Raw genomic sequence first — 71,293 nt, 5'->3', positions numbered from 1 at the left:
GAGCTCTGTTTCAGAGGATCAGTGCAGGAGGCTGTCAATTTCCTTCCCCTAGTTCCTTCAGCTGTTATTCCTGAGGAAAGAGCATGTGATACTTGCATATGTGACCAAGTTACACTGGTCCTCTGTAGGATTTCATTTTAAAAATTGTATTTTCTCCACTGTGTCCATGGAGGGCAACATGCTTGCCCAGAGCTTTCAGCCGAGTTGCCTGGCATCAGCTTGCATCCCACCAGCACAGGAGGACTGAGACATATGTTCTCTGGACTCAACTAAAAAATCCCACTGAAGGGCCCTGAGTCAGCCCAACTTGAGTCAAATGCCGTCTTTGGAAGGAATCAGCTATAAATGGAGTGGGTGTGAATTACTGTGATTGGCTGAGCTTGGATCAGGTACTTCCCCCTGGGCCAATCAACTGTGGCCGGAGGGTGTGTGTCCCTGAACCTGGAGGGTCCTGTGTAAATCACAGAGCAGCTGCGGGAAGGGTGTGTCTTTGAAGAAAAGAAATGAGATATACTCTATAGAGAGAAACAAAGTGACTCTGTATGTTATGGACTAGATGTGTCCCCTCGCCAATTCATGAATTCATGCCTTGAAGCCCTAACCCCCAATGCAATGGTATTAGGAGGAGATGGGGACCTTTGGGAGGTGATTAGGTTTAGATGAAGTTACTAGGGTGGGGCTCTCATGATAAAATTGATGCTCTTATAGGAAGACACCAGAGAGCTCTCTCTTTCTCTCTTAATCTCTCTCTTCCTCCACCATGGGAGAGCACTGCAAGAAGGCAGCTGTTCTGCAAACCAGGAAGAGAGCTTTCACCAGAGGCTAGGATCTGGGACTTTTTCAGCCTCCAGAGCTGTGAGAATAAATGTCTGTTGTGGAAGCCACCCAGTTCGTAGTATTTTATTGTGGCAGCCTGAGCTGACAAAGACACTGCCACAGGCAAATTAGACACTTGTTAGGAAAATCTTCCCTGTCATTTCCCTGAACGTGAACTCATTGCCGAAAACATCCTTGCTAATACCAGGCCATGATATTTACCAGTTCTGTCACCCTGGGCAAGTTTTTTGTTTGTCTTGTTTACTCCCTGAGTCTCAGAGCTTTAATTTCTCTAGTGGGGGTAATTATAATGATCTCCTCGTGCTGTGTGAGGATTAAATGAGATAATACTTTTTGAATGCCTGGTATGGTCCTTAGCACATTAAATAATAGCTGTTGTTCCTGTTACTCTTACTACTGTTATGACTTTTATTGGACATTTTTTTCTTTTATGGCCCATGTCTCAGGGCTGATGCTGGAGAGCTGGGGTTTGGTTTTCACACATGGCAACAATGACCATAGGAATCTACTTCATTTGTTGCTTTGCCTCATTTGCTAACTTAGTGCTACTTTGGCATAAACGTGGTATCAGTCACTGTGCTGATGGTCCTGTGGTACTTTGGGAAGATGGACAAGAGGTGTCAGAGGCTTCAGATATCTAGGGCTTCATGGGGCCATAATTAACAGTGAAGTGGTGTTTTGATCGATGAGTCTCAGAGGAAGTCTTGTCCACCTGCACTGTTAGAGCAAAGCTCAGGCGTTGATTCAATCCTGGTTGCTGGGGCCAGTGTGGATGGCAAGTGGGAGGAGATGATGTTTCTTGGGCAGCATCAGGACCCTCCTCTGAATCCCTGACCCTGGGTTTTGTGCTCTAGCCTGCTGGTGTCCCAAGGCTCTCACAGACAAGGCAAAGCTGACAGAGGTGGTGAGTTCAGAAGCGATGCTTTCGGGGTGTCCAGGAAGGAATTGGGAGCAGTCTGAGGTCATCTTGGGGATGGGGTTGCCATTTGGCTTGAACCTGGAAGAATAAGTGACATAGAGGAAGCAGATGAGTGGTGAGGAGCCTAAGGCAGAGGCATGAAGTGAGGAAAAGGCTGGAACAAAATGTGGGTCAGAAGCACAGAGACAGGGAGTCTAAAAGAGGGACCCAGGCACCAGGTCACCCTGGCTCTTGAATCCTGTTCAGTTTAATATGAAGCTGTTGTCTCTCAGCCCCAACTCCACCCTTTTACAACTCAGTTTGCAATGCTGAACTTGAGACTGCAAACCAGGTTTCTGCCTTGCCAGCTTCTCTTTGTTAGGCTCCTCTAATTGCCCCCATGAGTCCCTGTGAGGCAAGTGTGGGAATGGCTCCTCCCTGTTTCCTGTGGCCTTTCTGTTTCCTCCCTGTTCCTGGGAGAATCAGCCAGCCCTGGTTCTTCCTCATAGCAGTGACAGTTCCTTTCCATTGCAGCCTCTGAACTGTTCCCCTGAGATGCACCAGCACTGCCCGAACAGCGCCCCTTCCTGAGGCCTGGGCCCCAGATCTTCCTGGGCCCAGAGACACCAGCACCAATAGCGGAGATGAGAAAGTTCAGAAAAGGATCAAGACCTTAGAAAACATATTTTCTTTATTTCCTCAAAAGTCAGGGTTTTCTCCTAGAAGTTCAGTCTAGTTCCGTCATGAATTAGGTTGAATGGATGTGCCGCTCTAACTTTTGTTTCCCTACTCATTTCCGTTTGTCTTTTCTCCCCTTCTCCACCAATACCTCATTGCCTAATTACTTGAGATGTGTAATAATTCCTAGTCTTTGACAGGGTGAGTCCTCCTGTCTAAGTCTGCGTCTTCAGGACCATCTTGGCTATTCTTACTCTTTGTTCCTCTTTGTCAGTATCAGAAGCAGCAGACCAAGCTACACAACCACAACCACAGCCACAACACGACAAAAACAAAAAATCCAACCACTTTTGTGTTCAAAACACAAGTGCTTTGTCTGCTTTGGAATGCATTGAAGACACAGACAACAGATATTCTTCAATGTTTTTAAATCAGGTTTATAATTTTGTCCATATAGGTCAGGCATATCCTTTGTTAAATTTACTCTTGTGGACTTCATAAGCTTGAGACAATTTTAAATGATACCTTTAAAAATGACATTTTAAAATGTTGTTAGTGTATAGAAATGCAATTTTAAAAAGTGACCTCTACTAGTAACCTACAGAGTAATGATAAATTATCTTATTAATTCAATAATTCACCTGTAGATTCTCTGGGTTTTCTACATGGACAGTCATAGTATCTGCAAGTACTGACTGTTTTGGCTGTTCTTGCTGATCTTCATAACAATATTTTCCTTGCCTTTCTTTGGGAGCTGGGACCCACAGTATGATGTTTAATGGAAGCAGTGATAAGGGGCCCTTTACCTCCTCCTAACCTTAAGGAAATGCTTTTAACATGCCACTCTTCTATGTGATGTTTGCATTGTTAGGCTGAGAAACTTTCTATTTCTAGCTTGCTGGGAATTTTTATAATGAAAGTAAAGTTGTATCAAATGCTTTTTCTTCAACTGAGAGATACTGATCTTTCCCTTTGAACTGTGAATGTATGACTTTCATTCATTGATTTTAAAAAGTATTAAATCCACCTTACACTGCCAGAATAAACCCAATGGTGATATATAAGCTTTCTTATACATTGCTGGATTCAGTTTGCTAAGATATTTTAAGATTTTCTTACATCTAGGTTCATGAGGGACAGGTTGCCTGTAATTTTATTTCCTTACACTGTTGTGGTTGGATTTTGGTATCCATGGTATGCCAGCTTCATAAAATGATCCCATTGTCTATTTTCTGGAGGATTCTCAGTAAATTTGGAATTGTTCATCTCATGGGTATTTGATATAGCTCTCTGTGGAACTCAGACCTGGTGCTCTCTCTGTGGAAAGAGACCTTTCTAGCTACTACTCCATTAAGTGGCTATAGAACCATTCAAAATTTTTGTTTTTTAGTTTTCCTCAGCGTTGGTAAGTTATATTTTTAATGAATTTGCACATATTATCTAAGTTTTCAAGTTTATTGGTATAATGTTGCTGTCCTTGTATTGCCTTCTTAATAGCTGCAGAATTTGAAGTTATGATTTCTCTTTTACTCCTAAATTATTTATTCATGCCTTCTCTCATGTTTTTCTTCATTACTTTTGCCTGAAGTTTTAAAATTGGCCATTTCAAAGAACCAATTTTTAGCATTTTTTGTCTATTGTATACACTTATTTTTCATTAATTTTTGCTTTCATCTTTTGTATACTCTCCCTTCCATTTTCTTTAGGCTTGTTCTATTGTTTTTCTTAAGATGTTTAGTTCGTTAAATTGCAGCCTTTCTTGTTCCTACTATTAACATTTAAGGATATACGTTTCCATCTATACAACGGAACTTCAAAAAGTTCATGGAAAATTTAATTAAAAGATAAAAATTAAAAATATAAACTTTATTTCTCAACATAAGCACCATCAAGTTCAAGACATTTTTGTAAGCAATGAAGCCAGCCAGTTAGTCCATCCCTAAAGAACTGAGGGTCCTTGGAATTTAACCATGTCAATGCAGTCTTTTTTACATTATTAGCTGAAGAAGAATGGGTGCCCTTTACAAACTTTTGAAGATTAGAAAGCAAAAAGAAGTCAGAAAGAGCCAAATCATGATGGAAGGCAGATGCCTCATGATATCCCATAAAAACTCTCATGAAATTGCCCTTGTTTGATGAGAGGAATGAGCAGGGTCATTGTAGTGGTGGAGAAGGATCCTCTGGGGAAGCTTCCCCAGGCATTTTTTTGCTAAAGCAGAAACTGCTACCTTTCTCAACATACTCTCATAATAAGTAGATGTTATTGTTCTTTGGTTCTCCAGAAAGTCAACAAGCAAAATGCCTTGAGCATCTCGAAAAGCTGTTCCCGTGACCTCTGCTCTTGACCCATCCACTTTTGCTTTGACTGGACCACTTCCACGTCTTGGTAGCCATTACTTTGATTGTGCTTTGTCTTCAGGTAAAGCCACGTTTTATCTCCTGTTGCGGTTCTTTGAAGGAATGGTTCAGGATCTTGATTCCACTTGTTTAAAATTTCCATTGGGAGATCTGGTCCTGTCTGCAGCAGATCTGGGCACAATGGCTTGGGCACCCATCAAGTGGAAAGTCCGTTCAACTTTAATTTCTTAGTCAGAGTTTTGTAAGCTGAATGATTTGAGATGTCTATGGTGTTTTCTCTTGTTTCTGCTGTTAATCATCAGTCCTCCTCGATTAGGGCATGAGCAAGATTAATTTTTTTTCTCACAAGTTGATGTGAATGGTTGGCTACTATGGGCTTGATCTTCAACATCTTCTTGTCCTTTCTTTAAAGAAGTTATCCATATGCAAACTGCTGATTTTGGGGGCATTGTTTCCACAAACTTTTCATAAGGAACCAATAATTTCATCCTTCTTCCACCTACCTAAGGTTCACCACAAATTTGCGTTTGTTTTTGCTTAAATTTTAGCAGAATTCATGTTGCTGTGATAAGGGCCCTTTTCAAAATGATGTCTTATCCTTCTTAGTGCCTCAAACTAGATCCTGACAGACATGTTATAACAAGTTAGTATGAGTTTGTTTTGGTGCAAAAAAATTTTCAAATCCATGCTTAGTGTTTTTATAATACGCATTTTCTATGAATGTTTTGAAGACCCTTTGAATATCAAATTAGCATTTCATTTCATTTTCTTATGCAGTCTTTTAAATATTTTCTAATTTCCATTATTATTTCTTCTTTGACTCGTGTTACTCTGAAGTATGTTGTTGAATTTGTGTGTGTGTGTGTATATATATATTTATATATATGATTTGTGTGTGTATATAATATATATATATAAATTATCTTTATGTTATTGATTTTTAACTTAATTTCATCATGGCCAGAGATTAGGGTTTGTAAGATACCAAGATACCAATCCTTTGACAGTAGTTAAGATTTTTTTTTTTTTGCTCTTAGTATGTTAACAATTTTTGTAAATATTTGTTTTTTGTTTGTTTGTTTGTTTGTGATGGAGTCTCACTCTGTCACCCAGGCCAGAGTGCAGTGGCACAATCTCAGATCACTGCAACCTCTGCCTCCTGGGTTCTAGTGATTCTCCTGCCTCAGCCTCCTGAGTAGCTGGGACTACAGGTGCACACCACTATGCTTGGCTAATTTTCATATTTTTTTAGTAGAGAAGGGGTTCCAGTACATTGCCCAGGCTGGCCTTGAACTCCTGGCCTCGTGATCTGCCCACTTCGGCCTCTCAAAGTGCCTGGGATTACAGGCATAAGCCACTGTGCCTAGCTCAATTTTTGTAAATATTCTATGTAGACTTGAAGACAATGTGTATTTCTTTACTGTTGGATGCTGTGGATATTAATTATTACCTATCTATCTGTCCATTGTTATCTTCTATCTTCTATCATCTCTACCTACCTTCCTATCCACCTACCTACCTACCTTCCTTCTTGATCTCCATTATATCAAGACTGGTGTATTTTTCAAATCTTGTGTGTCTCCTTTCTCTCCCTCCCTTCCTTCCTTTTTTCCTCTCTCTTTGCAAGATAGCTGTGTCAATATCTCCTGAAATAATGGTGGATTTGTCTATTTCTCTGTGAAGTTCCTGCCAACTTTTGCTTTATATATTTCAAAACCGTATTTCTAAATGCATACAAGTTTATAACTATCATATTAGCTTTGTGGCGTTGATATTTGCATTTTTTTTTTACTTTTTTACTTTTATCCTTTCTGTATTGATATGTTTTAGACCTATTTCTTATAGATAGCATGTTTTACTTTTCTATTATGATAATCTTCTCTTTTAAGTGGAAAATTTAATACATTTACATTAATTGTATTTCTAATATAATTGATTGGTTTCTAATAAGTCACTTTGTACTTTCTGTACAATCTTTTCTATATTTGTTTCTCTTGCTGTCTTTTGAATTGATTAGATATTTTTTCTTATTCCATTTTTTGGGGCTCTGGTTTAGAATTTATACATGTTTTTCTGTTATTTATTTAACAGGTTTGTTTAACTTATCAAAGTCAAAATTTAATAAATTATAATTTCCCCAAACAATACAGGAACCAAGAGCATGTTAATTTTAACTCCTTTCTAAATACAGTATTGATTCCCAGTCTTTTAGTTTTAACCATATTTCTAACCTTATTGGACATAATAATAATTATTATTTGTATAAAATCAGTATTTGTTTAGATTTACGTATATTTTATCATCATGTTCTTGACAAATATGAATTCTAGGTTGCCAATTTTTTCTACCTTCTCCTTAAAAGTATTATTTCTGTTTTCATGGCTTCCTTTGTTGCTGTTGAGAAGACATTTGCCAAAATACTGTTGACACATTAAAATTTAGCCTGTATTTTCTCTCACATTACTGCTAATACATTCTTTTTCTCATCACTTTTAGCACTTTCACTATGATATGTCTAGGTGTGGATTCTTTGTATTTATCCTATTTGGGTCTTTGGGATTTCTGTATTCTGAAGATTGGCGTCTTTAATTAATCCTGGAAAGTTGTCAGTCACCTATTACCTCCCACCATTTCTTTCTTCCCCTTCTGGAAAACTGGTTAGATGTAGTCTAGCTTTCCTTACTCAGTCCTCCATATATTTTTGGCACACATCCGAAGTATGGACTTAATTTTGCTTAACATACTTGGTGCTCGTGGGGCCCATTTGCTATGAGAGTCTGGTTTTCTAACTCTGGGTCTCCCTTGCCAGGCAAATACTTTTACTTCCTGAGTCAGCAAACTGGTGCCTTTCTGCATCTTCGTTTCTTTTCTGAGTCCACAGAAACGTCCTCCTTGCTTTGAGGCTACTTTCCCTCTTTTGTACTTTCTCTCTTCTAACCATATATTTAGAACAGAAGTGATGCATCTAAAGAGGAAGTTTACATGTGCTATCTTGACAGAAAGTCAAAGTACATAAAAGAGACTGAGACCATCCTGGCCAACATGGTGAAACCCCGTCTCTACTAAAAATACAAAAATTATCTGGGCATGGTGGTGGGTGCCTGTAGTCCCAGCTACTTGGGAGGCTGAGGCAGGAGAATTGCTTGAACCCAGGAGGTGGAGGTTGCAGTGAGCCAAGATTGTGCCATTGCACTCCAGCCTAGTGACAGAGTGAGACTCCATCTCAAAAGAAAAAAAAAGTGATAATAATGATATTAAGCCTAAATTAAATGAGCTTTCCTTTGCTGCATGAACTTGGAGCCTAGTTTTGCTTTGTCATATAATCTGAGAAAGGGGTGTAGGTTCATGTGCTGTAAATGTTTACATGCTTGTGGACTTCAATGTCTTAGTAGGTGAAGGTTAAGGAATTGTAAGGTGAGATACCCAAGGAACATATTTGCATGCTCTTCACTTCCTTTCTAGAGATAATGGGTTCTTCTAAATTAGGAACTTTGAAAAACGGCAGGAGTTTTCATCATTTTGGCCTGTGGTGAAGGAAGATTCCCTCTAGTCCATCTCATGACACTAAAAGCGATGTTTCTGAATTCCAAATTTGATGATGCCACTTCCTGCTGAGAATCCTCCTGGGGATCCCAGGAGGATTACAGAGCTAAGTAGAAATTTCGTAGCTGGACCCGCAGGGCTGTCAGTGAGCATCTTCTTGTTTCCTTCTCTAGGCTTGCCTCCTGCCACCTTTCCCGCTCCACCTATACGCTCCAGCGACTCACAGCGCTTTGCACATGTCACAGCCATTTCTACCTAATCATTTACCTCTTCATGAAATCCCTCATTTGCTAGCTCAGATACCTGATAACTCTGATAACTCAATCATACATTCTTACCCATTCAGTACAAACAGAGTTCTTCCTCTGAGGTTTTCTTGACCAACTCCTCTCTCTCCATCCCGCCGCCTTCTGGGTCATGCATTGAAGCATCCTGCAGTTTTCTCTCTCCCTGTAGTTAGCAAGCTTTATTGCCATTTTGGGGTTACTTTGTATTATTGTTGTGGCCTCTGGGACCTCCCTGAGGACAGGTATTGTTCTCTATAGACCTAGTGTACACACAGGACCAGGCACATAGGAGGTCCTGCATGCACGCTTGGTGACTTGGACTGAAGGCGTGTTCTCCCACTATGGTGTATGGGTGGTGCTCGGCTGTCTCAGGGCCCTGCAAGTCCTGCTCTGCTTTGGCCTAGGAACAAAGCTTCCCACTTGAATCTAGGGCAACACCATCTCCCAGGGCTTTCCCCTATCCTGAGAATTAAGTGTTTGTATCCGGGTAAGACATTTCTGGAAGGATGTACCATTACCCCCTCCTTTATCCCATCCCAGGCAGACATCTCTGGTAAAGCAGAGAAATCCCAAAGGAACAGCTACCTTGTGGGGTATCTCTGAGAACATGTTTGCCCTGCTCCTGAGGGTTTGCTTGGGAAGGTGCCTACTTCAATGGGAATAGACGCCAGCTCTGCGAATGGGGATGCTGGCTTGGCATCCCCACTCACCTTGAGGCAAGCAGGAGGGTGTCTGGGCCCTTTTAGAGCTATTCTCCTGCAGGTCCCTTGGTTAAACCCCACATTCCCAGATCTCAGTGTGGATCTTCCATCTCAGAGCTAGCATTTTCTAATACATTGTGTAGTTATTATGTGTACTGGCGGAAGCCTGGGTTCAGCTCCGAGCTTTGCCACTTCATGCTATGCAATTTGGATGAGCTTTCTAGTGTTTATTTTCTCTATTTCCTCATCTGTAACATGGGGAGAAAATAATAATACCTACCTCAAAGGATTGTTGTGAGCATTAAATGAGTTAATAGATTATACCTTGTACATAGTAAATGCTTAGTACACTTAGAAATGTTAGTCAGAACTCATGTCTAATGCACTGTGTAGCCTCAGAAAAGCCCTTGCCCCATCTCTTAGCTGGCCTTCTAGCATCTGAGGGCCCTAGTTCTCTCCCATTTCACCAGTCAGTCCCATCCTAGTTGGCTTCCAAACACTCATGGCATGTTAGCAGTGCAGCTGGGCACAGGTCTGGAATCCCTCTCTGAAGGAAGGGCCTTGACTGTAGTTTGGGTGATAATCATGATGATTCACTTTCTCTTTTGGCTCTAAAGACCACCCCCTTGGGCGTGGGCTGGAAAATACTCTGCAATTTACAACAGTGCCAATTCTTGGTGAGGCTCATCTAATTTTTAAAATTCTTTTTATTATATATTTTTGGTAGGGGATGTGGAAAAGTACTTGGTAGGATAAAAGTATCTGGAAACAATGACCCATAAAGACACCCATAAAGGTGTCTGATCCTGGAAGGCAAAGAGAAGAGGCACAAGCTGAAGCTCCCTCCTGTCTCGGCCTCTGAAGCGGGTGGGGTCTTGGAAAACTTCTTGATTCTGATGGAACTTCTTTTAATGGTCTTAGCACCCTAAGTAATTACCCTTAATATGCAGGTGAAATTTTCCAATCTTTTCTGTGCTTTTTTGGCATGCTTGAGTTTATAGTGGGTATATTGTGTATTTTACTGTTTTTCACTTAATATTATATCATAAGCATTTCCTCAACTTCTTAAAAATTCTTTGTAACATCATTTTCTTGCTGTAGAATATTTAATTGCAAGTCTGCATCATAATTCTCTTAACATTCTCCTAACGATGCAAATTTAAATGGTTCTATATTTTTTCTATGGCAAATAGAGCTATTATAAGCCTTTTTTAAATGGAAATTTTGGCCCATATTTCAGCATATTGTTTTCAGGATAGACATTTAGAGGTAGAATTTTTGGATCAAAGAATACGAACATTTACAAGATTCTTGGCACACTGCCAAATGTACTGTCAGAGAGGTCATGCCCATGTTTATATTCACCAGCCAGTGCGAGCCTAGTGACTTTGGGTGAGATTCTTTTAAATGATCTCTGGCCTAATTTAATACATTAAAATGCAATACACAAGTACGCCCATATTTACTACACATATATATGCAATACATATATATATACAAGTGTATACATATACGTCTACCTATCTATATCTAAATCTAATCTGTCTATCTATATCTACATCTCTATAAAGTTGACCCTTGAACGGTGTGAGGGTTAGGAGTACCACCCCCATCCCTACACAGTCGGAAATACATGAATAAGTCTTTTGACTTCCCCAAAACTTAACTACTAATAGATTACTGTTGAGCAGAAGCCTTACCTATAACCTTAATCAATTGTTACATGTATCATATAGTATATTCTCATCATAAAGTAAGCTAGAGAAAACGTTACTAAGAAAATCATAAGGACTGCGTGAGGTGGCTTGCGCTTGTAATCCCAGCTATTTGGGAGGCTCAGGTGGGAGGGCTGCTTGAGCCCAGTAGTCCAAGGCTGCAGTGTGATATGATTCTACTGCTGCACTGCAGCCTGGGCAACAGAGAGAGACCTATGTCTCAAGAAAATTATAAAGAAAAAAAGAAAATCATAAGGAAGAGAAAATATATTTGATATATTTATTATTCATTAAGTGCAAGTGGATCATCAGAAAGATCTTCATGTTGAGTAGGCTGAGGAGGAGGCGGCGTTGGTCTTGCTGTCTCAGGGGTGGCAGAGGTGGAAGGAAATCTGCATACGAGTGAAACTGCTCAGTTCAAATCCGTGTTGTTCAAGGGTCAGTGGTGTATGTATACATACACATATACAAATATACATACATATTTTTTATTAGTAATGCAGCTGCACATTTTTTTCCTGTTAGAATCATTTTTCAATGGCAGGTGATTAATAGTGGGTGGAATAAACAAGCTACAGAACTTCCTTCTACCTCCCTGGGGGGTAGCTGCAGTTAGCTGCCAAGAATTCCAATTCAGCTTTGCTATTTAAAATCTCCAGCCTTGTTTTAAAAATCAAACATGTCTGTGAGGGGAAAATCTCTCTCCATGTAAACAAACAAAAAATATCTTTCTGATAGTACATTTCAACAGGGTATTGAAAAGAATGAAAAATATTCATGGCAAAGAGTTTCTTCACTTTTAGGCACCTCTGCAACTCACTACATTTTTGTTTTTTGTTTTTTTTTGTTGTTGTTGTTTGTTTGTTTGTTTTTGAGACAGAGTCTTGCTGTGTCACCCAGGCTGGAGTGCAATGGCCCAATCTTGGCTTACTGCAACCTCTGCCTCCTGGGTTCAAGCAGCTCTCCCGCCTCAGCCTCCTGAGTAGCTGGGATTACAGACACGTGCCACCACACCTGGCTAATTTTTATATTTTTAGTAGAGACAGAGTGTTGCTATGTTGGCCAGGCTAGCCTCCAACTCCTGGTCTCAAGTGATCTGCACACCTTGGCCTCCCAAAGTGCTGGAATTACAGGTATGAGCCACTGTACCCGGCCTATCACCCCTTTTTTACTAATGAGGAACAAAGCTCCAAGAGGAGAGCCACCTGACTCTGCTCCATGTCATCTCCCTAGTGAATATCAACTGCAAGACACCAACAGATTCATTCAATTGTCAGCCCACATGTGGTGTCTAGTAATTGCACAGGTACCCAGTATTGAATGGATGCCTAGTATTGCTCTGGTATCTAGTACTGCACAAACATCTAGTATTGCACAGGTGCCAGTATTGATCAGATGCTAGTATTGCACAGCTATACCCAGTATTACACAGGTACGTATTGCCCAGGTGCAAACATTGTTTGATGCTAATGTTGTACAGCTGTCCAGTATTGCATGGGAGCCAGTATTGCTCAGGTGCCCAGTATAGAATAGGTGCTCAGTATTGCACAGGGGCCAGTATTGCCCAGGTATTCTGCATGGCACATGTGTTGATATTACTCAGATGCTAGTGGTACACAGCTGTTCAGTACTGCTTAGATGTTAGTATTGTATAGGTGCCAGTATTGCCCAGGTGGCTAGTATTCCACAGCTAGCCAGCATTGCACAGGTGCCCAGTATGGAACAGATGCTAGCATTGCACAGGTATCCAGTACTTACAACATATGTGAAGCCTGCTCCCTCTGGCATCTCCATGACCTCATTTCTTAGAAAAATGAGAAAGTGGGACACGAGTCCCGTATTGGATTTTGTGACCTTGTCTGAAACAATTGCCTGACTTCTAGCACAGCCTTTTTTTGGTCTCATGTTCTCACATGGGTGCAGGGTGGCATTCCGACCTGAGAAGGGTGTCAGAGCTGAGCCGGGGAAGAGTAGTGAACTTGGAATCATCTGCGTTTTCTTCCGTCCTGTGTCCCTCCCACCACACACTCCACACACATGCCTCAGCATCCCTTTCTGCTCTCCTATCTCCAGATGAAGAGGGAAGGTGGTGGGCCTTCTCACTATTCTCCCTGCTTCCTCCCTGCCTGGAGGGACGTACTTGGCAGAGACCTTTCTAACACTCATCCCAAAGAAGAAAACTTGCAGAGTAGAATTTCTGACTCAGGTCAAAAGCCTGGGTGGAATGGCCTTCCCCCTGGCCTCCCAGAGGCATACAGGCCAGGCCTCATGAGGTAGCCCTTCTGAATCCTTTGCTTTCATTTTCTCTCTGGGATCCTAGTTAGGTATCTTTTGTTGCAGACGAGCTGCAGATGTGTCTATGTGATACTTAAAAACTTGGTTTATTCCGTAGAGATTTTAGTACAAAGGCAGATGAACGGTCTTCATCCACAAACTCAACAGGTCTAGTTTGATCTTTTGCTCCAGGGGCTATTGTGTTCTGTACGCATGGTGCTTCATAACCAATTCAGGGTCATATTGATTCACAGTTATGTTAAAAGAGGATTTTGGTGCTCACTTACACAGCACATATACTAAAATTGGAATGATACAGGGAAGATTAGCACAGCCCCTGTGCACGGATAACATGCACATTCATGAAGCGTTCCATATTTTTATTAAAAAAAAATAAGAGGACTTTGTCTCATCCTGAGAGATCTCTCATAAGGTGCTTTTCCCTATTCAGGCCTCAGTAATTTCTAGGTTGTCTTCCTCCCCAGAGTACAACCTCTAATTCCTCTCGACATTGCATGCAACGTGATTTGTGAATCTGACCATATCTCTACCCACTTTCCTCCTGTAAAAGGCTTTTACCACCTTCAATTACGGCATAGTGGCCGGCTCCTCATTACCTCGTTCTTTGCAGTCTCTGGGTCTGGAGTCATCCTTGGTTACTTCCATACATGCCTGAAGCTGCTGGAAGAACTGCACACTTGCAGGTTCCAATTTCACCTCGATTTCTCTGCATTTGTCATCCCCTCACCTAGATAGCTCCTTCGAAACCCATCTCAGAATTCTCCCTCCTACAATCCTTCCCTGACTTCCCCTCAGGCCATTTGGTCCTCTGTGATGGAACCCTCACAGCTTGAACTATTTTAGCATATCTCTTATTGCAGCCAGTGTCCTCCAGGGAGCCAGCAAGGCCTTGCTCAGCTCCAAGTCTCTAGCATTGCACCTCCTGCAGTGTAAATGCAGAGAACGTTTGTGTCCTGAATGAAGGAATTAATGGCGTTATCTCTGCCTGGGAGCTGAGGTCTGGATGCCTACCATCCTTTCACCCTAACACCTCCATTTGTTACCTTAAGAAGACAATGTCTGTGCACTGCAGCTATGGACAAAATGGTCATTCCTGGGCCTAGTGTGGTGGCTCACGCCTGTAATCCCAGCACTTTGGGAGGCCGAGGTGGGTGAATCACCTGAGGTCAGGAGTTCAAGACCAGCCTGGCCAACATGGTGAAACCCCTTCTCTGCTAAAAATATAAAAAATTAGCTGGGCATGGTGGTGGGTGCCTGTAATCCCAGCTACTTGGGAAGCTGAGGCAGGAGAATTGCTTGAGCCTGGGAGGCGGAGGTTGCAGTGAGCCAAGATTGCATCATTGCACTCCAGCTTGGGCAACGAGAGCAAAACTCTGTCTCAAAAAAAAAAAAAAAAAAAGATCCTTTCCTGGAGAAAGGAGTGGCCTGACTCTGACTTGGGGCATCTCAGTAAGCCCAAAGGATGCTTTATCTTGAGAGAGCTGAATATAGAACTTGTTTCTAAGTACTTTTTGAGAGAGAAAAAATGATAATAATTTCAGCTACTTGAAAAATAAAAGGTGGCTAATGTAATATATTTGGTTCTAAAAAGACTAGGAGATCTGCATATCTTAACATCAGCTTTGGAGGTCTATAATGTTGGCAAGAGACCTCTTGATCACGGGATGATCTTAGAATAGAGGCCGGTGAACTCCACCCAACCTTATTGCCAGGGCTGTGGATTTATGGATCCGCCCATGAACCAAAACATTCTCACAGCTGTATGCCTCTATGTGTTCCTGTCATAGCAAACCACCAATAAAAAAGACCAAGCCTGCAGTGAGGTCTCTTATACACTGGCCAGAGGTTGGAGAAAAGTTTTCTACTTTAAACTCTTGCATGTGGTTTGAGAAACAGAAGATGTTTTTGATTTTCTGGAGAGAAAGCTGGGACACTTTAAAGACCTATGAGCCCTGTTATTTAGTTCATTGCGTTGCTCATTCAACATGTATTTATTGAGTACTCACAGGTACCAGGCACGATGTTAGGCAGTGCCTACCTTGTTGGGAGACAATTCTCCATGGGTCTCTTGCATTTTTCACATCTGCTGAGTGAGGCAAGAACTGCACTGTGTTCTTGACTACCTTTTCCAGGATGCTTGTGTATTAAACAGACTTGGAATACCCAGTAGTAGCTCCCTCCAGTGCAAAAGGCAGGCATTTTACTGCCCATTATGAGATTCTGATTTTCTTGGTTCAAGATTTCTCTTCAGGAACTCAACCCACCATATGGATTAACATCCTCTGAGATCCCCCACATCACCCACGTGTAACTTGGAGATGAAGAGATGTCATTCAAATATGCTGATGTCATGCTGCTTGCTGGGCTGTAAGTGCCTTTGTCTCTGACCCAGGAATCTCATGTCTTCTGTCAGCATCTATGAAACTGGTATAGGCTGAATCCCTCACTTAAAAGCAGGGCAAAACCTCAGACCCTTAACAATTCTTGGCAAGCTTATATCTTCCTTTAAATTACTATTCAAAACATGAAAATGCAAATATTTTGGTCGCCATGTTACTGGTAAGAACCCTGGAGCACAGAGAAGTTAAGTAACTCTTCTTAGGTCATGCAGAGCTAGTTAGTGCCTGAGATGAGATTTTTGTCCAAGTCTGTCCAATTCCAGAGCCACTCTCTTTTCATAACATCATGCTGACATGCTAAATTGCAAACATTAAAATGCCTGTAGTTCTACTTGTGGCACTGGGCCAGTTAAAGTCCTGTTGGCCCCTAAATCATTCCCGTTGCTACGATGATAAAAATATTTAGGTAGGGAATGAAAAACAATTGAGCAGCCTCTCTCCAGGGAGGACAAAAAGATAAAATCATGAAGGGGAGTTCCTTCCATTAAAAAAAGAAGAGAAAATTCTCTCTAATATTTACATAACAGTTGGCTCAAAGCCTTGACCTCCTGCCGCTTCTTCTGGTGGATAGATGAGATCCATCTCTCTCCAGGCAGGATGGGCCGAGTCATGTGAAATTCAGACTAAACAATGGGGCAGCTGGAGGAGCCGGTGAGCCCCAGGGTGGGGAGGCCTCCAGCTCCGCAGGCAAGGTCTGAGCCTTGCTAGATCTTTTGAAGCCCCTTTGTGAATTTCCATGGTGCATTTTCATCTTTTGTCTTGTTTAATTTGATCATTATCTTATCCATATGATAGAGACTGACCTATTCCTTCAGTGACTATTACCTATGCAACGAAGTCCAAATTTCTTTGCTTGGGACTGAAGCCACTCTATGGTCAAGCCCTTATATACTGTGCAACTGGCCCAAGCCTCCCTTCCTCTCTAAAGCCTTTCCTAAGTCCATCTCACTCCCAAGATAGAACTGATCTCTCTCTCTTTCGTGTTTTAAGTTGATCTGTATTACTACTCTCTCAGCATCCATAATACTTTAGGGCTTATATATATTTACATGTTTATCTTCTCCCCTAAGCTAGGGACCCCTGAAGGCAGAGGCTGCTATATTCAGCTATGTAATTTCAACGCTTACATGGTACCTAATAAATGTTTGTGGATTATAGCTATATACTCAGACACACACACATATATATTATCTATCTGTCTCTGAATCTGAAATTTAATCACTAAATACTCTTGGTTTGGGAATGAGCACTTCGAAAAAGCACAAATCATCTAAGAAGTGTTGGTAGGGATGCTTTGGCATGATGTAATCTAGATGATCACTTTCTTTTTCATAAGAGTGGCCTGGGTGCAAGCGTCCTGGGTGCAAGCGTCCTGGGTGCTGAAGTGTGGATGAGGTGTGACCGGGCTGGCAGCACTTGCTATCTCTGTAAGCTAATCATCCCACCAAGAGCAGATAGGCTCCACTGCATTATCTCTCCTCACCACGAGGAGAGACCTCTCAACCAGGCCAGCTCTGACTAGGGACGGGGATGCTGGCAGAGGTGCCTGGGCCATCACTGTCCAGGGCCACTGGGTGGCAGAGACCTGGCTGGGGATTCTCTTATCCCAGCACTGGTGAGTCATGCCAGCATCCATGAGTCTTGATGCCACCTGCTCTGCTCCCTGGGCAGCTCCTGCTGACTCATCTCAACCTGCTGAAGGGAGGCCAGACAGGCCTGAGTTAAATGGCTCCCCTGCCATTAGAAGCTGTGAGACCTCCAGTAAAGCTCATTGACCTTGCTGAGCCTCAATTTCTACAGATCTAAAGGGAGGATAAGGATATCCACTTGCCAGGATTATTTCGAGGATTAAAGGAGGCTTATGTGCAAAGAAGCTTGGATTTTCTACAGACAGAGCTCTGTCCCTTTCCCTCTTCTTCCAGCCCTTCTCTGCCCCATCCCCTCTCTTCCTTTCCTCTCCTCTTTCTTCCTTCTTAACAGTCTTTTTGACTCTTTGGTGTGTGCAGATTTGTGCATTATTTATCCCAACTAACATTGATCACAGGCATGTTGCAGAATGACAGTGCATTGCTGGAGGAAGTATCAAAGATTTAAAAACCTGGTCCCTAATCTAAAATAGCATTATTAATTGCCCACCAGTGTCCACCAGTGTGCACTCTGTGTGTGTGTGTACATTATCTCTTTAAGTTGCCCTGCTCTCTGGTGTGGCCTTCTGGCCTCTGCAGTTACCCTGCAACAGCTCCCTCCTTGTGGCATCTGAGCTAGGCCACCTGGGACAACCTAGTTCTGCAGCTTCCATGTCATCACTACTGCTGCTGAGCCTGATTCTGGCTGGGTCTGGGGACCCAGTGGACTGGGAGCAGACTGTGTTTCAATTGTTTTCCAGGACACTGGGCAGGCAAAAGAGTGAGGATAAAGGGAGGTGAGGAAGGGGAGGTGAGTGGCCAGGGAGTCAAGCTTAGTACAGACAGCTCCTGGGCCCAATGAGGGAGAAAGGAATGAGTTACCATCATCCTTCCCCCACATAGGCACCTGCTTTCTAGGAGGCCTGGAGAGCTCTGGGCTCATCCTCTTCTGGAGCCTTTTCACCCCAATGCGCGTCTATGTGTAGGTTCTGGTGCCTCCTCTGTGCTCACTGGCCAGTGATCTGTGCTCCCAGACCTGGAAGATATGGGTGCTCAGAAACCTGAAATGGCATTGCCACAGGAAGGGATGTCAGAAACCATTTACCTGAGTGTTTCCCAAATGTGCTCCAAGGACCACTTAGTCCACGAGTTCCTAGCAGATATCCTGTGAGCAAATGGGGTCTCTGGTTCAACACGCTTGGGAAAGGCTGTGCGCACCGCTCCCCTCCCACCAGTGTCAGCATCCACACTGGGCCAGTGAAGACGCTGAGGAGCCTGCACTGCTTTCACTTTGCATGATACATCATTTTCTAAACTGACTTGTGCATATTCGTTGGGACTATTTATCGCCATTTTTGCCACGCTTGTGTTCCGAAGATCAGTGTGGGCCATGCAGATACAGCCAAGCCCTTTATTTCATAGATGAAGGCCTGCGAGCTTGGGTCACCAGGAAAAGGTCTCACTTTTGGACCAGGCTTCTGCCGTCACTGCTTCTGTGAGCTCCCAGCTCATCTCCCCCACCACTGCCCCAGGACTGCCAGTGACTCTGACAGGTGGACCCCCCACTGAGCTCACATCCCCATAATCCACCCAGGGAGATCTTTGGGACCTTTCTTCCAACTCCCAGGTGGAGATGGTCCAGCCTCGAGAAGCCTGAGCCCCAGGGAGTACCTGGGTGACCCCAGCACCTGGCATAGAGTCTTTAACCTCACAGCTGCTGGTCCTTGGAGTGACAGCTGAGCTGTTGGGAATCTTGGAAAAACTCGCCCGGAAGGGGATAGTTAACCAGTTCATCTTCTCTTTTGTTTTTTTTTTTTTTTTTTTTGAAACGGAGTCTCGCTGTCGCCCAGGCTGGAGTGCAGTGGCGCGATCTCCGCTCACTGCAGGCTCCGCCCCCCAGGGTTCACGCCATTCTCCTGCCTCAGCCTCCCGAGTAGCTGTCTGTTACTCTGTTATTTTTGAATTACAGCTATTCCTCAGGAAGTGTGCAGAAGTACTGCAATGAGGAATGTTTGTTTACCGCTGCACACAGTTGTTGACACTGGAAGATAGGGAGGTCTGAGCACTTGACCCTCAACGCTGGAAGTCAGGCCAAACAGAGGTGCCATCATCAGTATCATTTCTACGTGAGGGAGGAGAACACGGAGGCCAGCGGGGTCAAACAAGTTGTTCAAGGTCCTGGGACCCAAAGCCAGGGAGCGGAGCTCTGCAGCCTCTGCTCCCACCCCTGGGTGCCATGGTCACTCTGATTGGAAGGATGAGATTCACTCATATTTTTGGAGCAGGTCCATTTGTTCTAATACTGCACCTTGGAAAATCAACACTTCAGCCAGTGCCCTGGCCATTGGGACAGGCTATTTCTAGAGGGACATCTCACCCTTCCTTTTGTTTCATGCAGCTGGTGCTCCTGCAGGGAAAGGAAAGCTGGTCACTTGTCCTTTCTCCCTTGGCAGGCTTGGGAGCTGCCGGTACTGGCTGTGCTCTCTGAGAACTGGCCCCCACAGGAGCCAGAAATGAACTGTCCTGGCCCCGCCAGAGAACATAATATTGCACAGGTGAAAAGCAAGCCCTGGGTGGCATTTATCTTTCCCCAGATAACTACAGTAATACTGTTGGACTCTGAATGCTCGGTTACATTTCAAATTTATTTCCAATCATTCTGAGCTGGATCAATGGGAGAAAAAGGTACCTTTTAGCTCTGGCACCCGCTGTTCCCCCCAAATGTCAAGGACTGACATTTGATGCCATTATCCCCGGTCAGCATACAGATGACTTATTTCCTTTCTTCCCCAGCCCCCGGGTACCCCGGCACCCCCTCACCCTCAACAAGGACTTTCCTGCCAGTGAGCTGATGTTGTCCTGCACTGCCCAGGGGGCCCCATGTGCCCAGACTTTCTCCCACCTCCGTGGAGCAAAGGGTGGCCTCTGGGGTGTCCATCGCCTCCCTGGGTCTCTGGGAGAGGCCTCTTGTAGCGCGAGTCCTCCTCCGTTCCTCCCTGGGCAGGCACCTAGTGTTTCCAGGTGCCTATCTTGGGAAGGAGCAAGTGCTCTCTCTCTCTGCCTGGTGGTATCAGCAGGGGTGCTGGGCGATGGGCTCTATTTTTCCTGATGGAGCTGGAGGAGGCATTCAGGGAAGTGAAGTCTGTTGTCCGTCAAATAAAGTACTCCTTTCTGCTGCTGTCACCAGCATCTTGGAGGGCAGGGTCGCCCTGCAGGGCTGCATCTGCACTCTCAGCAAACTCTGTGCCCTTGGCCTCATTGGTGTGGTACGTGCCCTTGTGCCGGTACATGTAGTGCAGCATGACAAAGAGGAGGCAGACTAGGACGATGGCCACAGCGGCAATCACGCCTGCAGGTGGGAAGAGGTGCAAGGGTCAGTCTGAGGCAGGGGCCCTGGGACCTGGGATGGGGGTCAAGACCCACAGGGCTTGTGTGAGGACAGAGACGATGCCACAACCAAAACAGATGCTCCTTGATTTATGATGGGAGCCAGGTTCCTGTAAGCCCATAATAAGTTAAAAATACTGTAAATGAAAAATGCATTTAATACTCCAAACCTACTGAGCATCAAAGCTTGGCCTAGCCTACCTTAAGCAGGCTCAGAACACTTACATTAACCTAAAGTTGTGCAAAATCATCTGACCCAGAGACTATTTTATAATATTGTATCATACTATATATTGCCAGCCTGGGAAACGGTCAAAGTTCAAAATTCAAAGTACGGTTTCTACTGAATGCTTTTGCACTCATGCCATTGCAAACTCAAGAACTCATAAGTTGAACTGTGTACATTGGAGACAACTGTACCAACGCCAAACAGGCCAGTTCATTCCTTCCCCATGCTTCACCAACCTGTTGTGTGGTGGCCCTGTAACCTGTGCCTTCCTAAAGTGATCCTCCTTTCCCCTTCTCTCCTCTCATTCCTTCCTCCCTTCTCTTTTTCTTCCTCACAGTTCTGCTACTAAGCACCCTAAGCACTCTGCAGACAGATTAGAATCATATCTCAGGACTGAACCTTGTTTGGAGATTTTCTATTCTAAAAGCAGGGAAGTCCCAGAAAACAGGGCAGAGCTGGTTGCTCTATGTACACTATACAGGGGGAAAAAAGATGAGGCTATTAACTGTGCTTGGGGCAGGTTGTGTGGTTTGTGTTTTTCAATGGCCTGATGGCTGCTCCTCACCCTACCCTGCTCCCATTCCCTCCTAGGGACTGAGGACTGTGGTGAATCTGCAGGAGGAGCAGGACTTGGCCACACAAAGGACTGAAGTGGGAGAGGGTAACGCAGAGGATGGCAAGGTGGTGGCTGTGCGAGGGGGCAGTCACCCCTCACTTCTGCTGGGACTCCAGAGGGGTGGGGAAGTACAGTGTGAAGCTGCTCAGGAGGGGGTCAGATCACTCAGGTCCTTGAGAGTGAGGGGGCAGCCGTCTCACGGGGCAGGGGTGTTTTGAGTTTGGGCATTTACTTTGAAGCTGCAGAACAAGCCTCTGTCTTTTCTTAGAATGCAGGTTTATTTGGAGGCCTTGGGGAGGGACTGCTGAAGAATATGGAAAGTCTGAAACTGTTCCCAAGTCCCACCTTTATAGAACAATTTCCTAAACTTCCTACTGCCTTCAGGGGTACACTTGTGTCTGCAAAATGTTATTAATACCATCTAAGAAGAAAAAAATCTCAGTGGTGCAATGAGTTGGAGAATGCCAGGTTACACAGAGTCCAACAGGTGTCTTTGATTGCTTGCTGCTGCTGCTTTTTCTTTCTTTTTAAATTGTAGTTGTTTCCTGAGTTATGAATAAGCTGCTGAGAAGTGTGGATCTCAAAGAAGGTCGCAGAGCACACAGCACCTCCCAAACTTGGTTGTTCTTGAAACACAGTTTGCAGTCACAGCCATGACACGTGGGGAGCCACTTGCCCAGGGTTCAAAGCAAGGAAAAGGCAGGCTCAAGTTTCCTTGAGGATGGAGGGTTGGGGGTCATGGACCCAGGGTAGAAAATAATGTGGGATGAGGGAGATGGTGGAGAAGCCTAAGTAGTCTGGTCAGTCTACCCTCATCCCACCTCCACCCTCAACCTCCCTCACCAAAGCTGCTGTCTTTCCAGCCCCTGAGTTCCTGTGAGTAAACAGCCCTGAGAAAGGCCAATAAATACATACACAGATACATACAATGTATGCATGTATATATATTTACCCAGGGCTAGACTCCTCCATTCCACATTCAAAACCACCTCTGAGGGAGAGAAAAAATGGCCACAGCCACCCCTGTCCAAGTCCTTAGGTCAGTTCTCCCCCTGGATGTTTTCACCAAGGCCCCCCACCCTGGCTGCTTGAAGGGCTCTGTGATGAGAGCTCACCTGCAATGACGGCAATGTCCAATGTGGTGGAGGCGGAGGCCATCCCTGCATCAGGCTCTGTGAACAGATGACAATAATCTGAGGTCAGAGAGGAAGACTCTCCTTGTCTAACAGCACCTTGGCCCAAGCTGCATCCTTTGCTCAGGTGTGAGGAGCTCTGAGAATGGGTCCAAGTGGACAGGAGCAGTGTGGTGCACCCACCGACTCCTAGCAGGGATGCACAGGCCAGGAACCAGGTTCTGCTTGGTCACTGACTGGGATGGAACTGTTTGAACCTGAACCACCAGGCCCATTTGAGTTCTCTGCAGTATGCCTCCACTGAGTGGAGCTGCACCTGGTAGATGCTCAACAGAAATCTGTGCTGTGTATGAAGGCAGGGATTCCTGTTGTATTTAAGAAAGAATGTTTGTGGAGTGTCTGATGCTCATACCAGCTGTCTCAGTCCATTTTGTGTTGCTATAGCTGAATACTTGGGTAATTTATAAAGAAGAGAGGTTTATTTGGCTCACAGTTCTAGTGGCTGGGAAGTCCAAATTGGGCAGCTGCATCTGGTGAGGGCCTCATACTGCTCCCACTCATGGCAAAAAGCAGAAGGGGAGTAGACATTGCAAAGAGACCACAAGGTGATATAGAAAGCAAGAGAGTTTAGAAAGCTGAATTTGCTTTTATAACAACCTGCTCTCCAGTAACTAATCTAGTCTCGTGACAGATAGAACTCCCTCCCTCCCTCAAGGGGGTATTAATCTATGCATGAGGGATCTGCTCCTATGACTCAAATATCTCCCACTAGGTCCCACCTCCCATCACTGCCACACTGGGAATCAAATTTCAGCATGAGCTTTTGCAGGGTCAAACCACATCCAAACCATAACACCAGGTGTTGCTTTAATTGCCTTCTATCTACTCCATCGTGCAGTCTTCACAGCAATCCTATGAGGTGCCTAGTGTTATTGGCCCATCTCACAGGAAGAACACCAAGGTTCAGAGATGTGATGTGCCCATGATCACACAGCACATCTAATTTCAGGTCAGGACTTAGACAGTGCTTTTGCCTCTGGAGTGCAATTTCTCTCTTGGAGAAGCCCTTCCCAGGGATCCTTTCTGAGGAGTCATTCCTGAAGCCCTTCCATAGGTCTTTACATTGAGTCTCCTGTGGGAAGGACCACTCTATGACACTGTCCAAGTTACTGAGTGTGTTTTTTCACAGCTTAATGGCCTGGCCAAAGAGGGTAGGATGTCGAGGACATTGGGGACCTGCATGTTTCCTAGAGCTGCTGCACAGAATGCCTTTGCTCCTCTGGGAGATGATTGTGAAGAAGGATTTATTGGATCACAGAAATATCTGTGTTAACATAGGAAATCCCATGTTCCCATTATACAATGGCTCTACATAATAAAACAGAGAAGGATGCTTCATAACAGTCATTTCCACTCAGATAATCACTTTAATTATAGTGCTATGAGGTCATTCTCCCCAGTGCAGCTGCCAGATGCCTCTTTCTTTTAAGTAACTGTCTGCTAGAGTCAGGAGTCATAGTGGGTGAGGGGAAAACAGACTCCCAGCTAGGGGTCCACAGCAGGAAGCAGGTGGGCCAAGCTAGGGGTGTCTGGGGTCAGCAAGAATCTTGGAGGTTGGCAAGAAGATAATACAAGGCATCGAGTCAGCAAAGGAACCCAGTGAACACACCAGGAGTCAGGACCTCAGGAGCCAGGAACGAGGCCGGGTGGAGCATCCAGCATTCACAGTGCTTCTCAGTAGCAAGACCTGAAGCAGGAGCCATAGCAAGTTCAAGTGGGAGCTAGACTTTACTATACAGTGTGAACAAGTGCAGCCTCCAATTGAGTATCTAGCACATAGTAGGTACTCAATAAATATTCACTGAATGCATAAGTAAATGCATGCATATATAAGTGAATGGATTTAGTGGTGGGGTTCTAGACTTTTCCAATCATCAAGCACCTCAAAATTCAGAAAGAAAGAAAGAATAACACCTTGCTTAAGTATGCATGGATGGTTATAGAAGCTCAAATACCCAGAACTGCCCTCAGAAATTTTCCAGGTAAAGACAGCATTTTTTATGACAGTTTGTCCAACACAGTCAGGGTTAGAAGAGACTGTTATTTCCTCTCCCTTTAAAACAACTAACAATCCCTTACTAGATGCCAGGTGCAGGTCTCAACATTTAGTGCATTTTAACTCAGTCCTTGAGACAATTGCAAGAACCTTGCTTGGAGATTATTCATTATAAAACAAGGAAAGTCCCAGAAAACAGGACAGAGCTGGTTGCTCTATGTACACTATACAGGGGGAAAAAGTTGAGGCTATTAACTGTGCTTGGGGCAGGTAGTGTGGTTTGTGTTTTTCAATGGCCCGATGGCTGCTCCTCACCCTACCCTGCTCCCATTCTCTCCTTGGGAGTGAGGACTGCGGTGAATCTGCAGGAGGAGCAGGACTTGGCCATACAAAGGACTGAAGTGGGAGAGGGTAATGCAGAGGATGCCAAGGTGGTGGTTGTGCAAGGGGGCAGTCACTCCTCACTTCTGCTGGGACTCCAGAGGGGTGGGGAAGTACAAGGTAAGGCTGCTGAGGAGGGGTCATATCACTCAGGACCTTGAGAGTTAGGGGTCAGCAATCTCATGGGGCAGGGGTTTTCAGTTTGGGCATTTACTTTGAAGCTGCAGAACAAGCCTCTGTCTTTCCTTAGAATGCAGGTTTATTTGGAGGCCTTGGGGAGGGACTGCTGAAGAATATGGAAAGTCTGAAACTGCTCCCAAGTCCCACCTTTATAGAACAATTTCCTAAACTTCCTACTGCCTTCAGGGGAACAATTGTATCTTCATAATGTTAATAATACCATCTAAGAAGAAAAAAAGCTCAGTGGTGCAATGAGTTGGAGAATGCCAGGTTACACAGAGTCCAACAGGTGTCTTTGATTGCTTGCTGCTGCTGCCTTTTCTTTCTTTTCAAATTGTAGTTGTTTCCTGAGTTATGAATAAGCTGCTGAAAAGTGTGGATCTCAAAGAAGGTCGCAGAGCACACAGCACCTCCCAATCCTGGTTGTTCTTGAAACACAGTTTGCAGTTACAGCCATGACACGTGGGGAGCCACTTGCCCAGGGTTCAAAGCAAGGCAAAGGCAGGCTCAAGTTTCCTTGAGATTGGAGGGTTGAAGGTCATGGAACCAGGGCAGAAAACAATGTGGGATGAGGGAGATGGTGGAGAAATCTAAGTATCCTAGTCAGTGTACCCTCATCCCACCTCCACCCTCAAACTCCCTCACCAAAGCTGCTCTCTCTCCAGCCCCTGAGTTCCTGTGAGTCAACAGCCCTGAGAAAGGCCAATAAATATATACACAGATACGTATGACGTACGTATGCATATATACTTACCCAGGGCTAGACTCCTCCATTCCACATTCAAAACCACCTCTGAGGGAGAGAAAAAATGGCCACAGCCACCCCTGCCCAAGTCCTTAGGTCCGTTATCCCCTGGATGTTTTCACCAAGGCTCCCCACCCTGGCTGCTTGAAGGGCACTGTGATAAGAGCTTACCTGAAGTCATGGGAAACTCTGTTATGGTGGGGATCTGTGATGAGAGCTCATGTGCAATGGTGGTAATGTGCATTGTGGTGGAGGTGGAGGCCATCCCTGGATCAGGCTCTGTGAACAGAGGACAAGAATCTGAGGTCAGAGAGGAAGACTCTCCATGTCTAGCAGCACCCTGGCCTAAGCTGCATCCTTTGTTCAGGTGTGAGCAGCTCTGAGAATGGGTCCAAGTGGACAGGAGCAGTGTGGTGCACCCACCGACTCCTAGCAGGGATGCACAGGCCAGGAACCAGGTTCTGCTTGGTCACTGACTGGGATGGAACTGTTTGAACCTGAACCACCAGGTCACTCCAGGCCCATTTGAGTTCTCTGCAGTATGCCTCCACTGAGAGTGGAGCTGCACCTGGTAGATGCTCAACAGAAATCTGTGCTGTGTATGAAGGCAGGGATTCTTGTTGTATTTAAGAAAGAATGTTTGTGGAGTGTCTGATGCTCATACCAGCTGTCTCAGTCCATTTTGTGTTGCTATAGCTGAATACTTGGGTAATTTATAAAGAAGAGAGGTTTATTTGGCTCACAGTTCTAGTGGCCGGGAAGTCCAAATTGGGCAGCTGCATCTGGTGAGGACCTCATACTGCTCCCACTCATGGCAAAAAGCAGAAGGGGATCCTATGGGGTGCCTGGTGTTATTGGCCCATCTCACAGGAAGAACACCAAGGCTCAGAGATGTGATGTGCCCATGATCACACAGCTCATCCAATATCAGGTCTGGACTTAGCCAGTGCTCTTGCCTCTGGAGTGCAGTTTCTCTCTTGGAGAAGCCCTTCCCAGGGCTCCTGTCTGAGGAGTCATTCCTGAAGCCCTCCCATAGGTCTTTACATTGACTCTCCTGTGGGAAGGACCACTCTATGACACTGTCCAAGTTACTGAGTGTGTTTTTTCACAGCTTAATGGCCTGGCCAAAGAGGGTAGGATGTTGAGGACATTGGGGATCTGCATTTTTCCTAGAGCTGCTGCACTGATTGCCTTCTCTCCTCTGGGAGATGATTGTGAAAAAGGATTTATTGGATCACAGAAATATCAATGTTAACATAGGAAATCCCATGTTCCCATTACAATGGCTCTGTGTAATAAAACAGAGAAGGATGCTTCATAACAGTCATTTCCACTCAGATAATCACTTTAGTTATAGTGCTATGAGGTCATTCTCCCCAGTGCAGCTGCCAGATGCCTCTTTCTTAGAAGTAACTGTTTGCAGGAGTCAGGAGTCATAGTGGGTGAGGGGAAACAGACTCCCAGCTAGGGGTCCACAGCAGGAAGCAGGTGGGCCAAGTTAGGGGTGTCTGGGGCCAGCAAGCAGCTTGGAGGTTGGCAAGAAGATAATACAAGGCATTGAGGCAGCCAAGGGACCCAGTGAACACTGGGTCAGGAGTCAGGACCTCAGGAGCCAGGAACCAGGCAGGGTAGAGGATCCAGCATTCACAGTGCTTCTCAGTAGCAAGACCTGAAGCAGGAGCCATAGCAAGTTCAAGTGGGTGCTAGACTTTATTATACAGTGAACAAGTGCAGCCTCCAATTGAGTATCTAGCACATAGTAGGTACTCAATAAATATTCACTGAATGCATGAGTAAATGCATGCATATATAAATGAATGGATTTAGTGGTGCAGTTCTAGACTTTTCTAACCACTATGCACTTCAAAGTTCGGAAAGAAAGAATAATACCTTGCTTAAATAGGCATGGATGGTTATAGAAGCTCAAATACCCAGAACTGCCCTTAGAAATTTTCCAGGTGAAGACCAGCATTTCTTATGACAGTTTGTCCAACACAATCAGGGTTATAAGAGACTTATTTTCCCTTCCTTTAAAACAAGTAATAATTTCATAGTAACTGCCAGGTGCTGCTCTCAACATTTAATGCATTTTAACTCAGACCTTGCAACATTTCCATTCTATAGGAGTTATTATTGGCCCCATTTTACAGATTTGGCAGCTGCATCCCAGAAAAGTGTTATTTTCCCCGGCTTGTACAGCTACCTTGAGAGTCAGAAGTCAATCATTTGAAGCCCTCGCAGCTTTGAGTCAGTGTGTTTAGCCCTGCAGGGCACTGCAAAGTGGAGAGCCTTGGTAAGCTGGTTTCCAGATGAGATATTTGGCTTGAACAACTTGGGGTTCATTTCTTGGCTTCTGGTTAGGGACCTTGTACCCAAATCTGTATACTAGAAGACTATACACACTTCCAGCAGGCCAGCCAGGCTGGGATGGGAGGTGGGACCTGAGACCTTCGGGGCCTCATTGGGAGACCATTGGGATTGCCAGCTGGGCCTCCCAATCTGGGCTCCCTCCAAGCTCATGCCCCCTGAGTAGCGTGGTGGGTAGGAAAGGCCCCTCAGCTGGAACTACTCTCTCCATGCCCCACCCCCTCCAAGTGTGTGGAGCTGAATTTACACGTTTCACAATGTGACAGACTCCAGGGAAGTGACATTTCAGCCCGACCAGAGCTGCCTTCTATTAATAGATCAGAATCAGCACAGAGAGGAAGCTCGAGGCTGTCTGGGAAGGTGTGGATGCTGTGAGACAGCAATTCTCAAAGCACAGTCTCTGGATACACTGCATCCCCTGGGAGCCTGTTAGAAATTGAAATTCTCAGGCCCCAGCCCAGACCTACTGAAGAAAAACACTAGGATTGGGACCCAGTAATTACTATAGTAGATTCTGATTCATGCTGTAGGCTGGGAAGTGCTGGTGTAAAGAGGGCTTCCAGAAGCAGTGACATCAGGATTGGTCCTTTAAGGGCAAATAGGAGTTTGCTGCACAAAGCATATAAGCATTCCAGGCAGAGAGCACAGCCTCTAAGGTAGCTCTCCCCACTTCTCAGCTTTCTCCCCAGTGTCTGCTTGCCATCCATGGCTCCAAGGCTCCAGAAGCCTCTGGAGATTGAGGGGTGAGAGCACCACTTGGCGCACTCCCTTGCCCTTATCCATTCAGCTAGCAGCAGTGATATCAGGTCTTTGGAGAAGACTGGCTGAGTGAGCTCAGATCCTGCCCAGAAAGTAGGTGGTTGGTCTGCATCCAGCTTAAGGGGCCTGAATGAAAGCCTGCGCCTTGCTGGAGCTGAGGGATACTTCTGAGGTTGAGATTAGGATCATGCTGAGCTCAGCAACTAGGATGGGGGTGATCTGCGGGCAGCCTTGGGGGTGGATTTATGGCAGAGTAAGGTGTTGATTATGGCCAAGCTTGGGTCTGGTATCAGAAATAGACAATTACCCAGCACAACGATTGTACAGACATGAGAGGACCCATTTTTTGGAAAGACCCAAGCATCCTACTTTTTTTCTTCCCAGCCCTCCTCCAGGTTGCAAGGTTCCCCCGGCCCCCTGCAACACCCCGCCAGACAGGAAGCTCCACACGTTCAGGCTTGTCTTGCTCACAACTCTATACTCAGCATTGGACTGGGTGCCTGGCACTGAATGACAACTGCTGAATGTTTGAAAGCCTTCTGGGGAACCATGAACCAACTAAACTGCAGCCTTCACTATGCTCATCTTTGTGGAGCTTGGAATGGCTTTTCATCCATAGGATTTGCCACTGGCTACAGTCATCCCTACTAACTCTCTATGTCCTCAGGATGTCAGCTGTCCATTCTCTGGCGGAAGGCAGCCACCCCTGGAGGCAGTGGGGCACACAGGCACAACCCTGCAGTGCAGGCAGTGCTCTCTGCTTCAGTGGCAGCTTGAGTGCAGCTGTTGGGGTGCAGGACCTCAGTTGCAATGGATTCTCAGGGCCAGTGGTATTTTTCAGATGTGGATGGAGAGCAGGGGTCAGGTGCTAGCCCTGAGGATGGAAGTCACACTCCTCTTTTGCAACCAAGAGCCTCTCTTCTCTTGCATTTTCAGATGACACTGTGCTAAAAAGTTCTCTTTTTTTCCTGCATGGGCTGGTCTTTAAATTTCCCGGCCCATCTCCCATGGCTCCCCTCTGCCGTCGGAGTTGTTGAAGGGGTTCCTCACTTCCTGTCTTCCTCCTGTCCATCTGTCCCAGCAAAGAAGGAAGAATTCAGGCACAGGGTGAGGGCTTGAAGGAGGGGAGTTGAGAGTGAGGATGGCTTCAGACTAGAACACCTAGGTGTTCTGGGAGGAGGAAGATGATTTCAGCCTCAAAATCATGATAGGAAATGCAGATTTTTCATGGGGGGTCCTTGGAGACTTCCTGCAATGACAAACCTTGTTGATGACAGTGATGCAGCAGCAACAGCAACGTTGACTGCTTGACAGTTGGCCAGGTGCCGTGGCAGTTACCTGGAGTGTTCAATTGCGAGGAACTTACAAGCCTGGTTAGAAAAGTCAGTTTACCAGGCCGGGTGCAGTGGCTCACGCCTGTAATCCCAACTTTGGGAGGCCGAGGTGGGTGGAACACCTGAGGTCAGGAGTTCAAGACCAGCCTGACCAACATGGTGAAATCCCATGTCTACTAAAAATACAAAAATTAGTTGGGCATGCTGAAGCGTGCCTGTAATCCCAGCTACTCAGGAGGCTAAGGCAGGAGAATCACTTGAACCTGGGAGGTGGAGGTTGTAGTGAGCTGAGACTGTATCATTGCACTCCAACCTGGGCAACAGAGTGAGAATCCCTCTCAAAAAAAGGAAAGAAAGAGAAAGAAAGAAGAAAGAAAAGAAAGAAAGAAAGAAAGAAAGAAAGAAAGAAAGAAAGAAAGAAAGAAAGAAAGGTCAATTTACCAAGCACTCTGAAGCAGAAAGGCTTTGTGCAAGTCTGATTTGGGGTTCAAGAGCCAGACAGCAATGGGGGAAGGAACAGTAACCTTTGGGGATGTGGAAAGTGCTTCTCAGCTAGCACTGTGGTTTTTCTTCCTGCTCTAGATTCCTCAGCGTCCTTGCACGAGTGAAGTAGAAATCAGATGAAAGTTGAAGTACATTAACTAACTTTTCTTTTTGGTAGGAAAGGTCAAATGCATTTACTTGCCCTTGATGGCTGGCTATGATTGCTTCCGGAAAAGATGCAGTGTACAGGCTGTAGGGTCTCAGAATAAAGTGCCCCCAAGAAATAAATGAATAGCTTATTATCCACCCATCCATTTCTCCTAGAAGCCAGCCAGTGTTGGCTAAGCAGTTAGCATTTATTCCGCCCCAGAGTTACAGGGGAGAGGAGAACATGGTGTGCGTCCCCAAGAAGCATATGACTTGGCTGGGGCGGTGCAAAAGTCAGACTGCCCACAGTCTCTATGTGATGAAGTATCAAAATGAGCATTGACGAGGTGCTCGGGGGACTTGTGGAGACACAACTGTGAGACTGAGCCCCAGGACTCTAGGATTCTATGGCAATGGGGATGCTCATAGTTGTGCTGGTTCATTCTTTCCTTCAGCAAACCTTTTGTAGCATCTCCTACGCTCCCGCCATATGCTCCATCGTTAAGGCCAAGTCCCTGCCGTCAGGAGCATGCTGTGTAACTGACAAGGACAAATGCATGTGGTTAAGTTGGGAAAAGGTTGCTGTCTGTTGGAACCCATAGATCTCCAGTGTCCTCAGGAAAGGCTTCCTGAAGAGATGGCCCCAAGTCTGTCCTTCTGAGATGGTGGGTGGGCAATGCCAGTGTGGTAGTGGGCATGGTGGTGGGAGGGATACATGAAGGGAAGGCCGTGATGATAGACCGGTCAGTAAGCCTCTGGGTTGGGTGGAGAGCTTCCCTGGATGCCTGATCACCATGGGCTCCAGGGACCTGCTGGATGTATGCGATGAGGGCTTCAATCTGCCTTCACTCTCAGGCATGGCCACTCTTCCTATCTGTGCAGAAAGCACATGTGCATTCATCTGGTCTTGCAGATGGAATGCACAGGTGAGGTTGATGTGAACTTGACCAGCCTGTTCAGAACGTGTCTGAAAGTCTCAAGGTCAAAATGATTGCCCTGAAGGTCCGTATGGGTGGCCTTACAAATAGTCCCCCAACAATCCCCAGGGCTGCCAAGGTGCTGTGCAATTTAGCTGTACTGCTTTGACACTCTATAAGACGATCAGAAGTGCTTTCCTCCTCCTAACCCTTATCCAGTCTTATCTGCTGCTACGGTATCAAAACACCACATCGATGACAGGATTGGACCCACGCAGGCTGCACTACACCATCTGGATGGAAGTGTAGAGGCTTGCAAAGGTGGGTGGGGAGGAGATGTGGATGTGGCTTCTCTGCCCTGGAGAAGACAGTCATTCCCACGTCAGTAAATTGGGATGAAGCAGAGGCTCAACACTTAGAAGGCAGAGTCAGGAAAGGACATCTCTTCCTTATGTACATCTTGGAGTCTTGCTGGAGAACTTTTCATATCTAGTCACTTGCTTTTGGGATGTGCTCCCAGGAGGGGAACTGGAAAGAAAGTGAGGCTGCCGTGACTTAGAACTTGAAATGTCTGGTTCCAGGGTTTCCTCCGTATAGATTTCCCTGTTATTCCTCGAGCCTTAGAAAAAAATTTAAACAGAACCTTACTTCAACACCATAACCAATCTGCCTCAGTTGAGCTACGACATCTAAGTAAAAGGAAAGAGTGCTTTTTCTCCCTTGTGAGGCGAGAGTATGAAAAGTGGAACCATCGTCTCCAAAGTCCAGGATGCTGACAACAGCAGAAATCAGCAAGGCACTCTGAGGAGGAAGAATCTGGGGATAAAAGCCGGCTGAGCAAGGTGGAGTTGCCCTTGTCCACCACTGGGGAGAGGACTTTGTCAGCTGTGGATGGTGCAGCGTTTGTAGTTTATCAGGAAAGCAGCAAATATCCCTTTTTTTTGAGACAGAGTCTCGCTCTGTCGCCCAGGCTGGAGTGCAATGGTGTGATCTCGACTCACTGCAGCCTGTGCCCCCCAGGTTCAAGTGATTCTCCCTGCCTCAGCCTCCTGAGTAGCTGGGATTACAGGCACTTGCCACCGTGTCTGGCTGATTTTTGTATTTTCAGTAGAGATGGGTTTTTTGCCATGTTGGCCAGGCTGGTCTTGAACTCCTGACTTCACATGATCCGCCTGCCTTGGCCTCCCAAAGTGTTGGGATTACAGGCGTGAGCCGTCTCACCTGTTCACAAATATCCTTCTTTACTCATGGCACAGACTGAAGGAAAGCAGAACCGCAATTCCCCCAGCCTGACCCCCAGCAGACACACCCTGCCGGAAGATTCCTAGGGAAATCAAATTTGAAAGAGGCAGGAAGAGTAGGGAGGAGGCGATTCTAGTGGCTCTTATGTTTGGGAAGCTCCTGGGGCTTGGTCAGTATCTGGCTGCTGGAGATGGGTAGGGACTGGAGGGGGTGTCTGGGGTCAGCAGGCAACTGAAGAAGCTCAGGCTTAAGACAACGCCTAGACTGCTGAAAGGAGCCAAGTCAATGTGTTCTTCCTGGAAGCAGAAAGCTGCCCTGAACAGTTGGTGTGGCTTCAGCACACTAGCAGGGCAGCCCCCGCTGTGTAAACTCTGACTTGCCCCTGCATCTTCATCACGCTGAGGGATCTTCACAGTGGAAGTGGAAGGAGAACAGAGTCCTTAAGAGGGAACTGAAGCTGAGGGAAGAAGCGGGAGATGCCATCTGAGAGTGAGTCAGCAACCAGGCTCGCAAGAACCCCACTCTGACAGAGATGGGGACCGGGCACAGTGGAGGACTCTGAGAATCTATTCCTTCTGCCTGTCCCCTGCCTGCCCCCATGCCTGGTGCTGGGTTCAGGGATTTGGGGCCCTTGTGCCAGGGTCTGGTCTATGCACACAGCCTTCTGCTCCATAGCTCCTGAGACTGCAGTCTCCTTGGCCTTGTTGTTGGGAAATTAAGCAGGTGTTCCCAGCTGATCCACCTACCAGACCACTGCTGATTGATTTAAGGATAGCTGAGCTCCAGTGAGGCAGCAGGGAAATGCTTCTCCAAAAATAGGTGTTTGGGGCACCAAGATGGCAAAGGAAATGGCTGTGTGCAGATGTTCTGAGGAGCCAGGAAGGCCCATGTATCCCAATAAGCATCTGCTTGACTTGCCAGCTCCAAGCTCCACCAGAGGTGGCTGGAGCGCAGAACACCCTGGACACACCTATTTCCAGTCCCAGCTCCACCCAGACACCTCCCTGAGCAGAGTGAGGGTGTGCAATCCTGCACACCGTGCTCCTGGGGTCACCCATCTGCCAGGCTCAGGGCCAGGCATCTGGCCGCCCCACTGTGAAGTCAGCACACTTGCCAGGCATGAGGCAGACAGGTGACGGAGTGGCCCCTCAGTGATGATACTCATGGCCAGACCATTTTGAGGAATGCTATGTAGCTTTTCTGTTTCTTTTCTTTTCTTTCTTTCCACAGTGCCTGACATAGGTCAGGCTATTTGAATATGAATTATTCTCATCATCAATATGTCAAAGTGGGATTCCTAGAAACAAGTACCTTTAATACTCTGGTACACTATTTGGCATATGTATCACCCCGAGAATCAAGCAATCCACTTCTAGGAATTGATCCTAGAGAAACAATCTGGAACAGGAACAAAAGTCCATGCTTGGGAAAGTAGATGGCAATGCAGTCTAAAATGAAAAATTAAAGAGAGAGAACAATCTAAATGTTGCATATTTGGGCATTGGTTATGTAAATTATGATACCCCCATATGACCCGGTATTATGCAGTTAGGGAAGGGGTGCACGTGAACTTAGCAACAGGAGGAAATGCTTAGGGTATGATGTTAAGTGAAGAAAACAGGACCCTCTAAATAGAAATGATGAAAAATATTCCACGAAAATCTTAAAACAAAGGAATGAAAGGAAGTACACTTCAAATGTTAAGTACCGGCTTTTAAGAAGCAGATGGGTTAGGAGTGGTTTTGTTTTCTCCTAATATATGGCTGTCTGTATTTTCAAAGTCATCTACAAAAAACATGCGTTACTTTTACAGCAAAGAAATGGGGATGAGTCTTCAGAACTGGCTATTGTCTTGCAGAATCTTCAAAGTCGCCGACTAGAAGGTCTGTCAAGGTCCTTTCCCGCCACCCTGACCTGCCCCCCTTGCTCCAGGTTCCCACTGGGTGCCTGCACCTGCTTGGCGGTGTCTCCCGCGAGCTGGCGTCAGGCTGCTGTTGGATAGTAGGACCATGAGCACCCTCTCTGAATGGCCCTCTGAGTCTTGTGTCCACACATCCTTTGCCTAACCTGGTCAGGAGATGCTCCAAGTAGCTATTTGCATTTTCAAGAAAGACATGCGTGTTGTGGAAAAGAGACAGTGCATTCAGTGACCACAGCTCCCTTCACCCTTTCCCTGGGCTGCAATTGCAGATTGAGAAATGTGGGCTGTGGCTTCAGTCCATGGTTCACCCCCAGTCCCTTGCTTCTGCAGGTGGAAATGAAGGGAAGTTCTGAGCTCTCAGGGAGCAGGTCAGAGGCTGGGCATTTGGAATTACAGGGCCGCTGGCCACAGACTTTTCTTCTCGAGCTCCCTGAGTTTGTTATTGGTGTGTTACTCAGCTGTCTTCTCAGGGGTCTCCAGTGTGAACAGTTTCCTAGAGACACTGGAAAGTTTCCTCTTACTTTCTATGCTCATTGAGAGTCCCCTACCAGGATTATCTGAGGGGAGGCTCCGGGTTGTCCCTTGGATTTTGGGCTCATGGAGGGAAACCCTACACTGAAGCGTGCAGACTCAGTTTCCCCTCTTGGCCTCATCTTTCTCCATCTCCTCCTCTGACAATTCCTGTGACCATCTTCAACCTCTTCATCCTTATTCACATCATTGGCTTCCTTTTCCAAGATATAATGAATCTTTCTTTCATCAACAATTTGGCTCCAAGTTTTGTTTCCCTATTTATAAAGAAATATGAGGCTTGGCTCCTGGACGCAATGATTCACTCTGGACCCCTCACTGGAGTTGTCGATGTACAGTGAGTGATTAATATTATGGCCTCGGAACCTGAGTTGCATGGGATGGAAGTGAGGAAACACCTTAAAGAGGTAAAAATCATTCTTAGCTTACCTGACCGTACAAAAACAGGCCACAGGTTGCATTTAGCCCACGAGCTGTAGTTTGCTGAACAACCTGTTCATATCACCATTAAGATAGATGCTTTCTCTGTCTCTGCATTAATTTATTTTAGATGGATTTTCACTCTTGTTGCCCAGGCTGGAGGGCAGTGGCACGATCTCGGCTCACTGCAACCTCCGCCTCCCGGATTGAAGCAATTCTCCTGCCTCAGCCTCCCGAGTAGTTGAGATTACAGGCATGCACCACCACACCCAGCTAATTTTGTGTTTTTAGAGATGGATTTTCTCCAAGTTGGTCAGGCTGGTCTCAAACACCCGACCTCAGGTGCTCCACCCACCTCAGCCTCCCAAAGCGCTGGGATTACAGGTGTCAGCCACCAGGCCCGGCCGACTCTGCACTAATTTTTGAGCTCCTAGAAGACACTGACTGTGTTTTTTTGCTTTAGCATCTGAATGAATGAGTGATGTTGCTTAAAATATCCTCTGACAAATCCTGGCTGATCCTTCTCTCGTTATTTTTTTTCTTTCTCTACACACCTGCCTCTCAGATGCTGGATAAATAACCTCCCTAAGATTCTCTAAGTCGCTCAATAGTCACTCCATAGATGTATACTATGCTCCCAATGACATTGATGACTGTCATTTATTAAGTTCCTGGTGTGCAGCAGACCTTTGTAGAGTCCTGGAGGTGAAGCTGGCATCCTCTGTGTGTGAGCCTGTGTGGGCCGGTGTGTGCTCACACATGTGATCTGGGTTCAGAGCAGTTGGCCCCTGTGCAGCCTGGAGTCACATTTGGGTGCCCTTCGAGGTCCCTGCTCACCAGACAGATGCTGCTTGCTAATCTTTACCACTTCTCTGGAGGACTTAATTCATTTAAAAAATCATATAATTGCATTTTCAGCATAATTAGGTACTTAATTACATGACTAAATGTCCTCGATCGGGCTGCATGTGTAAATAATGATGATTTAGTTAGGTACGTTTTGTTATTGGGTTTCCAGAAGGCTCATCAGTTGGTGAACAGGATGTGGAAAGTGTTTTTCTCCTTCCTCCACCGGGTTTGACAGGCAGGAGCAGCAGAGCCCATGTGGGGAGTGGGCAGGACCACAGTGGGGGCAGGAGGCAGGAGGGAACATTCTGCTGCCTGGAAGCTCAGTTCAAACATTCAGGATTGGCTCCAAGGTGGAGGTTCGTGGCTAGTCCCAAGACAGATGGCCGTGCTTCTCTAGAAGATGTACTGAGGAAGGGGAGGCCAAAGTGGCCCAGAGACAGCAGGACCCACGATTTATGGGCGCAAAGGGTGGAGATGCTGTGGTGAAGGATGCTAGAAGGAAGGAAAAGAGCAGGAGCAGGATGCAGGGGGCCGCTTCTCCTCATTCCCTAGAAGGCTTCTCCTCCTCCCTAGCCAGGGAGGGCTCCGTGAGAACTCAAGGGTTCAGGAAAGGCCACTGCTTTCTCCCTACTCAGGCCGGCCAGAGGCACACTGGCTCTGTATGAGCCAGAGGCACACAGGCTCAGTGGGATGGGGAGGGAGCCTGCAGCAGAGGGTGGTGACCAGGCTCGCAGGAAAGGATGCCTGTGAAGGTTGTGGGGAGTGTATACACTGTACATCTTAGCCATTACTGTTGGTGATGCCGTGATCTGTCTTTTATGTCAGACTCGTATTTGAAAGCCTGTTGGAAAGAAGGGGGACATTTATGTTTTCTTTCTTTTCTTTTCTTTCTTTCCTCTTTCCTTTCCTTTCTTTTATTGAGATGGAGTCTCGATCTGTGGCCCAGGCTGGAGTGCAGTGGCACCATCTCAGCTCACTGCAAGCTCTGCCTCCCGGGTTCAAGTGATCCTCCTGCCTCAGCCTCCTGAGTAGCTGGGATTACAGGTGCGTGCCACAAGGCCCGGCTAATTTTTTTGTATTTTTAGTAGAGAAGGGGTTTCACCATGTTAGCCAGGATGGTCTTGATCTCCTGACCTCGTGATCCACCCACCTTGGCCTCCCAAAGTGCTGGGATTACAGGCGTGAGCCACCGCACCCGGCTGATGGGCGGCATTTTCATCTGAATATTGGACAGCTACGTTTGGGGCAGTGGTGAAGACAAATGCACACCAACAAATGACTCTTTCCAAAAAGCATCTTAAAAGTGCTTTAAGGGTGCATCCTGATACGTGGCATAGGGAGCATGGGTTTTGGTGTCTGAGAGATTTGGCAGTAAGTCTTGGTGCTCCGTGTCCTGACTCCAAGCACCCCTCCCGGACACTCGCGTGCTCATCCCTAGCGAAGGATTACGGCAGGCAACACACACAAAGCACTGAGTGTGGCTCTTGGGGAGTTGCCCGGCACATAGGAACTATTCTTATTGTCCTCATATATTTAAGGATGAACATACACACGAACACACACACACATACACTCACATACACACAGACTCACACACTCTCACATACACACTCAGACTCACACTCACGTGCTCACACTCACACCCTCACACATTCATACACACACACTCCTACTCTCTCACATTCTTACTCTCACACACTCTAACACACTCACACACATTTTTACACTCTATCACACACATTCTCACACACACTAACACACTCACATGCACTCACACTCATACACATACACTCTTACACACACACTCTCCCACATATGCACACACAGGCACACATGCACACACACTCTCACACACACTCTCTCACATATGCACACACAGGCACACACACATGCACACACACTGATACACGCACACACTGATACACACACACACAGCCTCAGGGGACAGAAGCCCAGACTTGCTCTATGGGAAGATATGGTGTGGGAGCCTGGCTTCAGGGGCCAGTTCCTGTGACTGGGGCAGGCAGGGAGTGGTTTATCTCCTGGAGCAGCTGGGTACCCTGAGCACTTCCAGCTGTGCTGTGAACCCTTCTTTGTCCTCCAATCCTGTCTTCTGGGTATCAGGGCAGGAAAGGAGCTTCAGGAAGTTACCAATTCAATTTCATTTTGCTTCTGAAACAGAGCCAGAAAGCCACCTGCCCTGGCTCAAGTGCCCATCCTGTCTTTTCTCTGTGCTTAGGGAGAAAATGCCATCTCTCTTCACTGTCCCTGCCCCACCACCCCTCTGCCCCATCTTCCCACTGTTTTTCTAGCAGATGAAAATCTTCTAAAATACGTCTCAATCCATCACCCTGGCAAGCTCCTGCTCCATCTTCCCAGCCCCCATCCAGGTCTTGTGATTTATATTTGCCCAACATTAATCTTTTAAAAGCAAAGAAGCCATAAACACATACATAACTCTGCCTCCTGTCAGAAGAAATCCCATGACACAAATCAACTGCCATCTAAATTAGATGCTTCTTTCATAGAAAGTGATAAATGCGCTGGAGACTAATCAAAGAAAAGTCAACTAACTTAGACTTTGTTTCACTTCAGGATTTTGTAGGTGATGTGGTTGAAGTTGGACAACCAGTTAATGTCTAATGACCAACAGGAATGGGTGAATTGGCCCAGTCCTGCTGTTTTGATGCTTCCAATGTAAACAGGAGGCTTTGTTCATGATTTCTCATCAGAGTTCTTAGCACTTCAAAAGCAAGTTTGAAAGCTAACACTTAATCTTAGGAGAAGAAGGGTAAGCACAAACACAATCTACTCTTCTGTCAGACTGGTGTGTGAATTTCCTTGATAAAGGCAAGAAGCCTTTGCTTAAGCAAACCAAGTAACAGAGTGAAAGCAGTTACCCAAAAAGACATGAGGCAGCTACAGGGGTGGATCTGTTTCTTCAATCAGGATTAGAGGCTCCTAGAGAAGCCAGGTTGTGTGGAGGGCTCACAGCACAGCTGGAAGAAGCCAGGTTGTACAGTAATTTCAAATAATTGTATCATTTTCAAGTATAGATGGTTTCATAATGAAACAAATGCATTAATTTTTTTTACACATTTAACGTAACTACTTCTGAGTTGTTTTGGGAAGTATAAAATCTGTGGTTTTAGGAGGGAAAAAATGAAAGAATATAAATGGCTAAACCCAATACATATCATTAGCTTATTTTTCTCTTTTTCTTTTCCTTGTCTTATTACTTCTTCCACCATCACTACTATGGTGAATATCACTAAGGAATTTTATTACTCACCTGCTTGCTTGAGGAATGGGCAATGAAGGATCCTGAAGACCAGGCTAAGAAGTCTGGGTTTTCTCGGGTAGTGACGAACAGCCACGACAGGTGAAGAGGTCATAGAGAAGGGGATTCTCTAGAGTTTTGAAGCAGGGTAGGGATGGAAAGGAGAGCCCATTGTTTAGAATAGCACTTAGAAGCTACTGAGAAAGAATCAGGATGACACAATGAGAGGCTCACAGGAGTGGATGATGGACAGAGACAAGAGTCTGGGTGTGAGGTAGGAGGTGCGGGAGAGACTGGCAGTCTGAGAATTTGGGGTTTAGGCAGGAGTGCGAGTAGAAGCGAATGAAGGGAACATCAGTGTGATGGGAGATGTAGGAGGGTTATGAATAATCATTTATTATTCTATGTTTCCACATGCCCCGTTATTGAATCACTTCCACAATTACAGTAAAGTATTACAAATTAAGATGTGTCTCAGATTCTACATTTACATACAAAATAGATTTCTGTTCATTGTGGGAGGAATCCACAAGATGGATGCAAAGGATGGAAAGGGAATCTGGGAAAGCCCCTTGAAGGATGTTTCTGATGACGAAGGGTCTGTCCACCCTGGGCTTTGCAGCGGGGCCTGGCAGGGCTACAGCAGGTGGGTGTGCTCAGCAGGAGCCACTTGCCCTGGGCAATCAGCTCTGGCTGCACCTTGGAATCATCTGGGACCCTTTCAGAAAACACCCATGTTCAGGTCCTTTTCTACCACAGCTGCCAGACACAATACAGGAAGCCAGTGAAATCTGACTTTCACATAAACAATGAAAATTGTTTGAATATAAGTATGTCCCAAATATTGCACGCCAGCTCTACTGTGGGTCAGGCCTTCGTTTGAACTCACCAAATGTGTTGGGGGGTTAACAGTAACAGAAGCTGAGGAAAAAAGTTAACTTCTGAAGGTAAAATGCGCTGTCTCAAACAGGGTGTGTGTGTGTGTGTGTGTGGCGGGGGTGGGTTTCGGAGGGGTGAACCTGTCCAGCCCTAGCTCCCAGGAAGGAGCAAGGTGCTTGGGCTTTTGGCACCAGCAGACCTGGCTTCCAACCCGACCACACCAAGTTATACCTTAAACGAACAAAATACTTAAAAAAAAGCTTCCATCTTCTCTGAGGCTCAGTGCTGTCACATGGGAGCAGTAGTGTCTGCCTCACAGGGAATTCTGAGTACACTCAAAATCCTGTCACACCTGTGGGAGGCACCGGCTCCCACCACCACGTTCAGGGCTCGAGGGCCTCTCTAGTGCCCCTTTCTCCACCCGCGCGGCCTTGCCAAGCCTGTATCCCCACTTGTTTCCAATCAGGTCCTTCCTGTTGCCCATAGCCACCAGAAGCCTGCCTTGCTTTGGTATCTCAGAAAGTAAAGAAGTTTTCTGGGTCTCACTGCTCCCATTTCTAAGAGGTTGGGGCCTGGGGATGGGTCTGAGGGAGCAGCTGGTGAGCGGCTGGCCCAAGCCCATTTTATCAGCACCAGGCCACTCAGCACAGGCCCACCAGGTACCCCTGCAGCTGACTGATAAGAGGCTCAGTTCTGCCTCTCCCGCTCGGAGGCTTATCAGAGGCAGGCTTGGGTGGAGGAGCCACTTCCATCTGCTTGAATAAGAGGAGGGAAAAAAGGCCCTTGGAAGAAATATTATAATACAATGCCCAGGCACACTCAGACACAGCCACTCACAACCCGCCTGTGAGTCCGGGCTTTGTGTCCTGATGTTGCAGACAGGAGGCGGGTGTCTTACTTTCTATTCAGAGACAGGGTCTCTTAGGACAAGGTGCCACAGTCCTGCTCTGGAAGGACTTGGGAGCCCTCAGGTCACATAGGGTTCAAGCTTAGCAGAGACTTGAGCTTAAATCCAAGAGGCTGATCCTCCTGGATTTAAGAGGTGTCATTTAAGTCTCCCAACAGTGTGCCTGTGCCCATGTGCATGTGTGAGTGTGTGTGTATGTGTGTGTGTACGTGTGTGCATCTCATAGAGAGGATCTGGCAGTGCTTAAGCATGAAACCATTTGTGCACTTCAAGTTATGGTACCTAAAGCACCTGGTTGAACTGAGAAGAGGAATGGCCTGGTCTGCCTGCCCAGGAGTCTGTGGGGGACAGAGGTTGTGGAAAACACCTGAATTCTAGTTGTGGCTCTGCCATTTGCTATTGGTGTGGCTTTAGGACTGTTATTTCACACCTTTCCAATCTCATTTATTTAGGAACACTCAGGATACCAAGATGTGTTAGGATCCCAGACCTTGTCTTTTAAACAAGGGCATAATGACACTCTCCTCCCGAGAGCACACTGGCAGCTCGCCAGGCACAGGGAGGGCTCAGTGAACGTGATCACCTTCTCCACCCCCACCCCGCCACTGTCCCAGGCTGTGGTGAAGACAGAGGGATAAGAAATGTGAATGTGTTTTGGTGTGCATGAGTGATTCCAAGTACAGACAGATGCCCAGGGACCAACTTCCAAGATGTTAGGTGAAGATGAGAAGCGCGGGAATCAAGAGTCAGTCTCTTCCGAGACAACTGGATTCTTGTCCTGGTATCATATTACTTGAGGACAGGAGGTATCATATTACTTGAGGACAGAAAGAGCCCTTGCGCTTGGGTTGGAGGGCTTCGCTCGCTTGCCCTCCCTGGACCGTTCATCACATTAAGCAGAATGAAAAGCACCTCCCAATACCCTTCTGGGTCTTAGGATCCTGACCTCGAGTGTGACTTGCCTTCCGGGTGAGTTACATTAGTCTGCACCTCTGATATGGGTGAGGATAAGACTGAGGTGGTGGAATACTGGGTTCTAGCCTGAGCTGTGTGAGCCCGAGCTGTTCTCTCTGCCTCTCTGATTTCAGAGAGGAGAAGGAGGCTACGTATCTGGGCTGGGCTTTCACTGTGCCAGGGAAGTGTGGGTGGGGCTGAGTGTGGTTCTGGCCTTCCTCCCCCACGTTAGGTGGCAGCTTGGACCTAGAAGCAACAGGTTGAGACCTCCCTTATCCACCTCCTTTCACAGTTCTGTTCTCCGTCCACTGCTGGGCCAGCCCCTCCACCGAGGGGAGATGGTTGCTGCTCTGTGCTCTCTCTGGGGCTGATGCCTGCAGGGCTTGCACTGACCCAGAGCTGCGGGTGAGGGGCCCATGCACATTATCCCTGCTCCCTAAGGGTCCTGTGTGCTCTGTGGACTGCAGGTGCTGAGGGGACAGGGGACCCACACTCACACTCATTCCCTGCAGGGCCAGGCACCCAAAAGATACAACTGACAATTTCAGACAGGCTCTGAAAGCTGGCCTCTGTGTGTGTGTGTGTATGTGTGTGTTTGTGTGTGTGCAGGTGAATGTGCAAATTGGGCACTGTGTGAAGCCCCCCATTTCAGGGACTGCAGGAGGGCTCACTATCCTCTTCCTCCTTCCCAGCTCCCACCTCATGTCACAGGTTGCCCAGGCCTTCCTCTCGGTCTCTTGTTAGGGCTAAGGTGAGATGCAGAAGGGCACCTCCTCAGAGTCATGAACCTTCTGGAGGGGGCTTGAAGGCTCCAGGACTTAGAGGGGATGGTGGAATTCTGGATGCTGTAACAGGTGCCGGGAGGTGGTCCCCTCATCTCTCTGTCACCTCACCTGTCCAACTGCATCTCTCAGTTACCTTTTCCCTCCCTCCTCCCCCAGCCACCTGGCCCTGGATGTGTTTTGGTCAGACCAGGCCTGCACCTGCCTCAGGACCCTTGCACTTGCTGCGCTGTCTGCCTGTCACGCTTCTCTCCGATGGCCCCATGTCTGGATCACTCACTTTTTTCAGGGCTTTCTCAAACATTGCCACCCTTAGTGAAGCCTTCCATGGCCACCCTATAAGATGGCACCCCCTCACTCCTCACCTTCCATCGGCCTTCCCAGCTTCACTGTCCACCCAGCCCTTAGTGTCATCTGATGTACTGAGCGTTCTACCCATGTGTCCACCCCACCAGAGTGTGAGCTCCCCTTGGGATTCCTGCTGGTTTGTTCACTGTCTTATTCCCAGGGCTTTGGCCTGGGCCTGACACACAGTTGGCGCTCAGTGACCATTTGTGGAATTTGAGCTCCCAGGCCACACGTGTGCTAGGACAGTTGGCAGAAGTGTGGACTCCAGGAGACCACAGTTGAGCTCAGGAGCCACCAGGTTATGACTGGACGAATGCAGACACACATCGACTTCCAAGGCTCCATCTCCAAATCTAATGATGGCCTCCTGGCAGGGAGAGGTTTCAATGAGGAAGCATACAAGGTGCACAGCTGACACCTGGCCCATGCGTGGAGAGGTTGCTCCCCTGTGCCTGTGCCTGCAATAAAGTGCTGTTTTCTGAATTTGTGTGTTAGCTGGTTGTCCCTAGCTGCAGGGCTCAGGGAAGCCTGCCTCGCATGCTTGCACCTGCTCTGGCTCTCCCTCCTGCACCTGCGCAGTGAGGTGGGGATTTTCTGCAGGGCAGACGCAAAGCCCCGAGTGCCTGTATTTCCAGAGGAGGTAGGAGGAGTGCAGGAGAGAGGTGAAGACTATGAGAGTATCCCATACCCGCTGGCAGCCCGGGTAGTGGCAGGTCACGGAACGGGAACTGATGCTCTTCTCGTGGGCCCAGGTTAGTGGGCCTCCCTGGCTGCTGCCTGCTCCCTGACCTCGGGGTGGATTTTTCTTCCATCGTTTCCCATCCATTCACGGGGTTGAGGTGCAGTGGGGTCAGGTGGGCCCAGGCCTAGAAGTTGTGCCATCAGAGAGTCTCCTGTTGGTTAAAGTCAGGAGTCTATAAAGGGCTGGACAGTAAATAGTTTAGGCTTGGGGGCCACCGGTCTCTATGGCAAAGATTCAGTGCTGCTATTGTAGCAGGGAAGCAGCGCGTGACACTGTGTAAATGATAGGTGCTGTCGTGCCCCAAGAAAGCTTCAAGTGTGCAGATAGGGGGCAGCTGGATTTGGCAGTGGGTCTCAGTTTGCAGCCCTCCTGTTTAAGTCTGCCTGTCTCTGAGTCTCTCTGGTCCCTCCCTGGTTAACATTTACTGAGTGTGTGCCCCGCGCTAGGCCTGGGCCTTCGTCCACAGCCTCTCATGCAAGGTGCCTATGGGGACTAAGCCACCAAGAGGCTGAGCTGTGCCTGTAGCCCAGCCTGGCCCCCTCGAAGCCTGTGACCCATGCGATATCCTGCTTCTTGTCAGAGCGCAGGCACGTCCCTGCTGCCTCAGCCCCTTCGAGGGATTACAGAAGTGCCTGTGAGGACACAGGCATTGCTGGGGAAGCAGAGGCCAAAGGGGGTGAAACCAGTACCCCAAGGCCACCCTCACTGGCTCGTGGCAGGGCCGAGACAGCAATGGGGAGGTGAGGTGGGTGGCCTGCTGGGCTCTTTGTGCCCCTCTGTGAGTGCACTGGTTGGTGAGGTGCTGTACAGTGAGACTTCTCCAGGCAATCCTGAGCCCCGGGGTGGAATCAGGGTGTCCCAGAAGGGCCCCATGCAAGTGAGTCCTGGCTAAACTTAGGGCTCGGTCCAGCGAGGCTAGAGCAGCTCTGGGCAGTGGTGTGCTGCAGCACAAGACTCCCTGAGTGGGAGCTGCGGTCTCAGAAGGAGACATCATGAACTGGAGCAGAGAGAACTTGTTTCTCCTTGGGGAGGGCCTCACACGCAGGGAATTCAAAGGAGAACCGCCTTTGAGAACCACTGGGGCTCTCGGGGCAGGAGGCAGGGCAGTGAGAGGCCAGCCTTTCATCCTTTCACCCTCCAGACAGTTCAGCCTCTGTTCCCACGGCCCTGGGCCGAGGAAGACGAGATGTAGCCAGAAACTCAGATAATTGTGCCTCTGAGATGTTGCAAGCTCAGAGAAGGCTTTTACCAAAAGCACCACCCTGGAAACAGAAGAGAAAAGGACCACGAAGAGAGTTAGGCAGAGGACAAACGCCTCCAGGAAATAATAATAGTAAGGCTCAGAAATGCCCATGAGCGGGAAACACTAGCTCATCGGAACTTCGAAGGAACACCGTGGGTTTCATCCGCCTGTGACCGCCACGTCCTGAAAGAGGCATTTTGACTTCCTCTAGCATTATTGGTTTTCTCAGTGAGTGACAAGCTTCATTTCGCTCAAATAAATTGTTTAAAAATAGCCTGTCCCAAAAGGGTTTTTCAGAGGCTCCAGGATTCTGAAATAAGAAATGACCCAGGGCGAATTACCAAGGCCTGATATAAATCAATGTACTCGACAGCCTGCTTGAACCAACTTTCTCTCCCTCCTCCTGGGAAAGGATACTCTGTTCTTCCTTGAAACTCCCCAGTTTCCGCACATAAGAGGGGTGGTGCTGTGCAGGGTTAAAAGATAGCCTAGGGGCTGGAACCCCTGGGCTTGAATCACAACCCTGGCACTCACAGACACATCCTGTACCCTGAGGATGGGGCACGGCCTAGAGCACCCACTCGCAGCACAGGATGATGACCAGGGACAAATGTCGCCGGGCAACACTGCGCATGTAGTGAGCTCTGGACATTAGCACTGTTATTCCTGCTTTATATCCCTGCAACTTGTCTTTACCAATTCATTCTCCAGAGTTAGAGCATCCTCAACAGTCAGCATTGATCGCCGACAACTTGTCTCTTCAAGCACAAGATTTTAATTCAACAAGCTGAGACTATGTCTAACTAGGTCAAAATTTACTATAATTTCCTATTAGCTAGAAAAGCACCCACTTACGTGGGGGGAATTATACTCCTTGAAGTTATTCTCTAAGTAGCTAGATAGCTATTGAGCCAGTTCAGCAACTAATCACAGGAAGTCATAGGCAATTCAATCTGAAACCTGAATTCGTGTGATAAGAAATTTCTCACCAGGAAGACTGGATGCTTTTTATTCCTGTCACGATGTGAACTTTGCTGTCCCAAGAAGCCCAGCAAGGCTTCGAGGGCAGCCATCTCATCTCACACCTTTGTCCCCTCTCAATTCTGAGGACTGACGGCAAGGGAGAACCACTATAACGCCAAGCGTTTCCAATGACGGTGGAACCAGGGATGTATAAAGTGATTAGTAATTGCCTGTGGATGAATTGCTCCTGCAGTCGAATTTTGTATTCGGTCTCTTTTCTAACATTTCAGATTTTCTTCCTGGAATTTGAGTGTAGACCTTCTGAAGTTTGATAAGCATTTTTCTCACGGAATTAATTGGTAAAGTGATAAACAGCTACATGTGCATTGTACTTGGCTGTAGGCAAATATTTAACCACAATGAGAGCATTTTACAACTGCATGGGGTAGAGACGTCTGCTATGGAGGGATCATCTGAGATCCAGGCCTCAAAGTGTCCTCCTTGAGAGCAAATAGTGACTGAGCATCAGTTAACTGCTCTGGCTCTGGAAGGCACCAGGCAGGAGATCTCAAACCTGTCTCGGGAGTGAGCCATCACAAGGGGCCCTTGGGGTATGGCCACCAGGCCTTATTCCTTACTCAAATGGGTCAGATGGACTTTTATCTCTTATGTATTTCTCAACTTCATCTAAGAATTAATTTTATAAAATTGCCACTGCTGCAAAAAAAGTCAAAAACAAAAATATTGCAATAGAGATTTGTAGTTGTGACACTCTTTTGTGTGTGTGTGACTTTTAGGGTGGGGATCCCAGGTTAGGACTCCCTTCTTTTGAAAGTTCACGAAGATGTGGCCTTCATCTCAAAGCAGCCTGGCACTGTTACCTGTGCCTGAGCCAGGTGCAGCAAGCAGTCTGCTGGGCCCCGTGTCTCTAATCAGCATTTTGACTTGTTCTGTTTTCTGATGCTCCTGTATCTCCCCTTCCTTACTAGGCTAAAGCTCCTTTGAAGATATGGTCCTTGTCCCTTTATGTCTCCTGTGCAGCACCTTGCACACAGTAGGGACTCCCTGGATTAAAATCAAATGCATCAGATTAGACTGGGATGATCTGAACAGTGGGGCTCTTGACTGTATTCACTATAAGTGGATGAAAAGCTCAAGGCTCGGGGCTCAGGTCACCTGCTACACAAGAGGCCCCTGCAGATTTGGAACTTAGAAAAGGACTCCACAGTCCAGGTGTGGTGGCTCATGCCTGTAATCCCAGCACCTTGGGAGGCCAAGGCGGGCGGATCACCTGAGGTCGGGAGTTTGAGACCAGCCTGACCAACATGGAGAAACCCCGTCTCTACTAAAAATATAAAATTAGCCAGGCGTGGTGGCGCATGCCTGTAATCCCAGCTACTCGGGAGGCTGAGGCAGGAGAATCGCTTGAACCTGGGAGGCGGAGGTTGTGGTGAGCCGAGATCATGCCACTGCACTCCAGCCTGGGCAACAAGAGCGAGACTCCATCTCAAAAAAAAAAAAAAGAAAAAAAAAAGAAAGAAAAGGACTCCGGATCATGTGATAGGCAATGCATGTAGGAGTCGTGTCTGGAAACTGACCCAAATATGTAACTGCTGGGGTATGATTGGGGAAGGTTGTTTCTGTTTTCTTTACTGATACACTCAGGAGGGATTCATTGCAGAAGGGTATGGGAGACTTAGTGCTGAACCCAAACCAAAAATAAGCAAAACAGCCTTGCTGAATTCTCTAAATCCACCTATCTCTAAATCCTCTGTCTGCTAGGTGGGGTCTGATGGCTACAATGACCTTGAGTGACAAGCAGACAGAAGAGGCTACGAGGAGATATTCTACATGGCAGATGCTCTACACTCAGCAAAGAAGTGGGAACAGAGTCCTAAAAATAGTGGAGTAGAAAAAGTTTCAAAAGCATGGGCACCTAACACCCAAGGCCAAAAGATGTTGGAGGCAGCAGTTCTTACTTTTGTTTCTAGTTATCTTTGGGAGGTCAGTAGGATCCACGGACCAAATGCCCGTCTGCCCTGTCCCAAACCAGATCCCCAAGGGTCTGCCTCGGGTCTGGGGCTGATACCTGTCTGCTGCTAAGAAATGCAAGGAGGTGGTGTGTAGGAAGAAATGTGTGTGTGTGCATATGTGTGTGTGTGTGTGTGTGTGTGTAGGGAGGGAGGGGACAGGGGGCAGGAGAATGGAAGGCCAGCATCACAGTTTCTTACTTCCAATGACTCTTCAGCCTCAGACCCACCCACTTAAGAATGAGGAATGGGTTTCAGTGGCCTGAACAGTATACTCACAAAGGAGTCGGGAACCGAGGACTGGTCCAGTCTGGCTCCCTCTATTGCAACCTGGTTGTGTAAATTCTGCCAAGTCACTGAACTTTCCTGAGGTCTGCTTTATTTGCCTGCAAAAGAGGGAGACTAGTATCTCTCGAATAAAGAGAGGAAACAAATTCGAAAGTGCCTAGCAAAGTGTAACAGAAATTGCAGTCATGCAGTGACAATGATCCTCCGGCTGGCTTGTTGTATTTTAACACAGAACAAAGTTGCCAGCCCAGGGGTGGTTCTACGGTGGAGGCATTCCAGGAATTGGCCAGGAGTTGGTGGGGCCGTTATTCTCTCCCAGTGCCCCTGCAGTGACCTTGGGAGGCAGCTGCCCACTGCTTCCCCGGGGGAAGAGTGGGTTGGCCTGGGCTGGCAGGACAGTCACAACCCAGCCCTTGTGTACCACTCTGAGCACTGCATTCGCAGCTGCTGGGACACAGGTGGGTGTCTGTGGAGGATGGCGGAGGGAACACAAGTGGTTCCGGGTGTGGGGGGAACAAAGAAAGGCCTTTTCTTCAGAGGCCAGGAGAGCGACCTCAGGGCTGTAAGGAGCTGAGCAGAAGGGCAAGGGGTCATGGGCAGCCCCCTCCCAGCAGGGCAGGCTGCAGAGTCCCAGAGCTGGAGGAAGACACACCTGGCTTCCAGGAGACAGCGTGTCAATGATGCCCAGGGAAGCACTGGGGAAATCACCTCTTTGAGCCTCACTTTGTGTCTTCCTAAACTGGAGTTAATAATATCTGCATCTGTGTGATGTCTTCGGCATTAAAGGAGGCACCGTGTGTGTTACATGTCCTCACTAGGTGTGGAGCAGGGCAGAGTGGGTGCTCGCCAGGGCGTGCACAGCCCCAGGTGCCTATGCCGAGTCTGCTGTAGTGCTTTGCCCTGCATCGGCATCCCTTGGGCCCCCATCTGAAGTGATCAATGCACCCAGAGGGTCTCCAGGGCTCCCTTCTGGGCCCCTCACAGGGTGGTCTCTTTACACTGACGTCCTCCAGCCTTATCTGTGCCCTAATCTCCCTCTGAGCTACCACTGGGTGATCATCTATCTGTCCCATGAATCAGTGGTTCCCCCTTACCTATGGGAGATGCTTTCCAAGACCCCCAGTGGATGCCTGAAACCAGAGATACCACTGAACCTTACAAACGTGATAGTTTTCCTATATGCAAATACCTACGATAAAGTTTATTTTATAAATTCGACACAGTAAGATATTAACAACAATAATGAATAATGAAGTAAACCAATTGTAACCACGTACTGTATAAAAGTTATATGAACTAGTCTCTCTCTCTCTCTCAGTATCTTACTGTACTGTACCTTAGGTAACTGAAAGCTCAGATCAGGGCAACAGACTCTATCTCAAAGTCACCCTCTTCCCCAGAGAGATTCTTCCCACATGCTTCCTCTTGATCTTTTTCCTACAATTCCACAATGAACATGAATTGCTTCTGCAACAATGAAATAGGGCAAAGACAACTTATTTTTAAACTTGTTAGTGAAGAGTAGCCTATTCTTCTGACTTAAAAGGCCAAAAGAGTAAGAGAAAGATAGAGATAGAGAATGAGAGAGACACACACACACACAGAGAGAGAGAGAGAGACAGCAAGTAGTGCATACTCTGAGCCTCCCTAGCATCTACTCCAGCTGTGTTCGTGAAGTCCCACAGGGAGAGGTAGAGGCTGCCCCTGCAGCTGCCCAGCCCAGGGAGTCCTCCCGTGACAGACAGGACTGCTAAGGAACCAGGACTGCCAATGTAGAGGAGAATCAGAACCCTGGGGGCAGGGGGCAGATTCAGGTAGGGAGAGCAGAGGCAATGGGCTCCAGCCCCTTGGCCTCCAATGGGCTGAGCTCAGGTCACAGGGAGACTTCATGGGCCAAGGTGCTTTACCTTATGGGTCCCTTCTCCTCCCAAATATTAGAAATCATATTATATGGCTGCATTGGTATAAAGGCAAATATACTATTTGATCTTAGAGGTTCATTTCCTTCCTTCTGATTTTAAAAGAAGCTCTAACGCTGTTGTGGGCCTCTAGAAGCACTGTGTGCTCTGAGCACTGCGTCCGGGGGTCAGGCCCTGGCTGAGCCTTCCATGTAGAGGCGGAAGAGAAGGAGGTGTGAGGCGCTGGTAGGTTCTCTGGAAGTCATATCCACTTGCTAGTTTCGGTATCATCACATGCAAAATGGAGATAAAAATACCTCCCTGGGGCTGCCAGAGGGCCAAACGAGATAGTGTGTGTGGAGTGGAGCGTCGTCTCTACTCTCTGAGACAGGGCTCCAGAAGAGGAGGATGGCTCAGGATAGTGTAGAGAATCAGTGAAAAAGAGAAAAAAAAAAAGACTATGAAAAGTTTTTAAAAAGGGAATACTCAGGATTTTCAGCCATAACTGAAATTAATTTCACTAAAATGAGAAGTTTTGCAGAAGTTGAAGGAAAGCGATTCATATGACAAGTCCGTCCAGGGCATGATCAAGCAAGGCCTGGCTCCCCTCCCAGGAGTTTGGGACCTGGAAAAGTTGGAAAAGTCTGAGAAGGAGCTTCCTCCAGAGAGAGAGAGAGAGACAGAGAGAGAGAGACCAGAACCTTAGAGAGACCCAGCTCCAAGCCTGTTCAAAGGGGAGCATGAAGGAGAAAGGAGAAATGACTGCCAAAAGAAGACTTTGAAAGGTAGAGCGCATTAGGGCCAGGTGAGGCGTGGGAAGGAGGTCCCCCCTTCACACTCAGGGGAGGGGGCACTGGCAGGCAGGGGAGAGGTCAAGGGCTGAGCTGAGAGGATCTTAAGGTGCACCAGGGTCAGGGCCTCACCCAGGGTAGGGAGAGGGTGCAGTGAATGCTGGGGCCCAGGGCACTCTCTGCAGACCCTGCTTGCCTACGTGGATGGACCTTCACATCCCTCCATCCATTTGCTGACTCATTCACTCATTCCTTCACTCATAGGGTGCTTTCAAAGAGTCTACTCTTCTCCATGGAGAACCAGACGGCCCAGGTATGAGTGGCTGAGGGGCTGGTGCCCAGATGAGGTGGGGGTAAAGATGCCCTCTCTCCAGGGTGATGTGAGGAAACGGAGCTCCGGAAGGTAAGAGGCTTGCTCCCCGTCACACAGCTGGTGTGTGTGGCCAAGAGCAGGGCCTGCATGTGTTTTCCGGGCTGTCTCCACCGCAGTGCTGACTCTTGGATAAAAACACGAAGGAGGCCGCGCATGGTGGCTCATGCCTGTAATCCCAGCACTTTGGGAGGCCGAGGTGGGCAGATCAGGAGGTCAGGAGATTGAGACAATCCTGGCCAACAAGGTGAAACCCCATCTCTACTAAAAATACAAAAATTAGCTGGGCGTGGTGGCACATGCCTGTAATCCCAGCAACTCGGGAGGCTAAGGCAGGAGAATTGCTTGAACCAGTGAGTCAGAGGTTACAGTGAGCCAAGATCATGCCACTGCACTCCAGACTGGCGACAGAACAAGATTCCATCTCAAAAGAAAAACAAAAACAATAAAAACAACGGAGGAGCAGCATCGGGAGCGAGAGGGCCTTGCCCTGGTCTCCGTAGGACCACACAGATGCAGATGGCCCCCTGTCATTGGGTATGATTTTCAGTGGCAAAGGGGCAAACATTTGAGGAGTCTGGAGAGCAAGGAGGGAACGGGGCAGTGGGGAGGAAACTGGCGTTTAAGCACACACGCAAGCACTCAGTGAGCGGAAGCAATTAAGCACAATTACGAGCACATACCAGGCACTACACTAGGATGTTTATCTACGAGAATACACTGAATCCTCCTAACAAAGCCCTGAGGTAGAGACTATTATTAGCTCCGGTGACAGGTTCAGGACTAGCTGTAGAATTTGCAGAGACCAGTGCAAAATAAAAACATGAGGCCCCTTGTTCGAAAGAGAATAATTTGAAGATAGCAGTGACAGAGTGTTAAACCAAGGAAGTGCAGGACCCTGCTGGGCGGGTCCCATCCCTGTGAAGCCATCCCTGTCCCAGACGATGGACCAGCAACTTGTCCCAGGTCGCAGCCAGCTCATAGTGGATCCAGACACAAAACCTCATCCTCAGATTTCAAAGCTAACCCTTTATCACTAGCAAATTGACACAAAGTCTATTTGAGCTAAAGGTTTAAAAAAAAATACAGAAGGGGAACCTGAACTTGAAGCTTTGAGCATTGCTAAGGCCTGTGTGAAGGTTTTAGCAAGCCCACTGGGTGAGTTTCTCAAGTCAAAGTGGATTTCACAGCCAGTGGGCCCCTGTTGCCTGGTGAATACAGGAGAAGGGCTCAGCTGGGCCCCACACCAGAGGCATCATTGTTTTATCAGGTTTTGGTCTGGCAACCCATAATTTCCCCCCTTTTAAGACTCTGCTGAGAATGCATGTGCCCATCGGCTGCTGACAAAATGTGAAGATTCTCCATTCCAGAGTTCAAGGAGGAAGAGTGGTAGTGCTGGGCTGGGTCAGCTGGAGACCCTGTGCTTGAGCCCCTCGTAAAAATGCCCGCTGCGTGTGGGAGCAGTGGGTGCGAGGCGCCCTGGCAGTGACTTTCCGCGAGGATGTGTCAGTCAAGACCATCATGTGCAAAGTGCAGATAAACAGCGCCATCAGGGCGTGCCACGGATGCAGGGAGATAACCAAGGCCACCCTGCGCAGGGCTGGTTCTACATGCCCCGAAACAGAGCTTCCTCCCCTGAGCCCTAGAAAGGGGTCACTGTTGTGCCTGCTGGGCCCCAAGCAGTGTGTGATCACAGTGTTTTGGCAATAAGAGAAGGGGCATCTGGTAGGCTGGGCATGGTGGCTCATGCCTGTAATCCCAGCACTTTGGGAGGCCGAGGCGGGCAGATCACCTGAGGTCGGGAGTTCGAGACCAGCCTGATCAACGTGGAGAAACCCTGTCTATACTAAAAATACAAAATTAGCCGGGCATGGTGGTGCACACCTGTAATCCCAGCTACTCAGGAGGCTGAGGCAGGAGAATCGCATGAACCTAGGAGACGCAGGTTGCGGTGAGCCGAGACTGCGCCATTGCACTCCAGCCTGGGCAACAAGAACAAAACTCCGTCTCAAAAAAAAGAAAAGAAAGAGAGAGAGAGGGAGAGAAGGGGCATCTGGCTTTCACATGCATAAGCAGAAGCAAGAGAGACTAGAATGCAATTCCATAGAGAGTTCTGAAGGAGGGGTGGTGACGCTAGCAGAGCGGGAGAGGGAGCAGAGACCACAGAACCAGGCAGGTCAGCAGCAAGTCTTGCTCTGCCCCCATCTGCAGCTGGGGGACGCCAGGCGAGGCAGGCACCCCTCACCAAGCCCAGGGCTCACTTGTGAAGGGGTCAGAACTGCACAGGCTCTCCAGGGGCTGGAGAAGTCATGCCAGGGCCCGCCCGACCCTTGCCTTGCCCAAGAAGGAACCCAGTGTCGGCGGGCCAGGCTCTGCCTGCACATGGGAAACGGGATCTTGCCAGTTTCTGCCATGGGTTAAGATTTTGTATAGGAGCATTGGTCTGGAAGAATGTAGAAAAATGAAAATGTATAGTCACTAAGGACAGGAGCCAGCATTCTCTCCGAAGTTCAGATTATGTAAGGAACTGAAGAAAACCCCAGGCCAAGATGAGAGGGAGGTGGGGTAGGGGAAGGGAGTGGATATGAAAATGAACCCCAGCTGGGTGAGAAGGTGGGAAGGACTAGGTGGGATTCTTGGGGCCCAACAACTGTGCCTCTAGAATTGTTTGGGGTTGACTCCTGTCCATTTCAACTTAGTATTTACTGGCCTCGAAGTCCATGCCAAGTTCTGGAACAGGAGCTCCTGAGCGAAGGCTTTTTAAAGGCTCTTTTGGTATTGGAATGGTGGCAGTCCTGGGCCTTGGGTCATCCCTGCAATCATCCACCTGCCTCACAGTGGCTCAGCAAACCCCTCTCTGTGACAGGCCCTGAGTGGGGGACAGGCAGGGTCAAAGAGCCCCTGGGGAGGTCCGAATTCTGGGAAGAGGCAGACTCAGGAATCTGTCAGGGCTGCAAACTGTGCCCAAGGCTGTGGTGGGTCATTTTCTGGGCTTGGGAAACTGGGTCCTAGCAGATCAGCAGGTGAGTGTGTGCCGGGCCCGCGGCGTGTTGAGGGGCCTGACGTGAGCAGTTGTGAGGGCTGCAGCTGGAAAGGCAGTAAGCCTGGGACGGTGCATGAGGGAGGGCTCAAGGGCCACCCCAAGCCAGCTGCTAAGGCGGGCAAGGGCAGCAGCAGCCCAGCGCAGGCCAGGCCTGACCACAGAAAGCAGAGCATGGACACAACTGTGGACTGGGGTGGGACACGACTGTGGACTGGGGTGCGACACAGGCCCAGCTGAGGAGCTGGGGGAGGCAGGCAGGTCCTGAGTGTCTGTGCATGCACTTCCTCGGTGTGCAGATCCACAGCAGCGTGCCCTGCCTGGCACATACGAGCTGTGGGCCCACATACCCTGCAACTCTCCCCTTGGGTTGGCGTCAGTTGCCTGTGGAGTCTGGCAGTTTGTATCTACAGCCTGGCTGCGCCCTCAGTGCTTGGGTGCCCTGTCGTGGCTTATCTCCCCCTGAGCCTCTGGTGTTTCATCCGAAAGTCTCTACAAAAAATACAAAAATTAGCTGGATGTGGCAGTGTATGCCTGTAGTCCCAGCTACTTGGGAGGTTGAGGCAGAGAATCTCTTCAACGCAGGAGATGGAGGGTGCAATGACCTGAGATCACACCACTGCACTCCAGCCAGAGTGACAGAGCATGAGACTCTGTCGCAAAAAAAAAAAAAAAAAAGAAAGTAAAAAAAAGAAAATGCCTATCATAGCAGGTGTGCAGGGGAGACACAGGAAAGCCCCTTACCAGGGCTTGGCATCTAAGTTTGTTGTTATTTTATCAAAAGCGAAAAACAACAGCTGTCTGGAGGGTGACTCCTGAAATTACCAGCATCCTCAGGCCAGGTTTGCTCCAATAAATTCCGCTAACAAAAGTCACCTCCCAAGCCTCTGCCATTGGGAGCAGGTCCAGGCCCTTCTGCTGTTGCTCATCAGGTGATTCTGGGGAAGTGGCTGTTATCATTCCCACTCACAGATGGGAAAACTGAGGGGCTGAGGTATTTCCTCTGTCTCCCAAAGCTAGTGAACATTGGAAGGCAGTCAAACCCAGGGCTGACTCCACAGCACGGATATTGCTCTGGCCGCTGCTCTGCCTCTCACTTGTCATGTGATGAGGACACATCCTTTCACTTCTGGGGCACGTTTCCTCACGGGGGTGGGGTGTTGACAGGAAATGGACAAAGGCATCAACCGACGATTCCCAGAAAAGTAATACAACCTCTTATGGAAGTAAGAAAACAGGCTCAGTCTCACTTAATTGCAGAGGTTCATTCCAAAGTGACAGCGTTTTTTGTTTTTTTTTTTTTACCCCTCAGTTTGGCCAAGATAAAAAATGCAGTGTGAGTGAGGATGCAGGGAAATAGTGACTTTCATAGGCTATTTATGAGCATGAGAAACCGGTGTGACCTTTAGGAGGGTAGTTTCTTAAGATCTACTAACATTTCAAATGGATACACACTTTGTCCCAGAAATCAAATGCTGAGGTGGGAGAATTTATCTTAACAGTTTACAGACACATGCATGTAAAATCCTCCTTACTCATTGTCACAGGAGTACTGTGTATGGTTTAAAAAATTAAATGAAGTCTGCATACAGCCTAAATGCCCATCAGCAGAGGAATTGGTTAAAGAAAATAACAAGGTATAACCTTTAAGAGATATTCTGATGGAAAAAAACAAGATGAAGTAAAATATATAAAATGCATTTTTATTATGTAAAATAAGAAATATTTGTATCAGCAAATTTACTTCTAGAAGGATTGTCCTCAAGAAATAAAGTAATTGCCATTGAGGTAGGGAGAAGGTGTCTTTCTCCTATTTTTAACTCTTCATTCACTGTTAACTTTACTGTTTGTTTGGTTTTGTATTTAGAGCGTGCTTGTTGGCCCATTGCTTATGCTCAGTTACTGGAAGATGTTTTGGCTGTGGCCTCAGACAGGCACTTGAGGCATAGATGTACATACATGTCTGCCACCTGAAGAGGCAAACTGACTTGGCTTGGCCCAACCTCTCACCTCTGTTGAGGGGACCTCTTCCCACTCACTGCAGATGGGTTCACTTGTTCCCACCACAAGCACAGAATGCCTTGTACTTCACAACCCTTTGCTCCCCAGGGAGCTCTGCAAGTCCCCAGAAATACTTGCCCAACCACAGGCACCCTTGGAAGGGTCCAGCTGCTGACCACCAGCATCATGTGACTCCCAGTGCCAGTGACATCTGGAGGAATTGAGCAATGGCTGAGGTGGAATTTCATTTGGCATTTAAGGCAATCCTCTGCTTCTGCCAGAGGCGGTGAATTCTATATAAAGCTGCCAAACCTGGCCGTCTTCTCACTGAGCCTTGACCCCTTCCATCCAAGGGCAAGGCAACGGATTGCTGTGCATGACTCACTCGCAGTAACTGTGGCATTGGGGCCTAGCCCAGCTGAGCTGAGCAGAGCAGGCCTGCCTGGCGGAAGTGGGTCCTCTCCGCTCTAACCTCTGGCTCTGATGAGCAGCTACATAAACTGAGACAGGATATAGACACATCCTGCCTGAGTAAGCAGCAAGAAATAGCCGCCCCCCACCCCCTGCAGTTCTCGCACAGCAGGGATCCTGCCATAAATCAATACGTAGTCTAATGTGGAATGGATTGCAAGCAAGGGCTGCACCACTGTTTGTCTCCCAAGGCAAGTGTTGAAGGTCTGAAACCTGAGTCCTGGAGAACTGCTTGGGCTGCTGGGCTGGGCTGGGCACCGGGGCGGGGGTCAGGCAAGCCCATCCTCTTCAGACATGGGAATGCCTCTCAGCCTCACCTCCTCAGTGACTGAATTGGAATAATGACAGTGGCTTCTGTCCCTTTAACCCGGGACCCGCCATATACACACACACAAACATATGCTCAAGTTACGTGCTCCGGGAACCACAGTCTCATGTACAATTATATAAACATGCCCAGCACGGATCCAGCACTTAGTATGTGTCAGTCTCCGTGCCGGGACATTTATATGCACTTCTTACTGCTGGATGAGTTATCTCCTGTTATTATTCCTACTTTGCAGATGAGGAAACTGGAGCTGAGAGGCTGCCTTGTTTATAAGCAGTGCAGTTGATCCCAGTGCAGACCGAGGGGCCTCGCTCCCAAGCACCACTGATGCCTGCGCACTCCCTGGCTGACGCAAGCACAACCACAGGCACACGGAGTGCCGTGTACACACGTAGACCGAAGCAGCACTCCTCCATGCCTAGCTCCAAGCTCGGGCGGGGTGAGGGGTGAGGCCTCACAACCCCCTGGATTTCAAAGACTTATAAAAGAGTTGGTGTCTCCAATACCCATATCATTATCATATCAATAAGGTATCATTGTCACATGATAGGCTCAGGATATCTCCTCTCTGTCAGACTCTAAGAATCAGACCGCGGCAGGGTGGGGGATAAGAGGGATGTGCATTAGGTTTTTTGGTAAAATAAAATGGTAGTTTTTATTGCAAAAGTCCAACGGCAGAGGAAGAGGGCAGAGAGAGGCCCAGCAATGTTTCCAAGCATCTACAAAGACTTTCATCGCATATGATTTCCTATCAGCAAGCAAACGTGATGGTTTAAAAGAGAAAACAAGCAGCGAGGAATTACAAATCCCCAAAGGATCCAGGCCGCAGGATTCCCTCGCATCTGTGTGCCTTTGCGGCGCCCAGCGGAGCGAGCAAGTCCCTGGGCAAGACTGGAGTTGCCTGGAGTTCACCGGAGCCTGGCCGGTCGGACCCTGGCTGGGGAGCAGCACAGAAGCAACTTGTGATTGAACTCTTACCTAACTGTTCTTTAGGGAGACAGTTCTGGCCCCACACATTTCACATGCCCCGCACAAAGAAACAGAAAGCGGGCGACACGCCCTGGGAGGGCGGGCTGGCGGCCTCTCCAGCTCCGGGCGCGTGGAGGCTGCGCGTCGGGGTCCGGGACGCGGGACAGGGACTCTGCGCAGCCCAGGCGCCGGGGAACCGGGGCTGGAGTCGGGGATCTGAGCCCAGCGGGTGCCTCCTCCGCCTGGAGGCCGGGCACGGACCGGGACACCCGGGCGTCCGTGGCCGTGGCTCGGCCCCTGGCTGCTGCGGGCCGCGGCCTCCAGTGGGTCCCCAGGACCCTTCCCCACGGCGGGTACTCACCGAGGCTGAGGGGTCACGCCGTGCTGTTGGGGCTTCTCATCGACCACGGTCCTGGGCGTCAGCCCGGGCAGAGACCGCTGGGACGGGCCGGGCCGGGCCGGGCCGGGGGAGGGTCGCGCTCCCGGGCTCCTGACCCTCGGCGGCGAGAGGAAGCGGCACCTGGGTCACACTCCTCCCGCGCGGGCCGAGGGGAGGGGCTCTGGCCCGGAGATAGGCAGACTTCATTTATTTTTTTTCTGCAGACTTGGCTGGTGGGGTTTCCACCCCCCTTTTTTTTAAACACACACCCGCCCACTTCTGAACTCTTCTTTGCTCCAACTTTCCTGCGCAAGAACCACGCTTTTCTAACCGTTTCTCTTTCCATCTGCCACTACCGGATACAGGGGTTGCGGTTGAGAATTCCCCCTGGAGTGCAGGGAAAACTCCCCAATGTGACATGATGGCCTGGCCCAGCACTGTCGGGGATGGTGACCAAATAGGGCAGACCTGTTTCGAATCTTGGCTGGCTGCGCGGCCGCTGGATAGCTGGGCGGCCTCTCTGAGCCAGCCGCGGGGCATTTGTCCCTGGAGAGAGTCCCTGTCTTGTTGGCCTTTGAGGGCCCTGTACCCATGGATGGGCTGTTGAGCGAAGATCATTCCAAAACAGGAAGAATTGCTGGACAAGTATCCTGATTTGTTCCCATTGCTTTTGTCTGAAGCTGCCAGACACAGTGCAGTTTGTGAATTCGCTCTACTTTTGCCATGAAAACCTCCATGTGGATTTCGATACATACCTTTGTTGGTTAAATGCAGTCAAATGGCACCACCTACAAAAAATGTATCATAGCATTATCTGCCCCTTCTGCCCAGAGACAAGGGCAGGGAACTTGAGGCCCTTGTTTTAAATCCCTGCCCAGGGGAACACCCTGTGCTTCTGCTGTGTGATGTCTGAACCTTCCTGTGCTGCTTTTCATTGTTTACTTTCTAGTTCCCCAAGCACTTTTGTGAGGCCCTTCTCTCCCCTACCTTCTGCCATTAAGGCCATCCTGCACAATCCGGAGAGCCAGGCCAGCTGTCTGTACAATGTATGGGCGGTGCCTTTGGGGCTGTCATCTGCATTGAATACAATGAGAGGCTGCGCCCTGGAGATACCCAACACAGAGGCTTTGCTCACCTCTAGCTGGGCTGCACAAACTCCAGGCCTTCTTGACGCAGTGGGAAAGCACTCATGATTCACTTTAGTTAGATCATGAAGAACCCCCGATCCTGATAGATCTTTACGCCAACTGCCATGTGCAGCACAGCCATGTTGAATTGAAATAAACTACTCACAGAATGCATTTGGCCTGGTGGGGAAGCCCTGAGTCTTGATTTCCTCATCTATAAAACGGAGGCAAGAACACCTGCATTCCGGGGTTTTACAGAGGCAGTGATTGTAGAATCACAGTGGGAACAGAAAAGGCATTTAATAAACAGAAATGAGCAATGATTAATTTATTTTTATTTCTTTATTTTTTCTGAGACGGAGTTTTTGCTCTTGTTGCCCAGGCTGGAGTGCAATGGCATGATCTCGGCTCACCACAACCTCCGCCTCATGGGTTCAAGCAATTCTCCTGCCTCAACCTCCCGAGTAGCTGGGATTACCAGCATGTGCCTCCACGCCTGGCTAATTTTGTATTTTTAGTAGAGACGGGGTTTCTCCATGTTGCTCAGGCTGGTCTGGAACTCCCGACCTCAGGTGATCCGCCCACCTTGGCCTTCCAAAGTGCTGCGATTACAGGCGTGAGCCACTGCACCCGTGATTACTTTAACAGTTCAACTTTTTTTTTTTTTTGTGGTAATACATACATATATGTCTAGGTGGAACAGTAGTCCCGCTCCCCTGTCCTGAGAGAAAATAACTTTAATTATCTGAAATGCAGCTGGAAAGTTGGAAAGAAGCAGAAAGTCCTGCCAGGTAACAAAAGACAAGTCATTAGGTCATTACAGCACACTTAGAGAAGTCACTTTTACAGACTCATTTAGAACCTGCTGGCCTTAGACGTAATCATAAGAGATTTCCTTAATTTCTTAGGGTAAGACAGGTTGAAGGCATCAAAATGTTGCAGAGAATTCCTTATAGAAAAGAAGCCAAAAATTAATAAACTAACTAACTAAACAGCGAAAGTTGAAAGCCCCACAAACTGCAGAGGTCAGATACAAGAACGAAGTAGCATTTGTTACAGAACTAAAGCAATCTCAGCTCCAGCCATCACTGGAGGATGTGACAGTTCCTTGCGCTATTAGAGAGCCAGGGCTTTGGAACTCAATCTGGGTTAGTTACTCTACTGCCTACTAGCTGCGTAACCTTCAGCATTTTACTTTCTTTCTCTGAGCCTCAATTTTCTCAGCCTGGAAATTGGAGCAATCTGCAAAGTTAGGCTGTTGTGAGTAATATATTCGATAATAATTAATGAGGTAGTTACAATGAGAGTACACTGGAGTTACTTAAAGATATCGGCCCCCTTCCTCCTCTAACACATACTTTGTTCATAGTAAGGACCCCAAGTCATTTGAAAAAGAAAGTAAATAGTGTGTCTTAGTGTGTAGCAAATTAGCTAACAGGGAAACATTTGGTATATTTTAGAAAACTTAACTATGAAAGTGTCTAATGTTAAATAAATGACTCTTAAGAAGGGAAAATAATTATGTGAAAAATTTAATTATATGGTAACAGTCTGACATAAGTCAAGAAATGTATTATTAGTGTGTCTTCATGTGTTGGATATTTATTAATGAAGTTAAAAAAAAACTCAGCTATATCTTGCAACAATAAACCAGTTCAAACTTGTCTAGTTCCCATAAATACTCTTAAACAGAGTATTGCCAAGAGTCCATTGTAAAGATGAGAACCCAGAAGTTCAGCACAGTGACAAGAACTTGCTCTGCAGTGTAGCCGGGATGGACGGTTCTAGCTGTGTCTTCATTGACTGTACTGTGGCTGATACAAGCTGCAGACAGAGCCCTCCAAGGTGTGAGATGATATGATCCAGTCCTGGAGATGAATTTTCTCTTCCTCTTCAGGGAAGAAACTGCTCATGGGAAGCTGCCTTCCAAATCCTCAGTGCTAGTTCCTTACTGAGAGCGGAGTTGGAGGTCCTCTGCTGCTGTTGCTGTCTCCTGGGTGAGCCCTTACAGATGGTGGCGGGTAGATGTTACTTGGGCCTTTAATGAAAGGTTTTGCCCCTCATCACAGTAACACATGCTCTTTGTGCAAAAAGAAAAAAAAAGTAAAGAAAGAAAAAGCCAAAAAGCTACCTAAACTCTAAGAACTGCTTGCAATCTCTAGCACATTAAAGTTATTTACCTTAGTCTTTTTTATGCATTTACGAATATCTGCTTTATACTCTTGAGATTTTACTGAATATGTGATTTCAAGTGCTGAGCTTTTACTACCAAACATTATGTCATGAGCATTTTCTCATGTAAAAGTAGAAAAGCTCTTTAACTCATTTTAATTACTAGGTTGTTTCATTTTCTTTGCTAGTTGAATAGTGCTGTGATAACCATATGAACATAAATATCTGAATTTCATAATTTTTTCCTTAGCGTATATTCTGACAAGCAGAATTACTCAATCAAAGGTTAGAAATGCATTTAAAGCTTTTGATACATTCGTAAGTTCTGGCTGTAACCTTTACTTTCTTCCCAATCAAGAGTACCAGTGTTTATCTCAGAGTCTCTTGCCAGAATTAAACAGTAAACTTAAAATCATAGTTAATTCTGTAGATAAGAAACATACGTAGTTATTTGTGTTAGCATTTTCTTTGATTACCAGAGAGGCCGAATATGTAAAAGAATCACAGGTTCTTTTAGGTGAATATTTTGTCCACACGGTTTCCTCATTTGGAGGTGTGATGGTTAATACTGAGTGTCAACTTGATTGGATTGAAGGATACAAAGTATTAATCCTGGGTATGTCTGTGAGAGTGTTGCCAAAAGAGATTAACATTTGGGTCAGTGGGCTGGGGAAGGCAGATCCACCCTTAATCTGGTGGGCACCATCTAATCAGCTTCCAGGGAATATAGAGCAGACAGAAAAACCTGAAAAGGAGGGATGTGTCTGGCCTCCCAGCCTACATCTTTCACCCGTGCTGGATGCTTTCTGCCCTGGAACATCAGACTCCAAGTTCTTCAGTTTTGGGATTTGGACTGGCTCTCCTTGCTCCTCAGCTTGCAGACAGCCTATTGTGGGACCTTGTGATCGTGTAAGGTAATGCTTAATAAGCTCCACTATATATATATATATAGAGAGAGAGAGATCCTGTTAGTTCTGTCCCTCTAAGAGAACCTTGACTAATACAGATTTTGGTACCAGGAGTGGTTCTAGAGGAACAGAATATAAAGGATGGAGTTCTTTCATTGGTTTTGGGGTTTCTGGAGTTGGCTGCTTAAAATGATTAGACCCCAAAATGCTAAGGACTCTACTTCTAATAGTATGGAGAACACTGATAGTCCTTGGCATGAACTGTTTAGAGAGTTATGCAAAATAAATGCATTTGACACTCCTGATTCTTCACTCGTGAGAGGCCAGTAGTTTAGTGACTCTATACATAATGCCTTTGACCATATATGGAGAAACAAGGAACATAATGAAGCTGATTGGTTGCTCCTAAGTTCAGGGACAAAGTGATGAAAGAAAATGATGAACTTGGGGATTCTGTCTCCTGGCTTCAGAAGCAGATACTGAGCCTCAAATCTGCTAAGACTGCTCTGAGTGAAAGTCTTAACTTCTATAGAGAAAGAGCTGAAATTGTGGAAAAACAGACACAAGTTCTTATGCTAGTGGCTGACCTGCAATGAAGGATGCATGCACAGCCTCACCAGGTGTCTACTGTTAGAGTGAGGGCATTGATTGGAAAAGAATGGGACCCTGCAACTTGGAATGGGGACATCTGGGAGGACGCTGATGAAGCTGGGGACACTGAGTTAATAAACTCTGATGAACCTTTTTGGCCAGAAGGAACAGCTTCCCCATCCCCAGTAGTGGCAACATCCCCTCCCCCACCCATGCTGCTATCAGCCTTTCCACCTTTGTCTGAAGAGATAAACCCTGTGCTGCCTGAGGCAACAGTAATTGCCTTCCCTGAGGCAGTTGCCAGGGAAAATAATGTTGATTCTCCCCAGAAGCCACCCCCAACACCTCTGTTTGCTTCTAGGCCTACAACTAAACTAAAGTCTTGGTGGGCCCCTAGAGGTGAGGTGGAGAGTGTGACCCATGAGGAGGTGCACTACATTCGAAAAGAACTGTTTGAGTTCTCTAATTTATGTAAACTGCAATCTGGAGAACAGGCATGGGAATGGATATTAAGGGTGTTGGATAATGGTGGAAGGAACATAAGAGTTGGATCAGGGTGAATTTATTGATTTGGGCCCACTAAGTAGGGGCTCTGCATTTAATGTTGCAGCTTGGGGAGTTAGAAAAGGTTCTAATAGTTTATTTGCTTGGTTAGCTGAAATATGGATTAAAAGATGGCCCACTGTGAGTGAGCTGGAAATGCCTGATCTCTCTTGGTTTAATGTAGAAGAAGGGATTCAGAGGCTTAGGGAGATTGGGATGGTGGAGTGGATTAGTCACTTTAGACCTACTCATCCCAACTGGGAGGGTCCAGAAGATATGCTCTTGACCAATTCCTTGAGAAATAGATTTTTGAGGGCAGCACCTGCATCTTTGAAGAGCCCTGTATTGCTCTTCTATGTATATCAGATCTAACTGAGGGAACCTCAGTCACTCAGCTACAAAATTTAAATACAATGGGAATAATTGGATCCTGAGGTGGCAGGGGCCATGTGGCAGCACTCAACTGTCAAAGGCAAGGTGGCCATAGCTACCGTAATGGACAGCAGAGTCAAAGCAGCAATAAGAATAGTCTGACTTGTGTAGAGCTCTGGCATCAGCTAAATAATCACAGTGTTCCTAGAAGTGAAATTGATAGGAAGCCTACCACATTCCTACTTACATTATACAAGTGGAAAACTTCTAGGTCAAATGGACAAAATACTAATTTGAATTATGAAAACAGAGAATCATGGCCCCTCAATCAATTTGCAGACTTGAGCCAGTTTACAGACCCAGAACCCCTTGAATGAAGGGGAGGCCAGGTCCCCTTGAGGAAGGACCCCACTACATTACTGACAGTTTATGCAATGAATCTTTCTCCTATCCTTTCCCAAGGAGACCTCCAGCCTTTAACCAGGATAACTGTGCATTGGGGAAAGGGAAATGATCAGACATTTCAGGGACTACTGGACACTGGCTCTGAGCTGATGTTGATTCCAGGGGACCCAATGTGGGGAAAAGAAGGAGAGATCAGCCTGTTACTGTGTCTATATAGAAGGAAGTAGACATAAGAGACTCCATTTAGTTCTGTATTTGAGATGCTGTTAATCTGTGACCCTACCCCCAACCTTGTCCTTGCAAGAGACATGTGCTGTGGTGACTTAAGGTTAAAAGGACTTTGGGCAGTGCAGATGTGCTTTGTTAAACAAGTGCCTAAAGGCTGCTTATGGTTAAAGGTCATCACCATTCTCTTAAATCTAGAAAAAAAGAAGAACATTCCTCTCCTGCCCATCCCTGGGCGATGGATGGAGCAATACTGCCAGAAGGTTTATGGAGATGTTCGCATATGCATCTCAAAGGCACAGCATTTTCTTTTGAACTTATTGATGTTGCAAGGCCTATTGCCCAGTCACTCCCTTATCTTTTTGATGGTAAAGATAATTATCAATAAATACTAAGGGAACTCAGAGGCCGGTGTGGGTCCTCTGTAAGCACAGCACCGGTCCCCTGGGCCCCGCTTTTCTTTCTCTACACTTTGTCTCTGTGTCTTATTCCTTTTCTCAAGTCTTTCGTCCCACCTAACGAGAAGCACCCACAGGTGTGGAGGGGCAGGCCACCCCTTCAACCCAAACTGTCATTGTGGTTCTCCAGTTTAAGTAGGAGCTTATGGAGATCAGGTAATTAATGGAGTTTTAGCTCAGATTTGACTTACAGTGGGCCCAGTGGGTCCCCGGACTCATCCTGTGGTCATTTTCTCAGTGTCAGAATGCATAATTGGTATAGACATATTTAGCAGCTGGCAGAACCCCTGCATTGGCTCCCTGACTGGTAGGGTGAGGGCTACTATTGTAGGAAAGGCCAAATGAAAGCCATTAGAGCTGCCACTACCTAGAAAAATAGCAAATCAAAAAGCATACCACATCCCTGGAGGGATTGTGGAGATTAGTGCCACCATCAAGGGCTTGAAAGATGCAGGGGTGGTGATTCCCACCACATCCTCATTCAGCTCTCCCATTTGGCCTGTGCAGAAGACAGATGGAACTTGGAGAATGACAGTGGATTATCATAAGCTTAACCAAGTGGTGACTCCAATTACAGCTGCTGTACCAGATGTGGTTTCATTGCTTGAGTAAGTTAACACATCTCCTGGTAACTGGTATGCAGCCATTGACTTGGCAAATGTCTTTTTCTCCATTCCTGTCCATAAGGCCCACCTGAAGCAATTTGCCTTCAGCTGGTAAGGCCAGCAATACACCTTTACTGTCCTACATCAGGGGTATATCAACTATCCGGCTTTTTGTCATAATATTATTCAGAGATACCTTGATCACTTTTTGCTTCTGCAAGATATCACACTGGTCCATTACATTGATGACATTATGCTTATTGGATCCAGTGAGCAAGAAGTAGCAAACACACTGGACTTACTGGTAAGACATTTATGTGCCGAAGGATGGGAAGTAAATTTGACTAAAATTCAGGGAACTTCTACCTCAGTAAAATTTCTTGGAGTCCAGTGGTGTGGGGCCTGTCAAGATATTCCTTCTAAGATAAAGGATAAGTTGCAGTATTTGGCCCCTCCTACAACCAAAAAAAAGGCACAACATCTAGTGGGCCTATTTGGAGTTTGGAGGCAACATATTCCTCATTTGGGTGTGTTACTCTGGCCCATTTATTAAGTGACCTGAAAGGCTGCCAGTTTTGAGTGGTGTCCAGAACAGCAGAAGGCTCTGCAACAGATCCAGGCTGCTGTGCAAGCTGCTCTGCCACTTGGGCCGTATGACCCAGCAGATCCAGTGGTGCTTGAGGTGTTAGCCTTTGGGAAGCTCCATAGGTGAATCATAGTGGAAGCCTCTAGGATTTTGGATCAAGGCCCTGTCATCTCCTGCAGATAGTTACCCTCCTTTTGAGAGACAGCATTTGGCCTGTTACTGGGCTTTGGTGGAAACTGAACGTTTGACTATGGGTCATTGAGTCACCATGTGACCTGAGCTGCCTACCATGATCTGAGTGATTTCTGACCCATCTAGCCATAAAGTGGGTCATGCACAGCAGCATTCCATCATCAAATGGAACTGATATATGTGTGATCAGGCTCGAGCAGGTCCTGAAGGCACAAGTGAGTTACATGAGGAAGTGGCTCAAATGTCCATGGTCTCCACTACTGCCACCCTGCCTTCTCTCCCCTAGCCTGCACCGATGGCCTCATAAGGAGTTCCCTAGGATCAGTTGACAGAGGAAGAGAAAACTAAGGCCTGATTCACAGATGGTTCTGCATGATATGCAGGCACCACCCAAAAGTGGACAGCTGTAGCACTACAGCCCCTTTCTAGGACATCCCTGAAGGACAGCAGTGAAGGGAAATCTTCCCAGTGGGCAGAACTTCAAGCAGTGCACCTGGTTGTGCACTTTGCATGAAAGGACAAACGGTCAGATGTATGATTACACACTGATTCATGGGCCATAGCCAATGGTTTGGCTGGATGGTCAGGAATTTGGAAGAAACATGATTGGAAAATTGGTGACAAAGAAATTTGGGGAAGAGGTATGTGGATGGACCTCTCTGAGCGGTCAAAAACTGTGAAGATATTTGTAACCAATGTGAGTGCTCACCAATGGGTGACTTCAGCAGAGGAGAAGTTTAATAATCAAGTGGATAGGATGACTCATTCTGTGGACTACACTCAGACTCTTTCCCCAGCCATCCCTGTCATTGCCCAATGGGCCCAGGAACAAACTGGCCATGGTGGCAGAGATGGAAGTTACACATGGGTTCAGCAACATGGACTTCCACTCACCAAGGCTGACATGGCTACAGCCACTACTGAGTGCCCAATTTGCCAGCAGCAGAGATGAACACTGAGCCCTCCATATGGCACCATTCCTTGGGGTGATTAGCCAGCTACCCGATAGCAGGTTGATTATATTGCACCTCTTCCCATCATGGAAAGGGCAGAGATTTGTCCTCACTGAAATAGACACTCCAGATACGGGTTAGCCTATCCTGAACGCAATACTTCCATCCGTGGACTCACAGAATGCCTTATCCACAGTCTACCCAAGACTACCATCTGTGGACTCACAGAATGCCTTATCCACAGTCATGGTATTCCACACAGCACTGGCTCTGACCAAGGCACTCATTTTACAGCTAAAGAAGTGTAGCGGTGGGCTCATGCTCATGGAATTCACTGGTCTTACTATGTTCCCCATCATCTTGAAGCAGCTGGATTGATAGAATGGTAGAATGGCCTTTTGAAGTCACAGTTACAACACCAATTAGGAGACAACACTTTGCAGGGCTGGGGCAAAGTTCTCCAGAAGGCCATGTATGCTCTGCATCAGCATCCAATATATGGTACTGTTTCTCCCATAGCCAAGATTCACAGGTCCAGGAATCAAGGGGTGGAAATGGAAATGGCATCACTTACCATCACCCCTCAAAATTTTTGCTTCCTGTTCCCATGAATTACATTCTGCTGCTAGAGGTCTTAGTTCCAGAGGGAGGAATAGTGCCACCAGAAGACACAAGAATGATTCCATTAAACTGGAAGTTAAGATCGCCACCTGGACACTTTGGGATCCTCCTACCTTTAAGTCAACAGGCTAAGAAGGGAGTTACCATGTTGGCTGGGGTGACTGACCCGGACTACCAAGATGAAATCAGTCTACTACTCCACAAGGGAGGTATGGGAGAGTGTGCATGGAATACAAGAGATCCATCAGGGTGTCTTAGTATTACCATGCCCTGTGATTAAGGTCAATGGGAAACTACAACAGCTCAATTCAGGCAGGACTACAGATGGCCCAGACCCCTCAGGAATGAAGGTTTGGGTCACTCCACCAGGAAAAATAACATAACCTGCTGAGGTGCTTGCTAAAGGCAAAGGGAATACAGAATAGGTAGTAGAAGAAGGTAGTCATCGATACCAGCTATGACCACATGACCAGCTGCAGAAACCAGCACTGTAATTGTCATGAATATTTCCTCATTCTTTTGCTAAAAACATGTTTGTGTTTGTATACACTTGTACTAAGAAAATATATTCATTTTAGTTCCTTCTCTTTTATCATGTGACATAAGATTTATTGACTTCATATCAACATTTAAGAACTGTTAACTTTATGTAATAGTATTTGGGTTGGGGATTGGTGCGTTTCCAGTTGTACAAAGGATAGTTGTATTATGTTAGATGTAAATATGACCTTATGATTGTCTTTATTTGGAGATTATGTATGATCTCAGGAGGTGTGTATGGGTTCAAGTTGACTAGGGGTGAACTTGTGATGGTTAATACTGCGTGTCAACTTGATTGGATGAGACATAAAAAGTATTAATTCTGGGTTTGTCTGTGTGGGTGTTGCCAAAAGAGAGTAACATTTGATTCAGTGGGCTGGGGAAAGCAGATCACCCTTAATCTGGTGGACGCAATCTAATCAGCTTCCAACGAATGTAAAGCAGGCATAAAAACATAAAAAGGAGAGACAGGCCTAGCCTCCCAGCCTACATCTTTCACCCGTGCTGGATGCCTCCTGCCCTTGAACATCAGACTCCAAGTTCTTCAGTTTTGGGACTGGCTCTCCTTGCTCCTCGGCTTGCAGAGAGCCTATTAAGCCTATTGTGGGACCTTGCGATCCTATAAGTTATTACTTAATAAACCTCTCTCTCTCTCTCTCTCTCTCTCTCTATATATATATATATTCTATTAATTCTGTCCCTCTAAGAGAACCCTGACTAATACAGCAGGAGTGGAAGGAGTGGCAAATGTTTTTCTTTTTTATTTATGTGAACCTTTTATACACAAAAGGAAACATCACCTTTTCATGTGTATTGCAAATATCTTCTCTTTTGGCCTTTTTCTGGTTCTTTCAATTAACACAGAAACATAGGTTGATTTACATAATTGGCAAGTTGGTAGCTTTTAAGAAAACCGAAGTCCAGCTATGCATATTTTATGATAGATGTGGACAAGAAGGAGAAGTTTACTTTGTTCACGCTGCCACAGGCTCCTTCTAAAGGGGTGGACAGTAAGAGGTGGGAACCGGAGACGGTGGGGACAGAGAGACAGCCTTGTACCTGATCTAGACACAGACAGATTAGTGGCCACAAGCTCCCAGCCTTGACGGGGAACCTATCCTCCTCTTTCTCAGCAGAATGTTCTTTCTGAGAATTCACTAATGGGGTGGTTTGAAGGCTCAGATGAGTGCCTCCATGCAAGGGAGGAGACCTTATCATGCCTGCTCAGACTGAGCTGATAGATCTTCTTTCTTTTAGAAGTTGCTAAAGGCTGGCTCTCACCATGCAAGGCAGATAAAT

The 71,293-nt window shown here is 47.2% G+C and overlaps 1 protein-coding gene and 1 non-coding gene across 3 annotated transcripts; one reads left to right on the top strand and one right to left on the bottom strand.

The window, feature by feature from the left end:
• The first annotated feature begins 13,566 nt into the window (after positions 1-13,566).
• On the top strand, positions 13,567-13,673 carry LOC116463058 (U6 spliceosomal RNA). Its single transcript, XR_004246531.1, has one exon. It is a non-coding gene; the product is annotated as a U6 spliceosomal RNA (small nuclear RNA).
• Positions 13,674-19,942: 6,269 nt separating this feature from the next.
• GYPC (glycophorin C (Gerbich blood group)) lies at positions 19,943-60,005 on the bottom strand. Of its 2 annotated transcripts, none has more exons than XM_058434430.1 (4): positions 59,679-60,005; positions 26,235-26,342; positions 22,684-22,740; positions 19,943-20,685 (listed from the first exon to the last, which is right to left on the bottom strand). In XM_058434430.1, exons 2-4 carry the CDS (start codon positions 26,326-26,328, stop codon positions 20,489-20,491), a joined length of 348 nt encoding a protein of 115 aa, XP_058290413.1. In that variant the 5' UTR covers positions 26,329-26,342; positions 59,679-60,005; the 3' UTR covers positions 19,943-20,488. The 2 variants fall into 2 exon arrangements, with proteins under 2 accessions (XP_058290413.1, XP_058290414.1); XM_058434431.1 differs by lacking the exon at positions 59,679-60,005 and adding an exon at positions 34,624-34,718.
• Between the last annotated feature and the right edge of the window lie 11,288 nt (positions 60,006-71,293).

Source organism: Hylobates moloch, unplaced genomic scaffold (genome assembly GCF_009828535.3).
Source record: "Hylobates moloch isolate HMO894 unplaced genomic scaffold, HMol_V3 SCAFFOLD_24, whole genome shotgun sequence".
NCBI classification, from domain to species: Eukaryota; Metazoa; Chordata; class Mammalia; order Primates; family Hylobatidae; genus Hylobates; species Hylobates moloch.
The sequence above is the reverse complement of the archived record's forward strand: the minus strand, read 5'-3'. Positions and strand labels throughout refer to the sequence as shown.

Bases quoted from the DNA above. Each gene is read 5' to 3' on its own strand.
- GYPC (XM_058434430.1), bottom strand. From the start codon at position 26,328: ATGGCCTCCACCTCCACCACAATGCACATTACCACCATTGCACATGAG. The intron at 22,741-26,234 runs GTAAGCTCTTAT...ATCTGTTCACAG, and splicing joins AGAGTTTCCCATGACTTCAG to AGCCTGATGCAGGGATGGCC. The intron at 20,686-22,683 runs GTGAGCTCTCAT...TCCCACCTGCAG, and splicing joins GGACATTGCCGTCATTGCAG to GCGTGATTGCCGCTGTGGCC.